The sequence below is a fragment of the Mytilus trossulus genome, chromosome 6 (genome assembly GCF_036588685.1).
Source record: "Mytilus trossulus isolate FHL-02 chromosome 6, PNRI_Mtr1.1.1.hap1, whole genome shotgun sequence".
In the NCBI taxonomy this organism is placed as follows: domain Eukaryota; kingdom Metazoa; phylum Mollusca; class Bivalvia; order Mytilida; family Mytilidae; genus Mytilus; species Mytilus trossulus.
In genome coordinates, this window is record NC_086378.1 from 15,465,615 (window position 1) to 15,537,703 (window position 72,089).

The 72,089-nt window shown below is 32.5% G+C and overlaps 4 protein-coding genes and 1 long non-coding RNA gene across 5 annotated transcripts; 2 read left to right on the forward strand and 3 right to left on the reverse strand.

The window, feature by feature from the left end:
* The first annotated feature begins 1,429 nt into the window (after positions 1-1,429).
* Positions 1,430-22,896, forward strand: LOC134723226 (uncharacterized). The gene is made up of 4 exons (XM_063586851.1): positions 1,430-1,607; positions 4,882-5,172; positions 21,994-22,026; positions 22,734-22,896. The coding sequence occupies exons 1-4, from the start codon at positions 1,547-1,549 to the stop codon at positions 22,844-22,846; spliced, it is 498 nt and encodes a 165-aa protein (XP_063442921.1). The 5' UTR covers positions 1,430-1,546; the 3' UTR covers positions 22,847-22,896.
* LOC134722229 (uncharacterized) lies at positions 8,832-12,823 on the forward strand. Its single transcript, XM_063585841.1, has 2 exons — positions 8,832-8,964; positions 11,567-12,823. Exons 1-2 carry the CDS (start codon positions 8,872-8,874, stop codon positions 12,821-12,823), a joined length of 1,350 nt encoding a protein of 449 aa, XP_063441911.1. The 5' UTR covers positions 8,832-8,871.
* Positions 22,897-23,662: 766 nt separating the features above from the next.
* Positions 23,663-26,053, reverse strand: LOC134722344 (fatty acyl-CoA hydrolase precursor, medium chain-like). The gene is made up of 2 exons (XM_063585958.1): positions 24,508-26,053; positions 23,663-23,873 (listed from the first exon to the last, which is right to left on the reverse strand). Exons 1-2 carry the CDS (start codon positions 26,040-26,042, stop codon positions 23,687-23,689), a joined length of 1,722 nt encoding a protein of 573 aa, XP_063442028.1. The 5' UTR covers positions 26,043-26,053; the 3' UTR covers positions 23,663-23,686.
* Positions 26,054-37,711: 11,658 nt separating this feature from the next.
* On the reverse strand, positions 37,712-40,726 carry LOC134723227 (uncharacterized). The gene is made up of 3 exons (XR_010108019.1): positions 40,689-40,726; positions 39,600-39,676; positions 37,712-37,890 (listed from the first exon to the last, which is right to left on the reverse strand). It is a non-coding gene; the product is annotated as an uncharacterized LOC134723227 (long non-coding RNA).
* A 5,080-nt stretch (positions 40,727-45,806) lies between these two features.
* Positions 45,807-47,608, reverse strand: LOC134722345 (uncharacterized). Its single transcript, XM_063585959.1, has 3 exons — positions 47,512-47,608; positions 46,661-47,014; positions 45,807-46,153 (listed from the first exon to the last, which is right to left on the reverse strand). The coding sequence occupies exons 1-3, from the start codon at positions 47,606-47,608 to the stop codon at positions 45,807-45,809; spliced, it is 798 nt and encodes a 265-aa protein (XP_063442029.1).
* Positions 47,609-72,089: the final 24,481 nt, after the last annotated feature.

Consider the following 72,089-nt stretch of genomic DNA (forward strand, 5'->3'; position numbering starts at 1 on the left):
CATGAAACTTACCATGTGAAATACCATGTATAGAAAAAAAATACTATGACAAATTATCCCAGGATAAAATATCACAGAGGAAGAAATAAACCGGTATATATCCACTTCAAGGACTAATTACTAGGCCATGGGTTTCTTTCGTTTGTAATTTATGAATATTTGTGTTTCAACGAATCTAATTTAACATTTAACTGGATATTGGTTAACAAATGACAATTATGATAAATATACGGGCTTTATTCGGTTCAGTGGTTTTGACTTTGATTCAAAAAGTATAAAAAGCAATTTCTTCATTTTTTAAGAAGATAATAGTTCTAATTTTCACGTAGTTTTTTACTACTATTCACACACATGGAACATTTTAACGGAGCATATTGTGTTTGATTAACTGTTCAAAAGAGTAAAACATGATGACATTATAAACTGATGTACTTTAAACACTGTCACATCACATCTAAAACAAATTATCAAAGATACCAGGCTTCTCAAACTTAGCTGTCAGTAACTGTCAGTACTCTTAAATCTGTTACGTCTTTTTTGTTGTAGCAATGTATAAATACCCTGTCGCGTATTTAAACCTTTTTGTTTGCTTTGTGTCGATCTCATGGGTTCATCCCTTCTCAACTGATCTTCATTATTTGTTAATATATATTGTACTGTTACATCACTGTCCTAGGTTGGGCGTCTCCTTACATGCTAGGCCCTGCCAGATTTTGTTTGTCTATGCCTGTCAGGATCCTGTCATTCAGTTGCTGTCGGTACTCTTAAATCTGTTACGTCTTTTTGTTGTAGGAATGTATAAATACCCTGTCGCGTATTTAAACCTTTTTGTTTGCTTTGTGTCGATCTCATGGGTTCATCCCTTCTCAACTGATCTTCATTATTTGTTAATATATATTGTACTGTTACACCACTGTCCTAGGTTGGGCGTCCCCTTACATGCTAGGCCCTGCCAGATTTTGTTTGTGTATGCCTGTCAGGATCCTGTCATTCAGTTGCTGTCGTTTGTAAATGTAATGGAATTTGATGCGACTGTTACACAAGTGGGATGTTTAGAGCTATAAAACCACGAAAAATCCACCATTTTTAACATTTGAAAATGTCTGTACCAAGTAAAGAATACTATGTAAGACAATTGATGTCCATTTGGTTCATTTGTTTTATCATTTGATTTTGCCGTTATTATGCCATATTTTTATTGGCTAATACAATGTACGAGAGTGGTAATTTACTCTATCACATGGCTGAGCGGGTGACATTTTTTTTGGAATGATAATGAATTGAATTTACATCAAGTTATTAAAGACAATGTTAAAGTTCTACGTTTCGGTTCAGATTTTATTATTAGTGTGTTAAAATAAAAAATAAATAAAACATCCTCTCAGCTATGTGTTATTTATATATATATAAAGTCTTTTTTCAGATTTGAGACATAAAAGACACAGAGCAATACAAGCTATGCTAGTTACTGTTATCAATCTACATTAGAACATACAATTGAGTCAAATGGACATTCCGAAACGTAAAAGTGATAAAAGAACATAAAATGGATTATTTCCATGTTAAACTTTGTTTATTTACTTTTTTCACTTGGAAGTCAATATATGGTGAGTTTTTCAATAATTTAAGTAGTCTTATGAAGAGGGGCGAAAGATACCAGAGGGACAGTCAAACTCGTAGATCGAAAATAGACTGACAACGCCATGGCTAACAAATAAAAAGACAAACAGACAAATAGTAGTACACAACACACACTATAGAAAACTGAAGACTAAACAACAGGAACCTTACAAAAATATTGAAGGTGATCTCAGGTGCTCCGAAAGGGTAAACATATCCTGCTCCACATGTGGTACCCGTCGTGTTGCTCATGTTATTACAAAGCCGGTAAATAGTCTAATTTGGTTGGTCATATTCGTGAAACATTCGTTAGGTCATATTCGTAAAACCAGCCCCCATTATCGACTTGCGCATGTAGATAATTGGGGCTGGTTTAAATTAACCTGTGATTTTAGGAAACACCTTATTTGCTTAACTAATAGATTGATTTCTAATTGATTGCCTTTAGAGGGGCATATTTTTAGCATTTCCGGAGCAAGAACAACTCAAAAGTACCTCCGATACGTAGGCGCTGCAGACTAGGTCATTCGAAAGTAAGGCTTAAAAATTTGAATGCCACCTTGCAACAAGTTACCAAAGAACCCAAAATATTAGTTGAATAGATTCGTTAAGGGACGACATCAAAAGATCAATGTAAGATAAAAAAAAATTAATTCAAATAGTTTGGGGGTTGTGGGGGTTGAACTGCTGCAATATTTGGTCATCCGACATTGGTTTTTACATATATCCATATGGGTCAATCAAATTTTCCATACAAGGTTAAGAGGGGGTCGGATGGGGGAAAGAGGGGTGGTCAGTGAAAAAAATGAGTGAATTAAGTTCTTTATCCTTCATTGAACTTTTGATGTCATCCCTAACCAAGAGACGGTTCCATCCCAGACCAAGTCAAAGCAAGGACTCGAAAGCTACCAGTTTATAAAGTAGCTACATGTATGCATAATAAAATCATGTACTGCATCTCCACTAAGGCAATCGAATTTAGAAGTAAGAGCAAATACTCGTTGTTTTTGAATCCTAATGACATTACATTAAAGACTTGCACGTAATAAATTTGACTCAGTGTGCTGGTCGATTACAAATAAGGGTTCCTATTATACATCAATTGCATGTTTGTATCCTGACGTGGATGTTTAAACTTGTCACTTTATAATTAGCATCAGTTCATAATTCATAATCATAACAACAACATACTTTTTTTCGTCACTGCACATCAATGTTTTCGCAAGATTGAAATATGCATCAAATATCTATTAAAATTAAGAATGGTCACGTGGAATGTGTCATAAACACAACAATCCGGCCAAATAGCAGCAAGCAGCATGCATGTATGGACAACAATGTTAGGTTGCTATCCAATATATTTATTTTTATGCTTTACCTTCAATGCATTTACGAACTAGAATTCTAAATTCCCTTCCCTGTTGTTACTACTAGAACTTTCTGTGGATACTGGAAATATAAAAAAGAAGATGTGGTTTGATTGCCAATCAGACAACTGTCCACAAGAGACCAAAATGACACAGACATTAAAACAACTATAGGCCACCGTACGGCCTTCAACAATGAGCAAAGCCCATACCGCATTGTTAGCTATAAAAGTCCCCGATAAGACAATGTAAACAATTCAAACGAGAAAACTAACGGCCGTAAAGTCTATAAACATATAGGCTCTCCAGTATTCCTCCCACCGACAATAATAATAAAGGAGAAAGGAAATGGTGAATGTGTCAAAGCGACAACAACCTGACATAAAGAACCCATGTCATAGAAGGGCGTCGATTATAGCGCCGCGCTTGGTTATTAATATGCAGACATGTTCTGTTCGAATGAAACGTCACGGTTAAATCCGAACTCTAATTTAGGAAGAATGCTGCGCTCACTGCAAGTAAAAGCAAGCTAAGAATAACTCTTTGCAGACTCCGGGGGTGACCTGTTGCAATGTCAATTGTTTAACTATCCTCAACTATGACTTAGGACAGACACCTACATAAATAATGTGCCGGGGTTAATCATGTTAGCGGGATCCCAACCCTCCCCTTACCTGGGACAGTGGTATAACAGTACAACATAAGAACGAACTACATGTATGATTATAAAGTAATGATGATGACATCAATTCTGTCTTACATTTACTATTGTCAGAGAGTTTACCTGAGGTTCTTAATGACTGTAACATATCTATACAATCTCCGGGTTTTCTCGATGTATTCAAGGCCGTTTCGTTGGTTTCATGAACAATATTACACAATGCCGTCACAAAAAAAGCAGACAGTTATTAAAAACAAGCTGAAAATATTTAAGCTATTGACTATGAATGTATCAAATGTATTTAAGCTAACAAACGACAACCACTGAAATACAGTCTCCTAACCTGAGACAGGCACATGTGCAACAAATTTTGTGGTATCAAACACCTTCAATAACATCAATTTTACTCGTTTAATGTTATAGAATTTTAACAAAATATAAACTTTGACCCTTTGACAAAAATATAAACATTTCGAAAACCTTTTTACTTCACTAGAAAAATTTCATATTGCAGTTTACAAAGACTAGTTTCGTTCTTCTCCGAATATGTCAAATGTTTTATGAAGTTAACGCGTCGAATGACTTAATTTTACAATTCTTGAAATACCTGCCCACCCAGCCCGATTTGAAAAAAAAAATAATAGTATTCAAACTTTTGTCTTCCAAGTGTTTAAGCGTTTTTTTTAAAGATAGGTTTTGTACCTTCTATTTGAGTAAATAACATATATATACTTGTATTGTGACTGTCATCTGTTTTGGTGTATGCTGTGTAGACCTGTAAGTTTTGCGGATGCGGATCCAAACCTAAGTTTTTACATACTTTTCTTTTGTTTGAGTCAAAAGATTGCAGAGTAATTAAAAGATTCAGTTGATTTTTAAAGAGTAATATTATCCCTGTAGTGTTATGTATAATGTACCTCTTTAATTAGTATTACACGCCGTTATCCACTCTAATATCGGCTGCTGCAATACTTCTGAAACATTTCATACTACAATGTTCTAAATGGTATCAACAAAACACAACTAAAACCTTTAATACGAAAACATGACATTTTCAAGTAAATTACAGTGATCTGTTTCTTGTTTAACTGTTATACTAGTCAACGTTAGGATAAGCAAAAGTATGGTTGACCTAGTTTAGACCGATTTAATTGGATTATACATAATTATAATGCATTTTGTTTGGGATCCAACGTCAGAATTGTCGTAACATGTTTAAATATTTGTTTTTAGGTTCTATCTCAATTGTGGGATATGGATCGCTACAATTAAATTCGCCTTTCGTATTGGCATGTTACATACCCTCCTTTAATAACAGTGGAGCAACATGGAGTAATACTAACTTGTCGTCAAATACATGTGACAGTAATGGTTTTTGTCAAAAACCTACTGTAGGCAACTCCAATTTTTCAGCAAATGAGTCTGGCATTTTTGTGGAAATAGACCCACTATTAGAGAAAGATGATAACATAAAATGGACGTGCTTTTATGATTCTAAAAACATTTCGTATACAGTTGAAATCGGTGAGTTTTAATTAAACGTATATATTATTAATTACATGTTTTGTTGAGTCCGTCCGACCGTTATTCAGTTCTTCAATCAATATATCCTATTTATTTTGTAAGCACTTTACATACAGCCTACAGATATTAGCCAATTGTTATAAACTTTGTTGTCAAAGATTGTTACATGTAAGTGAAACCAAAATCTTGGACACGTCCACAAAATTCTTCGAATAGTTTCATTTGACATTTATAAGATGTGCCTTAAAGTTGAAGGTTATCCAATGCTTTAGCGACATATCAGACGAAAATCTCAGAGGAGGTTTGTAGTTCGAAAAAAAACTCTTTCGATTTTATTTTCAATTGGAGCCATATGTTTTCTGGAAATGTCAACAATTTTGACATTTCTAATATTGACGGGAAAAGGGGATGGACTATTCTACGGAAGCCCTGGAGTGCCATGCAAAAAAAAAAATTCAACTTGTGCGCACAAGTTACAAACTTGCGCGCATAAGTTACTATCTTGTGCGCACAAGTTACACAACTTGTGCGCACGAGTTACACAACTTGCGCGCACGAGTTACTATCTTGTGCGCACGAGTTACAAACTTGTGCGCACGAGTTACAAACTTGTGCGCACGAGTTACTATCTTGTGCGCACAAGTTACACAACTTGCGCGCACAAGTTACTATCTTGTGCGCACAAGTTACACAACTTGTGCGCACGAGTTATCAACTTGTGCGCACGAGTTACTATCTTGTGCACACGAGTTATATAATATGTGCGCACGATTATTTGAGCCCTTATTGACATGCGCGTGATTTGTACATTGCGGATTTCTTGCTTTGATGAAGTTTATGAAGAAAGGTTAGTTTAATGATATTTAATCAATGTGACATAATGCATGGATGTTAAATGTCTGCATTTGTGAACACAATCTATGTAGCCACCGTTAGAAGCCGCGGTCTGAGACTTATACTTTTCAACAACCATACTAATTCATGCTTTTTTCGTTATTGGAGATAAAAATGTTTTAAGAACGGTCAAATCATAAACCACAGACTTATTAACCCGAATAATCCAGTCGTTATATTACGATCACTACGACCACTCCATTACCTCTGAGCACAATGATCATAAGGGTGCGTTGTTATTATTCGAGTTACAACCTTATTACAAATTCAACAATTATGGGCTTAAGCTGACAAAATAACATTTTCCAAGTATTTGGTCCAATCGTATTCTTGTCGATTTCACATTGACAAAAAAAAACTAATGCATTAGGGAAATAATGACCCGTGAAAAGTGAGCATAAACTGAATGTCCGAAACGTATTTGGTATGTATAATACTTCTAAAATCATTTGAGGTTATGAGAGTTTACCTCTTGCTCTAACCTCAAAAATCATATTTAATCTATGCTTAAACTGTTAAAACGGGTACATATAAAATAAGACTGGAAATCGAAACCGAAACAAACAAAACGCAACGAAACAAAAAGAAAGGGAAAATGAAGAAACGAAATACAACCGAAATCAAAACTATAGATTAAAATGTTAACCCAATAGCACTTTAAGAATCCAACCCTTTAGTTTTATGCAATCATTCAATTGTGTGGTGTCCTTGATAGTTTTCACTGTTACAACTACGTTAAAACAGTAGGCTGTATATTTAAGGAAATATCCCTATTATCTCTTATTTGATGGTCTCTAAATTGATGATTGCAAATGCATTTACACTTTTCTACAAAACTGTGTGGATGTGCAGTACGTGTAACGTACAATATAACATTTGATATTCAAGAATACTTTTTACGGACTTTGTCTTTGATCCTATCGACTATCCTTATATGGGTAAATTTGAAGCGTGAGAAAAAAGTTCATGTCTTTGAAGTTTTCTAAAATGTATTCAGCACCAGGTGTTGCACGAGCCTCAGCCGGGTATACATGTATATAAAAGAGATATTATTGTTCAAATGTAATAACTCAAAATAGAGCCCACTGAGAAGGAAAAGGTAATGTACGTACATTTTAGAATTATTTGACGGTGTTTTACACATTTTGATGTTGCGTTATTTCCAGTTTCAGTAGCAAACAAGCTGATATTTGAATGGCTAAATAAATAGAAGATTTTAGTAGTCCGGGTCAATATATATAAATTAACCTAACATACTTTATAAGTATATTGTTCAAGAAAAGTATGATAAAATCATAATTCATAAAATATCGACAAATAATAACAGTGCAAAACTTTACCTTTATATACCTTATATACTTATTTTATAAATGCATTTAATTTAAACCGATTATCCTAATTTTAACCAACTTGACTCTAACTCTTAACTTAAAACAATTTTAGATCCCAAATATAGATTTTTTTATGTCCCATTTATGGACATTATGTTTTCTTGTCTCTGCGCCCGACTGTTCGTTCATCTGTCTGTCCGTTCGTCCGTCTGTCCCGCTTCAGGTTAAAGTTTTTGGTCGAGGTAGTTTTTGATGAAGTTGAAGTCCAATCAACTTGAAACTTAGTAAACATGTTCCCTATGATACGATCTTAATAATTTTAATTTTAATGCCAAATTAGAGATTTACCCCCATTTTCAGGGTCCACAGAACAAAGAAAATGATAGTGCGGATGGGACATCCGTGTACTGGGGACACATTCTTCTTTTCTATATAAAGAAAAATAATGGAATTGCGAACATAAGGTCCACATTGGTCAATTATCTATTGTCTATATAATTATATCTTAGGGAATACCCCGTTATTCTGATACCCCAGTAGTCTGACACCCAAATAGTTAGACACCTTATTGGCCCGACACCCCACAAGTCCGAAACCCCTTTATCACGAATGTGACCTACCGATTTCGACTATTTACCCCTATTTGTGGCATTTTTACTTTTGTGTCTGTTTGTTTTGTTTACGCCTCATTATCAATATTATAATATTTGACTATTGATTATGTACCTAGCCTAGCTGCTTAATAGATCTAGGTAGCAGCTAGGCTAGATACACGTTCATCAGTCAAAAATCTACGTAGCCCTATGTAGCTGTTACGATATTGCACGGCACGCAACCCCGTTAAAAACATGCGGCAGTTTAAAAGGAGTTTCGTTCGAACAAGTTAGTGTCTAGAAGCGATAATGAAACAATAAGCGACGACGAGCTTGAACACGGTTGTCGTCCCTTGATTTTCGTTATCCTCGAAAATATTTTCCTTGGTGTGGACAGTGTTACTTACCAATTTATTTCATACCCTTTCACAATTCATTTCTTCAGCCCTTCAACATACAATTGTCCATATTGTGAGTTAGATCTGATGAGGTTTTGGATAATTTTGATATAATTTGTCTAAATTTTCTAATTGTCTAAAAGAAATGCACCACGGAATAACTTCTGTTCTCGGGCCATATATAAGGTAGACCCTCTTGCAAAATGGATTACTGTTTTAAAATGTTTGGTTCTTTAATATTCTCTGCAAATGTGCAGGTTGATTTCGATTTAATATGCATTTCTTATGTTTCAAAACTGGTATCCGAAATATTTATTTTAAAATATTTATGAACAAAGAAATAGTAAATTACTAATTGATTATCGTTAGCTTTCACTTCTATAAAATTGGGTAAAACAGACTTCTTTGAGTTTCCTTTCCGAAGTAGGGAGCTTCATTGCTGACAGGTGAACAACAATACTTCAATTATAAATTTATTTTTTTATGTTATTTCAGATGTCTGAACCTGACCTTTATGACTTCATGAGAAGTCGCAATATTAAAGATGATATTATAAGAACATTGATAGAGGAAAAGGTAAACTTATTCATCAAAATTATTTTTTATTTAGTCCCTACATTTTATGCCTGATGGACAGTTGTCTCATTGGAAATCATACAACATTTGCATCAATAGAGGGCATAACATCCTGATTTTATGTTTGTTTAATCTTAATTTTAGAGACATTTCGCTTTTGTTATACATCGACATATTCTTTTTTAGTTCAGTTTTAAAAGTCCAACAACGACAAACATATTTGGGATACCTTGATTGTCTATGTCAATTTCTAACACAAGACGATTTTTGTCTCGCTTGTGTTGAAAGTCTATTATTCGAGACATCAGGACTACTAAACAGTGATGGTGTAAACTATTTTTATAAATCTTTTTTTTTCCCATGGTGCCTCACATTGTATGCAGGATGGTGAGATCGAATTACCGTCTGCTATATGTCCATTCACGGTCCTTGATTTAATTTCATTGTTCATAGTTAAATGCTAAGTTTTTTTGGTGTTTTGGTCTGTTTATCATTTACTTAATCTTTAAGCTAGCAATAGGTGAGCTATACTTTTGATATATGGGATTATTGTATGATGTACCTGTTTGTCTGGAAGGTATCATCTTTCTCATTTTTATGGTTCATTGTTCAATGTTAAGTTTATGTGTTATGGTTTGTTTTTCAGTACTTTAAGGAGAAGTTCAACTATGAACATATCTGTCTGGCAGATATCAACATTGGCCTCATTTTCATGGTTCATTGGTCAATGTTAAATTATTGGTTTCGGTTTGTTTTTCAGTTACCAATTAAAGTAATAGGTGGGCTATATTTGGTGTATGGAATAGTTGTAGGGTGTACACTTGGCCTCATTGTCATGGATCTTTACAAATTACAAACGTAACGGTTAATGTAATACTTATTTAAGAAATTTGCACGAGAACTGTATGTTTTAAGGCAGTGTCTTTGCGTACCAGCATGCAGGTACTAATAGTCAGATTACCGTTCGTAGGCTAAACTGGATCCCTGTTGTGTTCACTTATCGCTACACTGACAACAGGTATGGCCTAAATCCCGTGGTCACAATTCTGACCACGGGATTTGATAATTCGACGAGACTAGTGCATCATGTGCTATGTTTATTATGTGTTATATAGTCTTGGGTCCTGGCTAATCTTGTCAGTATACGACGCGCAGCTAGATTGGGCCGGATCCCAGGCAAGAAACAAGAAATTATCACATTTATAACCCTACTGAGATCTTAAGGGAATAAAAGATACCGGTTCAGTTTTTCAAGAACATGTTAACATGCTTGTTGGTCATTTATCTGCACCACCACCATGGGGATACCAGATACTTATTTATTTTGCGGCATCACAGTAATAACATTTCACGGAGGTCAATTTCCTATCATTATAATTGGTCAATTTTATTAGCGAATCGATGAATTTTTAAAACTCGTCCAATTAATGCCAATGTGACAATGGCACACCAACCCGTTCCTTCGGTGCAAAGCTATAGATGGAACGGCGGACCAGTTTATTCGTAGGCTACGCGTACCCACATCCGGTTATATAATATATATGCTATCGGATCGGAAATAAAACGTGAAATATGATTAAATTTATACGGAATTTGTCGTAATTAGAGAATAAATAGATTACAACTTTTCATATATATATATAGGTACGTGAACAGTTTTTTCTCAGTTAATAAAAATTCTTTAAATGGAAGAGTGTGATATACATGTGGGGAAGACATTTCGTAGTTTGTTTTGAACAAAAACTATCAGTCGATTAATTTTATACAATTATATATAAAAAAAAAACTGAGTCAATTGCAGTTGCAGAGAAGAGAAGAACTGGAAAATAAATAAATAAAAAGGATTTAAAGTTTAACAGATTTAAATTGTAATGTGTATCAAATGTCAGAAAACCTCAGTTCACGCTCAGGACTCTTTGTCCTGTGATTGTTGTTAGGACTGGCAACACTTGAAATGTGCATGCAGGGTTCGGAAAAATGTGCCAAAACAATCCTATTGGATATGATGGTAAAATTTGTTCCAAATCTTAATTAGTTACATGAATCTTTTAAAATTGGTTTATTTTGACATTATAACTTGCTTCTTTAATTCTTATATAGACATCCAAGCTTTAATTTTAGTGGTATAAGATATTTCAAAATTTCAGTTTCTGTTTTACTAAAAGATTATTTTTAAATCTCATATGGGTATTTTTAAAATTCATATATATATATAATTCTTTAAATTCTTTTCATTTACAGGGACTGTACAGTTTCATTTACCATCAGTGTGCATTTAATTTGCAATGTATTATTACCTGATAAATACAATTTGAATTAATAATATTTTTCATACTCTTCACTCGTTCTACACGAAATCGATAATCGAAATCCACATGTCATCGATAATTTCCGTTTATATTTCACGTTTCATTCCCGATCCGATAGCATTTTATTATAAAAACGGATGTTGGTACGCGTAGCCTACGATCGACTTTTTGACTATTCGAAAAAGCCGACCGTACCCGCATGCGGATACGCGCAGACACTGCCATGTTTTAAACTTTGATTATAAACCATCAATTTTGCATACCAATATTTTTATGCTCTTTGTCCATTTCAGATAGATTCCCAAACTATCATTCACATGTCAGAAGAGGAATTGACAAAGTTTGTGCCGCTGTATGGGGATCGCAAAGCAATAATAGCGTTTAGCAGGGACAGAAAAGACACGTCTTGTGAAAAGAAAAAGAAGACAAAGACGTCGTTAATGAAAAAACTTCGGGCAAAAGTGAATGCAATAAAGGGAGGGGCCTCTTATAGTAGTGGAGATGAGGATGAGGATGAAAAAGATGTACGTAGTTCTTTAAGTAAGAAACTGAAAGGCAACAAGAACGCAGAAAAAAAGAAACGTCTTGTGGATCTAAGCTGTTTCCATCATGACGGTGATGCATATCATCAGATACGAGGAAACAAGGGCGGTGGCCCTAAGTCGTTTGACATGGAAAAATTTGATACGATGGGACAAGTATTAGACCTTGCCAAACAGCTGTATTTTCCAAATGGACACAACGCAATGAGAGGTAAAATCACAGAATTTGAGATAAAACTAACTGACACATATTTTCAAAACATCGACTTACAGTCCACCGTGGAGTCCTGTTATAATCGTTTAAAGATGAGAACATTGAGGTTCAACTTCTGCACAGAAGGCACTACTAGTACAATTGAGAGTGACGAGTTGCCACCTTTATCACTTCCAAAGAATAGGAATGCAACAGCATCTGCTCAGAGTGGAGTTATTGAAGTAATGGAAATTATTGACTTGCCTCCAACCTGTTTAAGCAAACCTGAAAAATCAAATGACATTTTTGTCACTAATGATTTTTATAATGCAGAACTTCCGGATATCCAAACAAACTTTGATATTGCTGATTTTACGTTCGACGGTGATATTGCATTTGGTCCTAATGTACGGGCAAGCAATGTAAGCTTAGACTCGACATTACCATTAGAGAGTGGAAGTGGTGATACTTTGGACAGACCATTAGAATTTGCGAATGCTGGTAGAGTGGAGAGAAAAATTATTCGTATACATAGGGCTTCAGCTTTAATGGATATGATAATTCATTTTAAAGATCCAAACATCATGACTGTAGACATTGATGCCATCATGGTATTAGACAATGGTAAGGAAGAAGCCGGAGAAGGAGATGGTGTTTTCAGAGATTGTATAACCCAGTTTTGGGATGAATTCTATGAACAATGCACAGAGGGTCGTATTTTCAAGGTACCTGTACTTGGGCATGATTTCCAAAAGGAGGAATGGAAAGCTGTTAGTAGAATAATAAGAAAGGGTTTTGAAGTCAGTGGTTACTGACCCATTTCAATTATGCCTGCTATATTCGAAGAGTGCATTCATGGAAGCATTGAATCAAGTCTGATTGAATTGTTTTCAGATTACTTACCTGAAATGGAAAGTCAGATTGTTAAAAAAGCTATTTCCAATTTCAATGATGTGGATCAAGATGACTTCCTTGAATTCCTTGATAGTCATTCTTGTAGAAAATTGGTGAATTCTGAAAATGTCCTGCCAATTATTGGAGAGTTGGCACATAAAGAGTTGATTCAACAACCACGCTACGTGATCGAATGTTTCCGTTCAGAATTACGACAGTTGCAAGTCACTCCAGGCAAACTACAACAAATTTATCAAGAAATGAAACAAACATCTAAGGAAATTTTGAAATCCTTGAGTGTACCGGAAAACATGAAAGAAGCGGAAAGGCTATGTGCAGGCTTTTTAAAAAGATATATCAAAGATCTAGATGGAGAAAAACAAAAGGCTTTCTTGAGGTTCTGCACAGGTTCAGATGTCCTGCTGGGAATGAAAATAACGATTGAGTTTTTTTAATCTAAAGGGTTCACACGGTCACCAATAGCTCATACATGTGGGCGAGTATTACAAATTCCATCAACTTATGACACATATCCTTCTTTTAGGTTTGAGTTCAATTATCTGTTGAACAGTAAGGTTTGGGTAATGGACATAGTTTAGAGTTCATATAGTGTAATAGTGCTGGCATTCCAGGATGTTCCGATGAAAATGGACATAAACTCAATGTATGAGTACAGTTCTAAATGATTCAAGTATTCTTTATTTAATAATTCATGTTTAAAGGAGGTTCGTGTAATGATTTTGTGTAATGATTTTATGTCGTGAGTTCGGCAGAGGGAGTTTTTTTCAAGTTTTTTTTTTAAGTGTTCACAGTGTTGAACAGAAAAGCATTTCAGATTTATGTGAACAATTTGTTCTGTGTTTGTTTATGTCCATTACCCAAACCTTACTGTTCAACAGTTTTGAGAGAAACACAAGCTGCATTAAAGTTTTGCCATAAAGGCAAGCCACTTGATTTTATTGTATTATTGTCAATATTGTTATGTTATAATGATTTCAGTCAAATAGCAGTAGGTATTACTTTTTATTTACCTTGTCATTAACTATTTTGTTGTTTTATTTCAATTACAAGTTTCAGTGAATCTATTTCATTTAATTGTTAATTCCTCTTGCCATTAACGATTTTTTCCTCACTTTCTTCGGTCTTTGTTTCCAATTATTTTGATTCATGCGTAATCCTAAACATTTTTGAAGATCTTTTCTTACGCTTTAAGATTGATTTGGATCAAACTTGTAAATAATTATCCTCAGTTTATAATAGAAGAAAAGTATAATATACATAGTTATATCACAATATTGTATTGTTATCAGGCCAAAAATAGATAAATTTTCATCGATAAAATGATTTCCTTCTTATGCCTTTTCAGACCTGATTGGCGACCATTACTGAAATAAAATGTTCATCAGAATACACCATGTATCGTAAAAATTGATAGGAGCTATTTAATTCAGGTCTTCGATTGAAATTTTGCTTAGATCAAATGTTTTAAAAGATGTTATTCGATAGTGGACATGACTTTGATACTTTATTGAAAAACATAGAATATAAAAAAAGAAGATTGGGTATGATTGCCAATGAGACAACTATCCACAAAAGACCAAAATGACACAAACATTAACAACTTCAGGTCACCATACGGCCTTCAACAATGAGCAAAGCCCATACCGCATAGTCAGCTATAAAAGGCCCCGATAAGACAATGTAAAACAATTCAAACGAGAAAGACTACAGTTAGTGTTCATTTAGTGTATTTAAGAGCTTCCAAATGAGATAAAAATAAATCTCTCCTTAATTAAGAAGAATTCCTAGCGTAAAGCTTCCTAGCTTAAAACGTATAGTGATATACCTGTATCAACTTGATGAAGTTGCAAAGTTGTGATGCACAATTAACTGGTTACTATCAGAAGATTGGAAGTTATACAAACCCTATCGCTTTTTTATGTTGGTTTAGACAAAGCTTCTTTATGTTGGTTTAGACAGAGATTGTCATTGTCTACATGTATGGTAGAATAAATATATGTCTCTCGTTTAGGGGTACGAAGGGGGACCTTCTTCTGTCATATATTTCCTCCTCCTTCTTTCCAATACTTGACCTTTTACAATTAACACTGGTTAGAGGCAACATAAATTCGACCCATTTCTTCTTTTTATTTTAAGCTTATTTGCGTAGTGATGTCCTTTGTTTGGTGTCTTGCTTTATTGTTACCAGTTGTGTTTTTGTCCCCGGTTTACTTTTGACACTTTGGTTTTCGCGTACTTCTTTACAATATCTGTTACAAGAAAATCTTTGGTATCGAGCCTTCCAATTTATCAGACAACAAAGACGCATTGCTTCATTTTTAGAAACGACATCAACTGGTACAAGGAAACCTGGTTAAACCGAAAACCTGTATTAACCAAACATGCTCTTAAGCTCTATCGTATCAAATTGTATGCGTTAAGAACCTGGCATCAACCAAAACCGAACCACATATTAAGTCCCGAAGAGGTTCTTTTTAAACAGGTTTCACTGTTCTAAGAATTATGTATTTACAGCACAACACAGAAAGGGTTAAAAAGATTACCCCTTTGGAAAGGGCACCTGGCTTAAAAGGTCCAGAGAGCTTTGCTATCACTTCAGTATGTGTCGTCGTCTGTTGTTACCGTTTCTGAGATATCTGCAAGTTTAATAGGTACTTCTAGTAATGTGGCATTGCTGTGTAATAAAAGTTGCATTACTTCTAGTTTGAAGACTATGTTGAGGCCCTGCTCCTAGGGCATGATCCAGCGACTTTGAATGAACTACATTTTGCAAGTTACTTTTTCTGCTAACAGTAAAGGTAAAGGTAATATGTTTGGCTAGCTGAACCGTGAAGTCATTATGTTAGATATATCATCCTTCTTTCTGAGTAGTCTGGTCCTACAGACGGATAAATTGGTTTTTTGTCGGACTAGTCATTTTAGTCCTACAGACGGATAAATTGTTTTTTTGTCGGACTAGTCGTTTAAGTATACTTTAACTTAATGATGACTTAACGGTTCAGCTAGCAATCAAGCTAACCAAATACAAGTATATTACTTACACACTCGAATGTTTTGCTGTTAGTTAGTTTGATAGAAACTACTAATATTTGCTATCAAGTTACAACATCACGGTTTGTACATCTCAATTTTTCAACCAGTTTGAGGCTCGAGATTATAGTCTAGTGACTTTGAATTTATAAGCAATAATCCTGTTCATCAGATTGGTGTTTTTTTTCGAAACATATATCAGTGTCAACAATTTATCTTTAACGTCGAGCTAGAGCTGATGACCAAATATACAATAATTCCAGGCAGAAGTTTAACGGAAGGAGAAGGTGAATGTAATATAGCCACATATTGAGGAAAAAAACTACAAAATTACGTTTAATGGTCTGGCAATTAATGATTAATTCTCAAAATCAATCACAACCTTCGGTTTCTTTTTAATATGGAACCTTGTATAATATCATAAAAATTCATAGACTAATACAAAAGTTATTGCCCGGATACCAGAAATTCCTTTTTGTTGACCCCTATTACCTAAACTGTTTGGACAATAACCCCCGAATACAGTCCCATCTGGTTAGTATTGCCGAACTGATGGTACAAATTAATACAAATCCATACACTTATATATACTCAAGTTTGACTACATTACATTCGCCTTCTCCGTCCGCTGCCCCGCAAATATTACCGTTACACTTTTCCATGAAACTTCTGTATGAAATTACTATAGGTCATGGGGATTTTCACATTCAACCTTTTATAGTAATATTCTTTACAAAGCACAAAAATGTCGGCATTAACCTTAAAAGCTATCAAAACCTGTAAACAAGACTTTTACTATTTTTCTATAGTACAGTTACGATACTGTTGTCGGGTAATTATGGATGGTATATTTTGGCTTTGCTATTCTTTCACTTATAGGGTCTTTGCATTGGAAATAAACAGTTATGTTCTTAAGCCAGCTTTTGACCTGCTACGGGTTATGTTCTTCTTATATATTTTATGATGGTATGATACTAAACAAAAAAAGGGAAGAATTGAGCTTGATATTCATATGGTGAAAACATAATCTTTCAATCATTTTAATTGAGGTCTAGAGCTGGCATGTCAGTAACTGCTAGTAGTCATTTATGTATAATTGTCATTTTGTTTTCTGCTCTTTGGTCAGGTTGTTGTCTCTTTGTCAGATTCCCCATTTCTATTCTCAGTTTTATCAAGATATAGCCTGGGAAACCAAATGAATTCGGACGACTATGACGACACGGTCGTTACATTAAGTCAATTAATGACTTAAATTGTAAATTCATCCCTTATTGGAGTAATTGTCATTAACAGATGCTGTTTACCGAATGTTGCGTTTTTTTTGGGGCAAAAACTGTGATGATTGTAATCATAAAACGGCATGTCGCATAGTAAGAGTATTACTAGTAATTCTATTCTTTATTACTTTGAGCAAATGATGCTCATCAGTACAATGTGCTTTAGGTATCATATATCACAGCATCACTGATGAAAGATATACACACCTAAAATTACGGGTCTTATCTTAATAAAAAAATACTATTCCGGCTTCTTGTAATTTCAATTGACAAATATCACGAAGATGTCTAAACAATACTTAATTCATGAAATGAGAAAAAAAATCGAAAGCTTGTAGTCAATTTCATATTATAATACTTTGATTTTGGAATTTGGTAAAACTTTAATACATTCTTTTCGGTGTCGGGTACTTCATGTGATGTGGAATATAATCTTACTCCGTGTCACCAGATGACCCCATTTTTTTCATGTTCTATGCTATTGCATGGAACGTTGCCTCATTGACGCATGCCAAATAATCCGATTGTCTGTGCATGCTAAAACATTTTTGAAGTTGTATATTATTATGTTAAATGTAATTGTAGAGAGATTTATTTTAGTAAATTTATAAATAAATATAATATTAATAAAACCAATATTGAATTATAAATTTTGTTTTATTATATCTCTCATTTGTAAATAAAGTGTGGCTCTGTCATAGGGGTCTCTTGTTTTTGTCCAGCTGTTTTCCTCCATTAATATGTTAGCCAGGTCCAAAATGTCATTGTCACAGTCTGAATCTTCGAAGTCACACTCCTCGGCACAAGCATTTAGTTCGACATTGTCCAAAGGTAGTGAATAATCCTCGGTGCCTTTCAAAAAAGGTGCCTGGTATAAGACCATTGGACGCCCGTTTATGTCGCAATGCTTCGATTTGCGAATTCGGTGTGCATTCCATGTTTCAACGACATTTTCAAGCTCTCTCTGAAATAGAAATAACTTGATAAAAGTGGTGTTAAAATGCATTCTCTTCGATTAAAATCTAATTTGTTTAATGAAGACACGTGCAGTTAATAGCGACACATCTGGATGTAACTTGATGAAAAAGAAATAAATTACAGAAATAGCAATTGCGGATTTTATGATCGCCAAAAAATGTGTGGTCGTTTTTGTAGTACTTTGAGGCGTTTTTTTCTACATGGCACCGTGAAGTAACTGTATTTCTTCTTCACGGACCTACCTGAAATTATATCAGAATGCATTTATTTTGTTTGTATGACGATTTTGGGATTAATGAAATTAGTAGGATTATTTTCTAATAAGTAGATGTGTATGTTGTTACGACGCGTCATGCGCTTCTTGAAAAATTTCAATGTCATCTAAAATTACAATCATTGAGTTCCTTAACTTGTTTGCACACAAATTACCCACAGTCAGACGCCAAAGACTGTCTTATAGATAGGTGTTTTTTTCTGGCATGGAACCTTTTTTTCATGCAATTTACGTTCGCCTTTTTTTTCTATTCATTTCACAATAACTTTTAAGCAAGTAGATTTAAGCTCGCGCTATATCTTTTTTGTGAGATAAAAAGGGGATTGGGGTAAATTAGAACAATGCTGTTTATAATTTGAGAACTTATAGTTAAAGTCAGATTTAGATGGGATTTTTTTTTTTGCGATAAGAATCCTTATGAAATTCCTGTTTAAATTTCATTTAACCGTTCTAACATAGCTTTTTTTTGTTTGTTTCAGAGATAAAAGGGTCAAAAGATAATTACAAGGTTGCAAATTTTTTGGACGAAAACATTGCCAGTTTAAGTCTTTATGTCTTTACGACTTTTTTTATATAAAATGTCTCTTTCAAGTACGTTTTTATACTGAAACATATAACATGTTAAAAGTATATCAAATTAAGCGTTTGGAATAGTTCTTCGTTGTTTCGTTTTGATTTAAGATGATATTTATATATCATATTCTATCTTACTCTGATAATATCCATGAAAAAATATTGTATCAGACTTTTATCGATGAAGTCGCCTGTGAAGTAGCCGTCTTGTTTCATCTGTTCAAAGAATTCCATCCAAAATTGTACACATTCTTTTCTAAGTATTCCCCACCAGCTCTCTATACGTTGATTGTGTTGACTTGTTCCATAGAGAAAAGCTGTTCTGCTTCCAGGACCATTCCTCCTTAAGAATGACTGCATTTCAGCAATATAACTGTTTTCGGTTCCCATGTCTGATCGTATTGAATGTGGTACCCTTTCTAAAGAAGTCAAAGCCTCTACATAAAATATCGCTACAATTCGTGGGTTATTATTGCTTCTACCAACACGTAACCAAATTATAAACCTTGAAAACCCATCTATACATCCGTTGACACAAATTCCATACGGTTTTAACTTATCATATGAGTCAATGTGCCATATGTAGTTGGGACCCTTGGATCTATAGTGCCTTCTTTTTAGTTTGCGCTTAACTCTCGCAGCAACGCCAGAAGGATCCAATATGCCTAATAGGATTCTTACCATCTCCTTTTGGACAATAAAACCATTCTGTAAGCATCTCGAATGCATCCAACGGTATCCATGGAGACAACCAGATGACTTTAGTTGTTCGAAGATAAACATAGCAACTTGGAAAACATCCGAAAAATTCTTTCGTCTGTACAATCCATACGAAGCTAAGCGTCTTTTCAAAGTTCTCATAGATAAAATAACATTATGTCTTTGGGCCAACAAACCAATAATTTCTTCATATTGCAAACCTAGGCTAAAGTAGGTTGAAATAATGATAGCTAAATCATTTGTGGTCATGATTATTTGATCTGACACCTGTAATAAAGTAAGCTGTTTAAAATGTGACTACTTCAATTCAAAGATTTGTAAACTAGTATTACTATCGAGCATCGTGGGTCAAATGTTAATCCTAAATGAGTATAATTGATCACAGTGACTAATGACTGGCGATAAGTATCGCTAAAGAAACGAAAATAAGGTTTTCATCTTTGATGTGTCGTCATAGTAATAATCTATTTGTTACGGGTGTGGACCCCCCTTTTTAAAATGTCTGAATCCGCCCCTAGGATAAAATTTGGTATCAATGCCAGACGGCCGTTTCGTCTAAATTGTGGCTAGTTTATACAGCCATAACTAAGGCCATAAACTTAGTATTGACTAGTTTTGGTACTCGATGAACATCGTTTCAATATCCTCTCAGTGACGTCGATGGTAATAAGATATACCGCCTATCTAATACACCAAAATGTTAAATGTTTATATGTATCAAGTTAAGCAGCAAATAAGGAACGGTGTAATATGATACCCGTAGCCCATTCACGACACAATAATTTACACGACAGAAATAACATAACTTGAGTGTCAGTGCATTAAAACAAACTAAGTGTACCCCGGGGACCCTCTTACGAACAAATAACCCGTTTACATTGGAATTCATAAAAAAGGAATAGGAATTATAAGTTTCTTATTAAATAGTAACTTCGTTTTACACACTGTTCCTAATTACTTTTCTCTGAATTAATACAGTCAGTAAAATTCTACCTATGTTAAAAATTACCTTAATTTATAGAATGTTTGTCCGGCAGGATCGCCTTCCATAAAGCATAGTGTGCCCATGCTATGAACACGTGTAACTATTGATTACAATATACTAACTCGTGCGCACAAGTTGTGTAACTTGTGCGCACAAGTTTGTAACTCGTGCGCGCAAGTTATTTAACTTGTGCGCACAAGATAGTAACTCGTGCGCACAAGTTGTGTAACTTGTGCGCACAAGATAGTAACTTGTGCGCACAAGATAGTAACTTGTGCGCGCAAGTTGGTAACTTGTGCGCACAAGTTGAATTTTTTTTTTTTGCATGGCACTCCAGGGCTTCCGTACTATTCTGATGAAACTTTGCTTATAAAAAAAACACCATTATTATAACAGTGAAACGCCAACTTTAAATACACACCGCTTTTAATGTCGGTTTTGAACTGTCAGACTGAGGTTTATCTTTTAAATTATTTTAACCATTTCAAGATACGTTACTTAGTGTTGCGAAAGAGAATATGAATTTTGATCTGTTTCCTGGGGCCGTAAGCATTTGAAATCCGAAGATGTATAAGTACCAAAACCGTTGAAGAGCTATATGTAAAAAACATCCTAATTTAAATAGCCAATTCATCTAAGCCAACATTGCTTGAGAGAGTTGAAAACATAGTTTCTTAATAATTTCAAAATTTACAAACGGACAATTTTAGTAAAGTTTGTTAAATCATGCCAGTACCGAAATACTGACTACTGAGCTGATAATACCCTCGGGCACTGATCGTCCACCAACAGAGGCATCGACCTGGTGATGTAAAAATTGAAAATAATACGTTTGATAATTTTTTGCGTCCGAAGCGCTTTTCTGGATTTACCTTCATCAGGAATACTCAAAGCCAAACATTCGAAATCCGAAGATGTATAAGTACCGAAACCGTTGAAGAGCTATATATGTCAGTAAGAACATTACTATATGTACTCCCCCCCTTAGAATCGGAGATGTGTCTCTTCTAGGAACTGCTCCTCTGTCTGCAATATATAGTTGAAAATTTACAAATAAAAATGGTGAAGATGATTAAAGCCATTACATCGCATTCAATATCCATGTTATATTCATATAAAGTACTAGGATAGAAAATATCAGTACATTTTGATCTTCTGTTTAAAAATTGAGCATAAGAACACTTCAATGTCCCATTGTGGTTAATGTTAAAATTTCTGTATCATCTGCTTCAGGTTCATCAAATCCAACTGGTCAGAAGGAGTCAGGTAAGAATAACCAAAAATTAAACGTAAGTTCCATACTCAATACTAATGTGTGTATTCAATCTCATTAAACTAAGTCAAATTGACAACGACACAAAAAAGACTAAAACTAGACATATCATACAACGCTCAAGATTAAGCAAAACGAACAAACAAAAATATTATGCTGATCCCAGGTGCCCGGGTTTTAAATAGATCACGCTCCACATTTAGCACTCGTTCTTTGGGCAGTTTTTTGAAACGTTTTCGACCGAAGCAGTGTTACCCAGAACAGATTCGGACAGCTCTACCCTGGAACGGGTTTAGACATTTCTACATTATAAAAGGTATGGACAATTCTATATTAGGACTGATTCTGACAGACTGATCTTAAATCATATCCTCACAGTTCATTTTTGTAGCAAAAGTGGAAAGTAATAACATTCTGACAATTCTACCCTAGAAAAGATTTTGACAGTTCCACCCTAGAACAAACCTGGATAGTTCTTACGCAAAATTGGTTCCTTAATGTCAGTTTTACCATCGTATGGAAGAACTGTCATACGATAATTCTAAAGGGAAGCTGAACAGATTACAACTTTCAAAACCAGAACCCCACTAATAATACATCAATATTCACATGTAGCTAGTGATTTAATAATACGTACAGTTTGTGCTCAAAGAGCATATTTTTTTAAGATACAGTGACTCTTTATTTATTTTAATTACAGAAACCTCCAATGGTGGACTGATAGCTGGCATAGTAGTTGGCTGCGTTTTATTAGTAGTAATAATTGCAATACTATGTTATGCACGAATAACAGAGACACTTTGTTTTTCATAAGTGTTCTGCTTCATTACCTTATAAATACTGTAATTTCATATTAAAAATAATATTTGTGACAAGAATTTAAAATGTGTATAACATCTAGGAATAAACAATACATGAACATGGTGGTCGTCTTTTCTTTGTACATTTATATTAAGGCCGTCAATTTATCTCGTTTGAATTATTTTACATTTGTCATTTCGCCCTTTTATACATGTAGCTGACTATGTGGTATGGGCTTCGCTCATTGTTAAAGACTGCATTGTAACAAATAGTTTTAAATTCCATTATATTGACAACGATGTGTGAATAAGACAAACAGAAATTGAAGAGTTGTCATAAAAGGTTGTTGAATTTCATTAATATTTTTGTCTTTATTGAGACACGAAAAAATTATTATTTATCTAGGTTTAACATTTTCCAATGGATTATCATTAAACTGTTTGTTGATTTTACAGCCATGAAGACCCTGACGACACTGTATCTATAATTAGTTTATCTTCTGGGAAATGTACTTTGGATGCTTGACGACAAAGCAGATGACTGGACGTTGCCTTGAATGATTTTTACTGCGCATGCGTTACAGAATAATTGTGGATGAAAAGTAAAATTAATCAGTATAATGATTTGATCAATCAAATCTTCAAAAATTCCACCAATAAAGAGAATTGTCTCGGAAAATGTTGTCCAATCGTAATTTATGGTACACATTGTCTGGTTTATGCTAATATTATGTTCGAATACGGAACAGATCAAAATAAATGACGACGGTGTTAGTTTTTTATTGTTTCAAAAGTTAACGGACGACAAGTGATGAGAAAAGCTTAACTGGCCTTAAAGACCAGAGCTTTTGTCTTACAATTCGTCATGTTCTTTTCTGTTATCATCTATCTCAATTAGTGTGTATATATCTGACCATAGTTCAGACGTCTCCATTTTGTAGAAACTTTGAAGAACTGTTGGGATATCGAAGTTTAAATACATTCGTCCGCTCAAATCAAATGGTATCCAGAACATCGATCCAGGTCCACCTATTGGTCTACTGTAATACAAAAGAAACACATAAAAACAAAATAGAAAAGATTTATAAATTGATTGATTTTGGTATGGTTAACGTGCAGATGAAAATATTTCGTAAATTTTTAGGAGGATTTGAAATTATCTAATAAATCAAACAAACAAGTACTAGGCTTTACAAGATGGCCGACATGTATTATGGGTAGGTATACTTCTACCATAAAAAAAGGGTAAACAATTAACTTTGCAACAGGTCACCCCGGAGTCCGAAAAGACGTATTGGTAGCGTTCTTTTACATGCAGAGAGCGCAGCATTATTCTTAAATTAGAGTTCGGATTTAACCGTAACGTTCTCATTCCAACAGTTCATGGCTGCATTCTAATAATCAAGCGCGGCGCTACAACGACGCCCTTCTATGCCATGGGTTTTATTGTCAGTGGGAGAAGACCTGGAGAGCCTCTATGTCTATAGACTATAATAATTATAGTCTGCATTGAGGGTGTAGATAGAAAACACTTGGCTTAGCACAAAAATTAACATATTATTCAAGGGTATCTTCCTGTTATACATGATACACAAACTGACTGTATTCGTCATTGAAATGTCCTACAGAAGACAAAAACAATAAAACAAAAAAATATCTTCATGTATCACTTACCCTGATTTTGCGAAAGAAGTCCAATATTGTATTAAGTTTTTAGAAAATTGTTTCTCATCATCAGATATTTCATGGTCTCCAACTTTAAACAACCATATTAGATCGTCTCCATGCCCACTGCCTTCAAACCATTCAGGGGGAGTTCCTCCAAAGGGATCTGGACTAGTCTTAGAAAATAAATACTGGTAAGTTTTTCCATTTTTCAAAGCTGCGTGGAATTCCAACATTTTTATGGAGGGATATGTGAACATAACATCTGCCAGAAGTTCTGTTGTTCTGAGACTCTGTTCTTTGGTAGATGCATCCGCTTTGTAAAAATTGCACATTTGTTCTATAATACTGTCGTCGCTTCTAAGATACTTCTCAACATAAGATGCAATTATTGCCTCACACGCTACTTTGTGTGGAACTCCTTCCGTTACGTTAAAACTATAAAATTCTTGGAGTTCAGGAAATGTGATCAAATATAATAATGATCCTTCATTAGAAGTTGTTCCAGAAATAAAGTCAAGAGATCCGAAGAACTGAGAAACAGCAGACGTTTTGTCTTCCAAACTAACGATAGGATTTTCGGTAAACAACTCGCCATCAACAACAGGATAACTATGCGATTTAAAAAATATATGCCTTTTTAATTTGTCTTCCGATACCGTCGAATAAAAGTCAGTAATATCTAAAAGTTCCTGAACTGTTTTTTCTCTTAAGCAATCTACGAATTTGAACTCATCTTCAATTGGACACAACGATTTTTTCGACAGTTGATTTGCATATTCTTGAACTTCATCCTGTTTACGCATAAGGATTTTACTATGGACACCACTTTGACCAATAGCACGATGAAATAAACCTTTATTTGTAGATATAAGGGATTGAAGTGATACACTGTAGCCGCCTGCAGATTCTCCAAAAATAGTCACAGAATTCGGATTCCCGCCAAACATTTTAATATTATCATGAACCCACTGTAAAGCTAATTTCTGATCCCATAATGCATAGTTACCCCGTGCAGCTGGGTGATCTATGGCTAAAAATCCCAAAATACCGAGTCTGTAGTTAAAACTGACCATTATAATGTCCCCCTCTATTGCCATTCGCGAAAGATCTTCCTCATTTCCAAACCCAACTTCAAACCCCCCGCCATGAATCCAGACCATTACTGAAAAGTTATTCAATTTGTCTAATGAATTTGGTACGTACACATTCAAAAATAAACAGTCTTCAGATGTTGTAGGTCTTGATAATTCAGGCATAAAATCCGGAATATTTTGTGGACATGCTGAGCGAAAGGCAGTGGCATCTACTGTTTCTTTCCATAATCCGAAAGGCACTGGTTTCTTAAATCTTAGAGATCCAACAGGAGGTTTTCCAAATGGTATTCCACGGAATTCGTATAAAGTGTCGCCAGTCTCAGCAAATATTCCCTTTACGCCTTTAATTGAACCCAATGAAGTTTTTAGTAAAGCGGTTTCTATCGTGTGTTCTGTTCTTACTATGGACAGGAACGATAGGTACAACGAACAGACTAAGACTCTCATTTCCAAAATATATAACTGCAAAAGAAACAAAAAATCAACTTAGTTGTTCTGAAACTAAAAGTAGATATTATATATATTTGAATATAATATCATTAATTGAAATCACTAATTAAAAATGTTCTTTACAATTCAGACATTTTTAACAATTTCAAATATCTTATAATCTACATAAGAACCTAAGGAAATTCACGTGTATTGTTTGAAATTTTTGTCCGATTTTCGGAATATTCTGGGCCCAGTTTCACGAAGCTGTCTTACGACTATGACATGTCTTAGGATGGTCTAACGACATATCTTAGTCCTAAATGGGTTTCACAACGTGGTCCAAAATTAGGACATCTCTTAAAGTTGGTCATAAAGTTAGGACAAAGCGAGAGGTGTCTTATGATGGTCTTAGGATAGTTATACGTTTATTTAAATAAATTACACTCATTTTTTATATTAATTTTGAAAAAAATAACTTATTATCATCTAATTATCTATTCTCCTATTCCTGCTTATAACGTTATCTTTCTAGATTGACGGATTATCATGATTTGTCAACAATGAAAATTCGATGTATTGATATCAAGATTGCACGATTTTATCCCTTAACCTTATATAATCAATAAAGTCGAAATTGAATTAAACTCACTTGTACCAACAAATGTCATCATTTTATATTCCTTTTTTCCTAATTTTGCATTCAAAATTTCATATTCATATTGATGTATTGTTTCAAGATAATTTATATATAAATTACTTTTATTTTTTACATTTATATTTATTTTGAAAATTATGTCATTATATTAATCAATACGTTTAGAATAATTTATGGTAAGACATACTATTATTACATGATTTTTTTCCGTAAATCATATTTATATTTGAAAATTTAAGAACTTGCGACAGGTTTAGGATGTCTTAGCTAAGATCATCCTAATACAGCTTCGAGACGAGGTCTGTGATATGTCCTAGGATAGTCATAAGAGGATCATAAGACATCATGTCCTAAGATATATCTTATGACATGTCTTAGGATAGCTTCGTGAAACCGGCCCCTGGTTTTAGCCATTTGAAAGCCTTAAAATATTTGCCATTTTTCTTTTTATAAATCTTTTACATGTATAATTATAAGCCATCATTCTGTATTTTTTTTAATAGTTTCTGAGAACTCCAACTTCTCAATGATAAAGCAATGAAAAAGAGAGAACATTTTCCCGCCACACTTTCAATGTTTTATATCTCGAAAACAAGCAGATTGACCTATACTTAATTTCAATTTTGCTCTTTATGTTCCTTTATCAAATCCCTATCAATATATAAAAGTGGTATGAGAAGCTTGTTATTTTAAAACTGAGAAGCGAACTGCCTTAAAGAGACATATACATGTATAAACATTCACAATTACATTTGCGGGTTTATGCTCACTGTCATAATATTAATCTGAGTGTCAAGCTTGTGATATATACGTTCTTTTAGTAATGTTTAACGGGAAGTAATTTTAAGCTAAGAATTTCTTAAAAACATCTATTTTTTATTACAACTTACATGTATTTCTATCATACAGCTACAGCAATGATATTATTCTCATGAGGTTTTTTTCATAGTAAACAAATGTGATCATATTAACTTATATATTAAAACGATTATTACTCTTCTTAATGTATTAAAATCCCTTTCTTACTGTACAAATTGTGCATGTAGCTTTATTTGTTATGGACTTAAAATCTTATTGAATTATGAATTTAAAAGTACGTGTAATCGTGTATTGTAAAATTAATGGCTACATTTCCTATCTACATTTAGTTTTTAAAAAGATTTAATAAATCCAAATTTATAAAATCATATACTCTTTAATCAGTTGTATGCTAAGTCAGCGTTGACTTAAACTGTTCTTTAATAAAAGCAAATATGTATAGGCCGTGTTCACATTGACCTAAACTCGGTGTTGTGTTAGTTTAACTTACACTTAAACTAAACATAATCACGTTCCCATTGATAAAACTCAATGTTTACATGTAGTTTAAATCGTGTTTTGTCTACATGCAGTCGATAGTCGATGTAGGCCTTGTGTAGGTTAAGTGTACACAAAACTAGGCATTTAGAACTGTAATTTTCCCATTTATTTAAAAAAGAAACGAATTTTACATAAAATTGATACTTATATATACGGGGCGCCGAATGGGACTCTTGTGGTTTTGTACTCAAAATTCAATTTTGTACGGACAAAAGTGACTTTTGTTCAACAAAAATGAGTTCAGTTTAACAAAATTTGTATCATACTACAAATTTGTAATTTTGTCATACAAAATTATCTATCAGCGGACAAAAGTCACTTTTGTCATGACAAAATTCATTTTTGTTACACAGACTTGACTTTTGTTACCTAATTTGAAAATTGAGCGACAAAAGTCAATTTTGTATTCAAATTAGTAAAGTTTGGTTTCTGTGAACTAATTTGCATACAAAATCGACTTTTGTTACACAAAATTGACTTTTGTTAAACAAAATTGACTTTTGTTACACAAAATTGACTTTTGTTACACAAAATTGACTTTTGTTACACAAAATTGACTTTTGTTACACAAAATTGACTTTTGTTACACAAAATTGACTTTTGTGAGACAAAATTGACCAATGTGAGACAAAATTGACTTTTGTCTCAACAAAATTGACAAAATTGAATTTTGTCTCAACAAAATTGACAAAATTGAATTTTGTCTCAACAAAATTAACAAAATTGAATTTTGTCTCAACAAAATTAACAAAATTGAATTTTGTCTCAACAAAATTGAATTGTGTCTCAACAAAATTAACAAAATTGAATTTTGTCTCAACAAAATTGATTTTTGTCTCACGAAAGTCAATTTTGTCTCACGAAAGTCAATTTTGTCGTCACAAAAATGAATTTTGTCGTCACAAAATTGACTTTTGTCTCAACAAAATTTACAAAATTGACTTTTGTCTCAACAAAAATGACAAAATTGAATTTTGTCTCACAAAATTGACTTTTGTCTCAACAAAATTTACAAAATTGACTTTTGTCTCAACAAAATTTACAAAATTGACTTTTGTCTCAACAAAATTGACTTTTGTCTCAACAAAATTGACTTTTGTCTCAACAAAAATGACAAAATTGAATTTTGTCTCAACAAAAATGACAAAATTGAATTTTGTCTCACAAAAGTCAATTTTGTCTCACAAAAGTTAATTTTGTCTCACAAAAGTTAATTTTGTTTCACAAAAGTCAATTTTGTCTCACAAAATTGAATCTTACCTTACACAAATGACTTTTGTGATTTAATTTCCATATCAGGTAACAAAAGTCAATTTTGTATGCAAATATGTTTATATTTGCATACCTTTTAGACAAAATTGACTTTTGTCATGACAAATATGAATTTTGTCTACAAAAATGAATTTTGTCATAACAAAAATGAATTTTGTCCAAACAAATGAATTTTGTCATCACAAAATTGAAGTTCTCACAAAACAAGTCTGTAGCACATAGTTTTGTAAGACAAAAATGATTTTGTTATGACAGAATTGAATTTTGTACAAAACCACAAGAGTCCCATTCGGCGCCCCGTAATATAACACTTATTAATAAAGTTATTTACAGAAATATTTCTCTAAACTTGATATATTTTTTTGTTATACAAATACTTTATGTAGCATTATTAACCCCTTATCAAGACTCATCCATCGATCCATCATTGCCGAACACATAATTCATATGACAAGGTCTTCCCGAATCGACTGGACATTCATGTACACACTGACAAAAATATTTGCCACTGGTCTATACTCAAACAACGAATCATTCATAAATGCAATACTGAAAAAGGTGAGGTTAACTTTTTTTGTGTAGTATCTCAGATCCGTTAAAATACAATTAGAAAAAAAAACAATTTCCCCCTCCTTTTGCCAAATACTCCTTGGAGAAAAAAATACTATTTAAAACAAACGGAAAGATAGAAATGTAGTGATCCTCTTTAAAACATCGCATTTTTTTTTCTTTGTCTGTAAGCACGGTGATGCAGCCTACGTTTTTAAAGCGTAATCGAGACCTCTTTAAACTACTGCAAATCAACCAAAATGACTTTCTCAAAGGAGTAACCACTTTACTTAAAAAAGAAAAGGGAGGAGGGGGGTCTGAGTCCGAATTTGTTTCTCGCGCGAAATTTTATATTTTTTTTTTCGATGGTACCAATTTAATATTTAACACTATATTGTATGGGGAAACTTTGGATTCAAAATATTTGTTCATTCTAATCATCTGTATGACCCGATTTTTTTAAATCAATTTGCAGAAAAATCCATCCCCCCTTTTTTTTAAAAAGTCAAATGGTCGTTCCTTAACTGCTTATACAGTTGTTTGTAAATTTGAATTCGGTTCTACGTAATCAACATTTAAATGACATATTGTTTAAAAATGTGAACAAATCTTATGTACAGGTAACTAAACAAGGTGTATAGATCTGAACAAATGTCATGTGAAACTAGTGTACATTACACTAAACCAAACGTAAACATGTTTACTGTACACGGCGTTTGGTGTGAACACGGCCTAAGTTAAACAAATGTATAACCCGCGGAGCGCATATCAGCTGCTCACTTGCAAGTGTTGTATTTCATTTTTTACCAACCCACATGTGTTATGGAAGAACTTTTGTATTAAACATTATTATTCACTCTGAAGAATATCTGTATTTTGGGCATGAGTTCTAAGCAAGTTGTACATGTATGCGTTACACAGTTATGATAAACTAAGATTTAGGTAAATGATTCTATATGCGGTATATTATTTATACTGGGTGAATGGAACATCTGGTTGACAGAAGTACAAAACCAGCAGTTAATTGTACAGCCTTATCCAATATGTACATGCAGATTATTTGGAGTAAAATTCACAAAGAACATGTAAGTTATAAAAAAAACACTAAGATGGCAACTCCTAAATGCAACCTATAGCTGTGTTGGTTAGTCACATAAAATGTATCATGATTCTGTTGTTTTTTGCATTTCGTAGCTTCCAGTACTAGTGCTATTGTCTATTCTAGTTGTCTGTATTTCCAAACCAACCAATGAACATGCATGTTGTAGGTCGTACAATGTACCATAACATATAGTTGGTAATTATTGTGTCATTTTTGTATTTTGTGAAGAGTTGTTTCATTGAGTAGACCACAACATCTATTTTTTATAAGTAAAAAATATTGCTAATTGAAAAAAGACGAACAGACATTTCGATAAAAAAAAACCTGTTTTAGATGCAAAAAAAACCCTAAAGACTGATCAACACGACCCAAAAGAAAGTTCCCCGCTGGAACTATTTTATCATTGATTTAGATTTTTGTTCCTGTACTTACGACTTTGCGATTTGTATTAAAAAAGGGGGATATCGACACGAAACATACATGTATGTCGAGTCGGTTGTTTTTAACACAAGGTTAAAGACCACTAGCAATATTCATGTTCTCAAAGAGGAATATGATCAATAATGTCGTTCGGTGAGTCTTTCGTTCACTTTCTTTTGATGTACAATATTTCTTAAGAGATATTTTACAGTCAAAAGTGGTAAAAAAACAAGTGCATTATTTAGATTTATCCAGGCTGTATATTTCCCCCCTTTTTACCATTAAAATACCTGTAAAACTTTACTTACCTTTGTGCTCGGCCAGCTATTTACCTAGATGTAGTTATTATTTATAAATCAGCAATATTTAAATATTTCTATATATATATATAGTCAACTTTTAAGGGTACTAAGGGTATAAGATATGGAGTTTTAAATTAAACTTATATGTGAGGTAAATGATCATTAATTATAAGTAAACGTAGTTCAATATGTAAGACTGTTCAAGTGGTTCATTTGTAGGTTAAGTCTGTTTTAATTTCCAAATAGAATCGACGAAAAATAATTCTTTAAATAGCAAGTGACAATAATGAATATAAGAAATACCAATGATTTTGTGACCATTCCGATACAGCTCATAAACGTGATTCAAATTTATGGAAAAAAATGAAAACATGTACTACGGTACAGTAAACAGTAAAATATATATATATATATATATCGACGATTTGAAAATAAGTCGTCAAGTCCTTTAACATAATGATGTATTCAGTGTCGGATCCAGAGGGGAAAACCCCTCCCTCTATTGTAAATCAATGCATTTGCATGGTTGGTAGGTACTCACCTTGTCCCTAGGTTGGGACCCCCTGTAAAAAATGGCCAGATCCGCCCCTCACACTTAACCTGTTCGTACACGTACACAACAATGTAACTTGTGTTTTAGTTTGATATTGTTGGTAAAATTCCTCAATCAGAATTAGGAATACGAGTGCGTTCTTTCTAGCGGATACAAAGGTTTAAATATATGGACCTAATTAAGGTTTATGACCCCTTCTGTAGCCATTTTTGTACGAACTTTTCAAACTTCAATTGTATCAAAACTACAGATATATTGATTAATAGAGATAGGCTATTTTGTACATTTTCCAAGGGGAAACTTGATGCAAAGCATTATTTTCTACTGTTTCATTGCATTAAATTTAACAGAAAAAGAGGACTTTGTGGCAAATAAATCAAAATTTTTATAGAAAATTCACAGCCTTTATCCTTGTACTCTCATATTTGGCAATTTGATGACTAATATATTTAGGATTATTGCATGCAGTGCTAGCATTGATTTCCTTAAAACAAGTTTATAAATGTAGTCATTGGTTAAAACAAATATATATATGGGCAAAACCAAGTACACCTTATAGGGTGCGCTCGACTTTAGTGACGCAGCACAAGGTGTTTTGGAATTTACATGTTGCTTAGAACTTTTTGTAAAAAATAAACCCTAGCACATCATAAAAAAATCAAGTGAGTAATTTGTGTTTCAAATTTTATAACAAAAATCTCTGTATTATAGGCTGTGGATTTTCTATAAAAATCTTGATTTATTTGCCACAAAGTCCTTTTTTTCTATTAAATGCAATGAAATAGTAAAACACAATTCTTTGCATTAAGTTTCCACTGGGAATATGTACAAAATACTGTACGACATTCGAACGCAGGTGGAAGAAAGCTCCGCTGATGTAGACCCTCAGGTAATTGGTGCACTCCGGGAATCTTGCAAATACATCCGTACTTACAACTGACGAGATGTATGATTCACATTGGGTTAATACATTTAATTGGGTATAACCGTGACATTCAGTGGAAAACATTTGACTTAATTTTTATTCTAATAGAATTTTAATATATATGCTTTGGGGTGTTTATCTTGGAGATCGGGGCAAAATTAACACGTTTTCGGGTCATTGCAACAACTTATACGTACAATATCAGTGCTATTCAAAATCAAATATTTAGCAGATCTATCCGTTTCCCCTTTCCAAGAAAGATCCTTGCACTTTTATTTTTAAACTAAATTGCAATTGGAACACGCAGGAAGTAGATTTTACATTCCATCCAAAATGATATCCATATGAGTATTTGGACCATACGCGTATGGCCATGACCATATCTGTATACTCATATGGTCCGACTATACGCGCATGGTCGGACCATATGAATATAATACTCGTTTGGTTATTAACGGGCCGGACCATATGAGTATTTGGACCATATAGTTTTGTTTTTCAAATGACATAATAAACGTTTCAATAATATAAAAAACTTTATCTTAATTTGTGCATGATCCTTTTCATTTACACCTTTTGTTTGCGAGTGAAATATAGCCTTTTTTTTGCAGCTGCGTACATTGATACCGAGGTCTATGGCCATTCTGAGGTCTGCGGTGTTTTTAAGAAGCTCTTAGACTAGATCTCAAATATCGTAAAATAACTGCAATACACAGTATTCACAAGACAAATTAAATAAACTATGATTCTTTCCAGTGACTTCTTGTGTAACAGTTCATCATAACAAAACATTGGATTTTTTTTTTTTAGTCGACATATTGACATTCACTCGTAATAACAGATCGGTAATGACCATCGGTATAAAATGTGTTTACTATGAATTTGACAATTAGGTAAAATATCTATGCGAAACTTCTTATTTTTATTTAGCTTATCTTTTTATTATGATGTAATAATAAAATAACCTATATGAATTTAATGCGTCTTTTTATAAATGAAAGGGCATACCATATGAAGAGTAAAGAAGTATTAAAAGTAAACTGTAAAAAAGTGTGTTAATTAACCCGACCATACGTGTACGGTCGGACCATACGCGTATGGTCGGACCATACGCGTATGGTCGGACCATATATGAGTATATACCCATATGGTCATGACCATACGCGTATGGTCCAAATACTCATATGGTCTGGAACATGTATATATATGTAATTCATTTGTAATAATGATTGAACCTGGACTTTGTTTGTGAAATTGACAACGCCCGCACTTGTTTGTTTGCCGCTACGTGAGACCTGTCCAGAAAGAGTGACACACATTCAGTCTCTTTTCAGGAGGAGGAGACAAACCTATTTCTTAGAGTGAATAAATTATGCTCTTTAAATATTTGTCGCTGGTTTTTACAAAATTAATAAATCAATGACTGATTCATTTAGCATGTCATATGCTTTACTTTATGCAAACTGAAACCAATCAATCAATCAATTGATCAATCAAGCCATTAATGAACCAATGAACCAATCAATAGATACATTTTGTACATTAACCGAACAACCAAACTACTTGATAATTGATATTATGCACTGTTTGAACATGACGAAATGTTAAAGAACTGAAAACAACACGTTAATAATGTCTTGCGTCCGAAGCGCTTTTCTGGATTTACCTTCATCAGGAACGATCAAAGCCAAACATTTGAAATCCGAAGATGTATAAGTACCGAAACCGTTGAAGAGCTACGTATATGCAAAAAATACCTAATTCTTCTAAAGCCAACTTTGCCTGAGGGAGTTGAAACCTTAGTTTCTTAATAATTTCAAAATTTATAAACGGACAATTTTAGTAAAGTTTGTTAAATCATGTCAGTACTGAAATACTAACTACTGAGCTGATGATACCCTCGGGGACTGATACTCCACCAGCAGAGGTATCGACCCAGTGATGTAAAAAATTGAAAACAACACGTTAATAATGTCTTGCATTCGAAGCGCTTTTCTGGATTTATCTTCATCAGGAACGCTTGCAAGCCAGAATATCCATACGACGTTTCTGTAATTCAGGTTCATTAGACTACATCTCAACAACACAGACGTACCACTATAAACACTAACTAACACATTATGTTAGAGCCATCGACAAAAATAAACAGATTTTTTCCAACTAGAGGCTCTAAAGAGCCTGTTTCGCTCATCATGGTCTATGTGCTTACCAACAAAAAAAAAGGACTCTTCATCATTGTAGATGAGAATATAAGACAAACAACTCTATTTTGTTTATCTTGTATAACTTATCTTTAAGTCTGTTCGGTATCTCTCTGTCTTCTTTACTTTCTGTCTATCTTTTTCAGTTTTTGCTCAAAATATAAAAGGGTAAACAAATCCTCAATTAAGGGCGACCATTCCTATTTAGAGTGACAGTTTACTAACTATATCGGCAACACTTGCCGTGAATTTCAAATACATCTCGCTTTGCTTATCATTTTTGTGATTTAAAGCGTTTATTTACCTATTTTAATTTGAATCTTAGAAGTCATAATGGGGGAAAAAGTTACTCTCAATATCATAGTTTTCATGATAATAGTCGAAAATGGAAATAGAATAAAATTCAAAACAGTGTTGCTGTGGCCATTGAATGACGCATTAAATTCATCCACGCCAAAATAAAATATTTCAAAACAGATTCTTTTAAAGCTTTTTGAATATAAAGTTTAATTCTATGTATTGAAATGTGTAACAAGTGATTTTTTAAATCCCCACGTGAAGTCCTCTAATAGACTAAGTGAGCTTAAAATCATCGCCAATGACAAACAAGTTATAAGTAATTTTTTCACTTCAATTAATAACAAACTTTTTACCGTCGACCACACTGTTATGATTTTGATTCTAAATGGAATAATTTGTCATTTATCGGCAATAACTCATATGATATATAAAAGAAAGAACATAGTTTGTCTTTAAGTTTTTACGTATATTGACAACTTGTAGAGCTAATTAATCTGAACATTTGTGCTCCTTTCAGATTTTCTCTATTTATAACGGTTAACAAAATAATAGACAAAACTTGCATTTTACCCTATGTTCTATTTTTAGCCATGTCGTCCATGTTGATTGATAGGTCGGGTCATACAACACATTTGTAAAACTAAATACTCAAATCATGATTGTGGCCAAGTTTTTTTTAAATGTGTCTCAGTGGTTTCAAAGGAGAAGATTTTTGTACAAGATTACAAAAACTAACAAACAATGTAAAACATTGACTATAAAAAGGGGTCGAAATATACCAGAGGGACAGTAAACTCAGAGATTGAAAATAACCTGACAACGCCATGGCTTAAAATGAAAAAGACAAACAGACATGTAATAGTACACTTGACACGACATAATAAACTAAAGACTAAGCAACAGGAATTCGAACCCAACCAAAAAACTGGGGTTGATCTAAGGTGCTCCGGAAAGGTTCAAAGGGCAATCAATGACTCTTTAAGGAGTCAATTGCCAATTTGGTCATGGTGACTTATATGTAGATCTTACTTTGCTGAACACTATTGCTGTTCACAGTTTATCTGCATCTTTAATTATGATTAGATAATTACCAGAAAATGCCAAATTTCATTAAAATCAACGATTAAGGAGTAGCAACCCAACAGGTGGTTGTCTTTTCATCTACCAATCTTTGGGCAGATAGATTTTCACCAAATAATCATTTTAACCCATGTCAGATTTGCTCTGAATATTTTAGTTTCAGAAAATTGAAAAAAAAAATACTTTAAAGGGCAATTACTCTTTATGGGTTTAAATGACAATTTTGGTAATATTGACTTATTTGTAGATATTACTTTGTTGAACCAGTTTGCCTTTACAGTTTCTCTGTATCTATTTTAATATTCAAGATAATAACCAAAAACTGCAAAATGTCCTTAAATTACCAGTTCAGTAGACACATTTTACTCCCACGTTCTATTTCAAGCCATGGCGACCTATTAGGTAAATGAACGTGGTCATCGAATACATTGTTTTAAACTAGATACCTAATTATGGTTTTATTTGGACAAGTAGTTGTTAAGGAGAAGACTTTTGTAAAAGATAACTGACGACGGACGCTAAGGGATGAGGAGAGCTCACTTTGCCCTTGAGGAGCCAGGTGAGCTAAAACTTTTAGGAATTCAAAAAGATCCAGGGAAAATAACTGCTCTATTGTTGAGTCTGATAAACAATACCACAGTCGTTCACAAATGAATAGAACACCGAGCAGTTAGTAAGAAGTATGCAAAGTAAAAAAAAAAATATTTGCAATATAATTCATGTTGTTCATGTTGTTACACAATTTTGTTATTTATATACTGACAATATGTTAGTACTTTTTTCATGTTGTTCTATCAGATTATAGCATTAATGGAAACTAATGTTCAGTAATGAAAATGTTAATGTTACCACGGTAAAAATTTGTTGAAATCGTACGCCACTACTTTTAATTGCTGATAAAAATATGTCCATATAATGATGCGAAACTGGTCTCCATTGTAATCGTTACATTATCGTGATAACCATGTCTGCATAGTTACATACTCATGATAACTAGGTTGTGCTGGGGTATATCCTTCTGATTTAATCGTCCGCTATGTTAGACAATGAACTTTATTTCGTTATGATCGTTGAAATAACAGTTAAAATATATTAAATGTTCAAATCTATATACACAGGGGGATCTCCGTCCTGAAAATGAGCAGCTGAAATATAAAATATTATAGTTTATATGAGGTAAATTGTCAGACAAGAATTATGATGTTCATATCTCTTAAGTATGTACAAGTGTATTTCATCTAAAGTTAGCTTTACTTAAGTATGTACAAGTGTATTTTATCTAAAGTTAGCTTTACTTAAGTATGTACAAGTGTATTTTATCTAAAGTTAGCTTTACTTAAGTATGTACAAGTGTATTTTATCTAAAGTTAGCTTTACTTAAGTATGTACAAGTGTATTTCATCTAAAGTTAGCTTTACTTAAGTATGTACAAGTGTATTTTATCTAAAGTTAGCTTTACTTAAGTATGTACAAGTGTATTTTATCTAAAGTTAGCTTTACTTAAGTATGTACAAGTGTATTTTATCTAAAGTTAGCTTTACTTAAGTATGTACAAGTGTATTTTATCTAAAGTTAGCTTTATTAAGTATGTACAAGTGTATTTTATCTAAAGTTAGCTTACTTAAGTATGTACAAGTGTATTTTATCTAAAGTTAGCTTTACTTAAGTATGTACAAGTGTATTTTATCTAAAGTTAGCTTTACTTAAGTATGTACAAGTGTATTTTATCTAAAGTTAGCTTTACTTAAGTATGTACAAGTGTATTTTATCTAAAGTTAGCTTTAGTTATTTTATCTAAAGTTAGCTTTACTTAAGTATGTACAAGTGTATTTTATCTAAAGTTAGCTTTACTTAAGTATGTACAAGTGTATTTCACCTAAAGCTAGCTTACAATGAATCAGGATTTACTGAAGAATCAAAAGGGTTGAATGCTAGGAATAAAGGGACAGGGAAGTTTTGTAACGAAACAACAGATATTTTGCAATAAGATTTGCTCTATATTCTACAACATCATTTTTCTGATTTCTTCGTAAGAATCAGAAAGATAGGTGATATGCTTTGATATAATTAGCATTGGTTAACACATTTTAAGTAGAAATTTTAAGATTGATAGACCGAACCTTTAATAGGAGACTATACAGTGTGCATTGTTCATTAAGTGCCAGTCTTTGTAAGAATCAGGCAATTTAGGTAAAAATCAAAACATTGTCAGAAAAAACCCACCGAACTTATCATTCTTTTTAATACTAACCATCATCCTGAGTCAAAAATGATTGGTCTTTCGTTTGTTTGTGTCTGGTAATATCAAATAATTTGGTTTGAAAATTGGTTAGAGTGATAGCAAATTACAGAGGTATCTCCCCTTTTTCATTAATGTCTAGTGCATTTCAACCAAATTATATCTTCTATTACCAGAATAAAAAACGAAAATGAATGTTAATGTTGTGCATAACTACATATTATGCACTGAAATCAATGTCAAACTGTTTTTTTTTCATTGGTCATGTTTTCACCACTGCCTGATTCTTAGGCAGACTGGCACTTAATTAAAGACGCACGGAGATCTGTAATTGATTAGATCTACACCATGTGAACCCTTTCTAGCTCGTCGTCTCATTTAGAATCATACCACAACTCCTTATTTGTTTAACTATAAGCTACGAAATACAATTAGGTCAAGCACTGACAACAGTTGTTAATTTTGAAAAGCACAACGACAGAGGATGTTATAATCTAAGTTTTTGTTTTTTTAGTCGCAACCATTTATCTAATATTTCGTTCGATTGGTTATCGGAAGGCCTCTGAATTCACAGACACATACATACTGTATTCTTATGTCGTTTCATATACCTACCTTCGTTATGTCTGTTGATGTTTTGATAATGTTCTGTATCCATGTTTGTCATTGTGCCACCTTCATTATAATAGGTGCTGAAAATGTATGATGCAGAAAATGTAATAGTGAGGTAACGTCTTCAAATTAAATACAATACGTATATGCAAATATAAATTTCAACATCATGTTTAATATTCGACAACAGATCGATTATATTTTTGTCTACAAATGTAATGGAATACCCTCAATCAGGGATACATGTACGTAACGTCACGTTTAATTCATTGTAAACAACAACGACAAATCAAAAACATTCTTATTGAAAAAGTTTTTAAACATAAACTTCAAGGTCAAAGCAAGGCAGGGCAAACTGGCCATCATTCAATGCTCTTCTCCAACATATAGAGCAGAGGACGAAGAAAAAAAACTATGATGTTTGTAAATTACAATACCTTAAAATTCAGCAAGAGTTAAAACTGGAAACACAGAACAGGTTTCAGCTATTAAACAACCCGACAATTGACGGTACAAATACAATATCAGTCATTGACAAAAGTCATAAATAGATTCAGAGAAAACAAATCCGGGTTACAAACTTAAAGCGAAGGAAACACACCAAATATACGAGGATAGCTTTACATTGACAAGGACCATTTAATGACAACTACCATAATTATTCCTGATTTAACATTTTCCAATCAGTATTAATTTTAAGGAGTTTCTCCAATAATCATCCGCCAAAAACAATTTAATTAAAATAATTTCCTTCTCTAATTCGATAAAATAATACGATTCAGATGTATTCACTACTCAAGTTTCTTTTTGTTGTCACTATCATACGTGCAACATGTAAAACAATTAAGAGGAAACTTTCAGAGTTAATTTCGCCCAAAGTACTACTGAACTGAAATTAGTGTTTAAGGACATTTGATCTTACTGCAAGCATTACTTTACTCTGATGCAGAAATATGCATATTTGGACAAGTTAAGCATGCAAGAGAAATTTAAACAGTGTTGAATTGTAAGTATGATATTAGAATTTTACTCATCAATTTGAAACTAAACATTTACTTAATATCGCAAATATTTAACTAAAATCGATCGTACCTTGTATCACTTGATAAATGGTCCGGAGTAGATGAATCTGTTTTAAAAAAATGATGGTCGTATAATTTATACATTTTTTATGCTGTCTGTTTTAATTTTACTTGAGAAAACGATTTTCAGATTTCAATCTTCAACAGTACTAGTATACATCGGGCGTATATTTAGTCAGGATTCTAAGTATTCGTACTGCCATGGAATAAAGTCATGCTGATTAAAAGGTGCCCATTGTTCTCTGCTTTCAAAATATTGCACTCTAACCCTAAAAGAATCTTCTGTTTGAACCAGTCCTGGTTTTCATTCTTCAACTTACAACTTCATGTAACATATAAAATCTATTTTGTCAATGATTGAATTTATCTAGACTGAGTGTCAATCCCTGTATACTAACTTTGTTCATGCATGTGTGATTATGACCCGTGTATAACGAAAATCCAAAATACACCGTTTGATTGTATAGCTGACAGATGCGGAACGTACAGATAAGATAACAGGTTACTGTTGGTAACGGAATCGGATTTGACCCGGAACTTTTGGAAAACAAAAGGTTGTACTGGTGTAATTTTTAAGCAACAACATTGCCCTTTATTATAGTTATGTTTAAAGTTGCATTCTTTGATTCGTCGTTTTAACGTTATGCCGGCTATTAAATTGGACCCAAATAGTATAGATTACCAAGTTATTATGAAGCTTTTAAAAAGCACTTAAAGTGAAATATATCTGACGTTGTTCGTTTCATACTATAACAGATCTAACTAATAAATGTAAATTTGCACATTCTAAAAAAGGGACGAAAGATACCAGAGGGACAGTCAAACTCATAAATCGATAATAAACTGACTAAATCTAGGGTTGATCTCAGGTGCTTCGGAAGGGTAAGCAGATCCTGCTCCACACGTGGTACCCGTCGTGTTGCTTAGGTAGCAATACACAGTTAGAAGAAGTTAAGTTTCGCATTATGCCCCCTGTGAATTTTTTAAATATTAAAGTTTTTGTACAATAAAATAGATTTTTAGATAATTGAAGAATAATATAGCCTTCTAAGTGGGTTTATATGAACATTTAGATTGTTTTTAACATGTTTTATAGGCCATTTACAAGATTGACAGTCCGTATTTTCCTATCCGTACCGTCCATAGGTCCATAAATTATTGTAGTGTTTATCAACAAAGATTTTGCGCTCGATCTTTTCAATTCAATTTTATGAAAAAACGAGCAGAAAGGCATATGATTTTTTTAAAACCACTTGATAGATATAAACCTATGGATTCAGGAAAGGTATCACTGTAATTGGTTGAAATTTTCCTTTAGACAAAATTTTGGAGCCTTTTGTGACATGTTCAACCCTCTTTTTTGCTATAGTGGTTACACCAAAAGGGATTATATTTCACCTTTATGACCATTAGAAATCAAGTCTATGGAAGATTCTCTTTCTATAAGTATATACATGCATAACACACATATAAAGCCTTCTTTGTCAGACAGGAGGGGAAAGAGGGTGTTTAAAAATTATGAGTGTCAATTTTCAGTTTTTTTCCTAACTGTGTTTTGCTACCTTATGTAATAACAAATCCGGTAAACAGTATAATTCGGTAGGTTTCATTCATGAAAGGGAAGGGGATTGAAGTTACGACGTAAGGAACATATCCGATATAATTTGTGAAACGGTTATTCTATAACGGTCAACCAACTCTAAATCTTTGCACATTGTTTTGATGTACATCATTTCACAAGTGTAGGTAATATGAATTCAAGAGTCGACATATTAAAGACAAATCTATTCGTGTAAGAACGTTTTCAGTTTTTGCCTTTGTGGTGTAGTATTTTTTTGGGGGAGTTGAAAGAACAGCCAACGGTACATATTTGTACTATTTTCACAAACATTGTCCCTTTCAGAATCGAACAAAAATCTAAACCTGTTTTGATAAAATGTTTTTCTAGCATGTATGTTTGCGTTTGCAATTTTTCACCGAAAGTAAAAATCAATTAAACTTATTGGAAAATGTGCGAATATATTGTCGCACCAAAGAGGTTGTATGATACGTAATATATATAGCTCAAAGCAGATAGTTGATCAATATCTGCTATGCCATTCTAAATGAGACCATAATAGAATGATATCGTACTTACCGTTTTTTACATGTTGCAACTCATTGTATATGTGTTTTTCAGCGTTAAACACATCTTCACTAAGAAATAAAAATATACAAAATAATCACACAGGTCAACGATCAATAGGAGAAACTTCACAATCAAGGCACATGACATGTTAGGAATAATACAGAATGGTTAACGTCCTGAAATAGAATTTTCAGTCATTTGAAATCATTTGAACAGAATCATATTGATGGTGTTACTACCATGTCCTTGGGATTAAGCAACATCGTTCACTCTCTTATTATACAGCGATATAATTAATATTCTAAACGTTAAGCATTCTTGCTTCAATTGTCACCAATGTACCCCCAAACACAAGCTTTCAGAAGAATATACTGAAGAATATGATTATCTTTTATCAATGTTTATGATTTGACTAAATAGTTTCATCATTAGTTCTAACGAACAATGAAGCATATTTCGCTACGTACATTGATTTTTTAGTTCATATAGTTTAAAACTAAACTAACAACATTATACTGTAAAGTTACAAAACTTGAGGCTTTTCATCCTGGTGATGTTGATATTTTGTTATTGCACAAGTTAAAGCTATCTCAAATGACATCAAAGGTACCAGAACTATAATTGTATACGCCAGACGCGCGTTTCTCAAGCGTTCTTACATCATTCCGTTGAATGTGCACATATTAATATTTATTTTGTGATGGGGCTTTCTATAGTTTTGAATGACTAAACGTGCTGCTTAATAGGCACTATATCATTTTTAAGATGTTGCTGTGTGAACTTGATAACATAATTTGATGCGTCAAGTCCGTTTCTTTGGCTTTCTGTAGTACTTTAATGTTTCTTTCCAGATCGCTCACAACATGTGTATCTCTTACACATTCTTTTTTTTTTTAAGCCAGGTAACTTTTTATTCCATTTCAACTGTTTCAAATTTAGTTATACTGGGACCTTTTATTTCTTATGATACTTATTATGATAAGTTGTAAGATGACCTGTATGGTGCTTCAACCCAATTTTTTTTTGTCACGTTTAATTTGGAGTTAATATCTCCTGAAAGATACGATATTCCAGCGATTGCGTTTTCTATCATTGTTCACTATTTTCACAGGGATATATAGTTGCTGTGTACAAGAAAGCTGTTAAAGTAAGGATTTAAAGTGGGGAAGTTGACTGCTGTTTAATATCTGTGTCTTTGGAGTAACCATAATTCTGTCTTCTTTTCATTGAAGCGAATAATAAGTTACAATCATATATTTTTTCCTCGTAGGGCGTTTACATACAGTATCTCAATTAATACGTTAAAATTTGCATGTTTACACTTTACGGACTTCATTTAGCAAAGATATGCTTCTTCCATAATCACTACTCAAACAAATTTTCGATGAAGACGACTGAAATCGACACTACATAAGTTCGACAGTCAACATGACACATTTGAGCACCGGTACGATAATTATTAACTATCAAGCTACATGTCTTTTAATCTTGAATCATTAGATACCAGAGTATATACGTCTGATCTATAATATTTCATATCTTTGAAATGTATTATGAACTGTTGTATGTTTTCTTTGCATATATTAGTGAAATGTGTATTCAAATTCACTATATTGTTAGGATAATATCAATACTGTTAGCCGTTGAAAGGATCTAATGTCATGCTTACCTTGCACTTTCAGTTGTTTGGTACATTGAATTTCGTTCTGAAAAGAGAAACTGTCAAAAATAGCTTAAAAAAAATCTACAAAAATTCAATATGGAAGAAAATGTTAACAGCAAATTTCAGGCTGCTCATTTCCATAGCTTTTAACGAGAAAAAAATACTTGTCATTATACCTTTCACTAACATATTCAAAACATTTTAAATATGTGACACAAGTCGTTTTCATTTTGACCAAAGCATTTGGATATCATTGATAATACAAGTTGAGGCTAATAAAAAAAGAACACTACACAAAATACAACGTTGAGAATTAAAGACTGCGCAACACGAACACCACAAACAACTGGGGTGATTTCATGTGCTCCAGAAGGGTAGGCAGAAGCATATAAGCAATCAATGTCATATTTTTCTCAGCTTGATTAGTTCAATGAAGTATCACGTTTAATGATAAATGCTTCTTTGAATTTGCTATTTTGATCGAAAGATGGATTTACGTAATTAAATAGTTTATATATTGTATTTGTAATAATGACAATTTTGATGTAAATTTAGTGTGAGAGTTGAATAAAAATATCCTAGTTGGTTTTAAATATTTTTATAATGTCAGAACATTTAACATATTTAAGTTTAGAGACATCGATCATTTATTCCACTAACCTTTATTTTCATTTATTCTTTTCTTGTAAAATAATACCACAATACTTGTTAGTACCAATATTATTACAGCTGATCCGATGCCGGCTCCGATTCTAACAGAGATCATATCTGATTGTCCAGTTTTTGGAGCTTAAATCGAGAAGAAGTTGAGAAGATATATTTTTTGAAATATTATATGAAATATATGAAATAAATGTAAAAAAGCATTTATGTACTTAAAGATGGTAAGTAAGGTGCTGGTTAAACTGATGTGCGATACATGTTAACTTAATGTTTTAAAATACCATAGTTTTTGGTTAAATACAAATATTTGAAAAGTACGGAGAATATGATATTTCAAATTTTGACGATCCCTTGACCAAATCAATTACAAAATAATTGATAATTGTGTCAATATCACTTGTAATGGATGTTATTCTCATATTATTACCGTTCCAATAGTTCACATTGTCGTTTCTAAAACAAAATGTTGTAGATTTTGACTATTATGTGCATATTTACAGTTTCATAAAGATGGAATTCACTTCTTATAATAAAAATTTGTATAGATAGTTTGAGCCAGATTAGCCAATTTTTTAATGAATGTTGGATTTATAAGAAGAGACTTATGTAGACAAAATGCCCGTCTGACTAACAGATTATAGCCTTGTTTCTTTGACTTTTTTGGCAAAAAGCTGTCACGTCTCACCTGATAGTGTCGTACAGAATACGTGTGCATCTAATTCCGCTATTCCAAATATATTGGTGGCGTGCACAGAGACAATATATAATGTTGTTGAACTAAGGGTTTCAAAAGTAACCTCCATTATTTCTGTTTCTCCTTGATCAGGTATATCGGAATAATAAGTGGTTTGGTTTGTCTGGCTATTTACTATCACTACTGCAAATGATTGAGTATAACCTCCATTATACCCTGATCTCCAAAACACTGTCATGGATGTTTCCTGGCAAACAGCGGATACATTTGTTGGAGGGTCTGGTTTCTGTGTTGGTACACTTGGCGTATTGGAAGGAGTCACATACACTTAAAAGATATAGTTTAATTTTTAAATTGTTATTTGGATGGAGAGTTGTCTCATTGGCACTCACACCACATCTTCCTATATCTATATACAAATGTATTTGTATTAAAAAATCAATTATTTTTCTCTTGTTGCTTGACAACATACCAATTCTGTAGTTACAGTTCTTTTTAAAAATAGCTAAATGTATGGATCTTAACGACGGCATGGAGTTACTTTAAAAAAAGATAACGTTATATAAAGAATTTTGAAAACACTTCAAGAATTGGTGTATTCCCCACATCTTCTTTCATTTCTATTGAATAAATATCATGTAATGTATAACACAGAAATATTTTCTTTATTTTGATATTGCTATTCAATCAAGTTTGTTTATCTTTTTTTTGTGTAAACTCGTTATACTGCCAGCATTATTTTAGTATAAGTAATGATAAGAACTCCGCATAGTCTATCAATGAAATTCTCTGTTTATCTAACAGCATAATTTTCAAAACCTAAAAATAACTCACATGATCTCTCAACAGTCAATTCTCTATAAGTGATATTACGTAGATTAGTACCAAAATCCATTCCACATTTAAAAGTTACTCGCTGGTTATTAACAGTTCCGTTGTAGGTCCACGTGAATATTCTAGCATCTTCTGAGCAACTACAAGTGTCATTGCATTGGAATACTGGTTTGCTATCTTGTGGTATCCCATAACATGTAGATGTCGATGGCACGTACCGTATGTTCATGGTGCTGATATTGTCCTTGTATAAATATGCTGCTTCTCCTCTTGGAGTAATATGAGAAGAACAGTTCAATATAAATGGCTGATTGCTGATGATGAAATGGTGGGAACCAGTTAATGTAAAGTCACCTTGATTTAAAAAAAAAAAATGTAAGTATTGAGATATATTACCAAATGGACGACTTCTATTTCATAAGAACAGAAAGCGTTAATGCATGTGTTTTGGTAGAAAAGTAAACAGGTGTGTTGCACGTTTTCCAATTTTTATCATAGAAGAGTATGTACACACAATTATTTAAATTTGCATATCATTATGCTGTTGATGTTGATGTTAATGTTTATCTATATACCTTCCGTTGAAAGTACATATATTTATTGTTAGTGTTAATAGAAACGAAATATTTATTAGGCTAACAAAGTTATAAGTCGTTTTTAAAAAAAAAACGTCTAATTGAAACAACAAATCTAATATACTTCATAAAAGTAACAGAGAACAATTGGAAGGTAATTCATGAATAATGTAACAATATAGAATAATTTCATTAAATTGAGCAAAACTGTTTTGGTAGTTGGGGATGTTTTATGATAAGATACACTTCAAAACAATTAATCGCATTATTACTTACTATGTATGTAAATTAGTATCTTTGGTGATGTTACTGTCTGTGCTTCCTCAAAGTTAATAGCTTCGCAGTACATTGATTTGTTGTGATCAGCAGACATCCAAGTATACATCAATGTACTTGAAGACATAAATGTATTGCCATCTTGTTCAGAAATATGAATCACTGATTGAGTTGTTAAATTTTGGGTGCCAATGTACCATTGTATCCATGCAGCGGGACGACAAGGGCTTGTTGTGCATGTAAATGTTTGTGTCTGTCCTTCTACAACGTCTAATTGGTCGTTGGTACCAGATGGGGTAATAGTAACAGTTTTCACGGGTACTGCAATATAACGATACGGCTTCGTATAAATAAAATATTGCACAAAATGCACAGCTTACTAATGGAATGACATTTGTTGTGAGAGGAACTACTTTGCTCATTGTTAAAGGTCGTACGGTGACCTACAGGTGTTAATGTCTGTGTCATTTTTATCTCTTATGGACAGTTGTCCCATTGGCAATCATACCACATCTTTTTTTTTCATACAAAGCAAATCAAATTCGATTAATGAAATACTGAAGAGTAAAAAACTAGTATCACAATGAAGTATGCAACTACAAGCACAAGAACACATGTTTGCACATCGGAAATATTTATTAGCTTTAAAAGAATGTTAAAAAAAACCTATGTGATGTTATTATGAAGACTGCAGAGAAGGTGTGTTTTTCCCCTATAATACCGGTATTATTTAGATAAGTCCAAATGTGAATTGCTACTCATAATATATCTTGTCTGTATGACAGATATTTGTTTTTACACACTGGCAGAGATTAAGAGGGACAAAAAAAAAACCCACAAGAAAATGATCGCAAAACCGTTTCATTGCTACCTCTCCCTCTCTCAGCACACATTTTTAAGAAAACAATTAGCTCGTCTATAAATTCTGCTCATTTCAGTTGATCCATTACTTTTTTTATTATTGAATGAGTCCCATAAAAACTAAACTTGAAATGGTATATCTTTGATGAAACCCTCCGAGCATCAGGGATCATCCCCAGTTTCCGGATGAGGTTTGTGTTGCTTAGGTTTTTATTTTCTGTATGTTTTGTGTGCTATGGTTTGACTGTTTGTCTGTTTCGTTATTTATCTATGTCGTTGTCGTTGTTGTTTTTTTCGATTGATGATGTTGACTATCCTTCTTGTATCTTTAACCTCTTTTTTATTTCAATTTTTAGTTAAGTTATAAATTGTCTCTAATTCATGCGATTCAGGGCTTGACGTACGCTTTAAATCGTTGACAATTTTAAAAGATCGTATCTGGATTTTATATGAATTGTTTATATGTTATTGCTGTATCAGTGACAACATGTAAAAACAAAATTTTCCTGTTTTGTTAAATAATAGAACCATTCGTCATGTTATTTTAATTTGAAAATCAGTTCGTTTTATGAACCTGAATGCCAATTATTCGATATGAATGAATACAGATGTAACTTATATGTTAGGAGATGCAATCCAATGATCCACGAAAACACACATTAAAGTATTGAAAGTAAAATAACATTAACGGTACCAATTTTTCTGCACCAGATACGCATTTCGACAATGCATGTCTCTTACATATGCATTAATATCTAAGTCTCATCTAAGGTGACCTTCTGCTGTCGTTTTTTTATTTGGTCGGGTTGTTGTTTCTTTGGCACATTCCCCATTTCCATTCTCAATTTCACTCATTACCTATTGTCTTTACATGCCACTTACTTCTAATATACATTTCGAATTCAATTGAAGGATTTCCTATCCCAAATGGACTATGACAGTTCCATTTAGAGTTATGTAAACTGTTTGTAACAAATGTCCCAGGAATGGTAAATGAGTAGGTACCAGTAGTCAGGTTACAATTGTACATGTTGTTTGAAGAACAACTCGAATCCAGCTTACAGCTACCATCCTGAACTCCGCTTATCACACAATAAGGTCCACCGTCTTTATTATAAACAACAAAGGTTTGAAAAGTTGTACACGTAAAGGAAAAATTAACACCAGTTGTAGCTCTTCGTGATGACGTTGTAAGCTGAAAGTCTGCAAGTATATAACATGAATGTAGTATAAGACACAACGTCAAGATAATGATCAGTACATGACTTTTTAGAGGCCTTAAAGTCTACTTCAGAATAAATGTTTAATCTTAATATATACATGTACATGTATGTAATATATAAGTTTCGTTATATGTTAGACTTGTAAGAATGGTATTGTTGATCCATAAATTTCACAAACCATTGAATAAAAACCAACATAAAAACACAGCATAGATGAATTATGAAATTTTATGCACATTATACTTTTAACATCCGTACATTTGTGTAATGGATGCTGGCCTTGCGGTCATAAAACGTTGATTCAGTTTTTTGTTGTACTCGTACTCGAAAATCAACCCATTAAAAAGTTCAATTTCATGTTTCGAGCAGGATTTTTGTGCTCAAAGGATTGAGAAAAGTTTTATGACTTCAATTCTCTGATGTGTCGGAATAATCATTCGTCTGCATTTAATCCAGATACAGATATATATACATGTATTAACAAACTTATGAAAAAGGGAAGATATTACATGATTTTGAGGTAAACAACTCTCCCTCAATAACTAAAATTTTGTTTAAGGAAGCAATTATAGGTCATTGTACGGTTTCAATAATGATCAAACCTAATGCCGTTCATTACTCTGTAAAATGGCCCATAATGATGAAGTTAATGAAAAACAATTCTAACGAATTAGGGTTTAATTTGAAATGTTTAACTCTACCTGAGATATGGGGATAACCTGTAAATTATCAAAAATGCATGTACGATTGCAATAATTATTCTTGATAATTTTATATTGGTCTTTGATTTTCGAAAAGTTAATACAAAAAGAGAGTATGGTAGCGAAACCTTAAAATATAAATACCAATACAGAGTGCTTTTGTATTGTCAAATGCTTCATAAAGAATAATATCGAGAAGTGTATTCATTATGAAACAATGTGAGATGAATTTTTTAATATTTTATTTTTAAACTCGGTGACTTCAATTTAAACACAGCACTTTTACGGACGGTTAATATTGTGATCATAGCGAGTGGAATATATGAGGTATGACTATTTGATAGAGAGATGTCTTACCTTTTACTAATATTGTAGTTACTGCAGATGCAATATCAATACTTGTGCTGCTTCCATACTGTACAGTACAAGTAATTTTACTATTATGAAATTTAGATGTAACAGATTTAATAGTAAAATTGTATGGACCGATCACTGTATCACAATTTACAACATAATCTGAGTCCAAGGACAGTGTTGAACATACACCCTTTAAATTTCCAAGCGTCACCGCAGTAGTTCCGGCTGGTTTCGTACTGTCTTTTATGAATAGAAATCTCATGGAATAAGTTGTTGTACAGGAGAATGTTGCTGAACTGTTTACAAGAACGGTCACTGTTGGACCAGGCCATAAACTAACGGTTTGTGCGATTGTAAGTTTTACTGAAAATTCAATCAAATTTATAGTTAGTGCATAAATTCACTTCCTTTCTGTTCAGAAAAAAAGCACATTATGAAAAAGGTTTAGAAATAATTTGAGCAAGTTGTTATTATAACGTTCCCATAACTGATAATTGGTCATAAATATGATTATTCACAGTAGGATTATGTATATTTTACTAAGAAAACTTAGCACATATATATGTTTTTTATTTACAATTCATAAAAACCATCTATGATGACGGTCTTAAAAGTTAAGATTTTTTATACCAAGTCTTCCCATGGGAACACACTGTGCTCCTATTCTTGATTACCTTTGCTTGATGTTTTTATGAAGCTAACTTCTTAGGAAGAAAGTAAATAAGTTAACAGTATCTGTAAACTTCTCATTCGGCTAAATAGATGATGTTCTCTTACTAAATAGTTCACAATTTGGTGACTGTTGAGCGCATCTATACTACTGATCTGGAGATAAAGAATACACTGGATAAGTAAAGTCTGTCTCGTTTCTGTGTGTTTTTCATTTTAGTGTTGTGTCGTTGTTCACCTCTTATATTTGATACTGTTGCCTTTATTCATATCTTGACTCAAATCTAGAAAAGCGATGCGGTTCAATTGAAAACAAAACTTTCCGACAAAAGAGATGAATTCAACTTTCAAATTGTAAAGTTTCAATTTTAATAGATGTAGCAAAATTCAAGCAGCATCCGCATACGTATATTACACACCTATTATGAGTTCCATGATATAATTTCCTTCTCACACAGAATTATTTAAACAAAGAGATCTAAGTGCTTAAGTTGAAATCATCCCCTCGTTAGATTTACGGACTCCAACACGAGTTGGTTGACACATGACGACGTATGTGATAGAATTTTCGTATCTACAACATGTACAATCCCGTCCCCGTTTTCTTAAAAGTGACCATTCCTTGGTGTGTATGTATATGAGCAACACAACGGGTGCTACAAGTGGGACATGTTCTGTTTACCATACCAGATCATCTGATATGACCCCAAATTGTAGTGGGGTTCGTTTTGCGCTTTCTTTGATTTCTTAGTTATTTTTTATGTATCGATGTTTGTCTGTTTTCCGTTTTTAGTTTTACCCCTTGCGTTGTCAGTTTGTTTTCGACTGATAAAGTTGAAAGTCACTTTAATATATTTCGCCTCCCTTTATGAATCAGTGAAATCTGTTGCCCGAAATGACTAACGCAGTTTAACCTGTTTGTCAATCAAAAATATCCATTTTTAATTGCAATCCTCTTTAGAATGAAAAACAGATGTGATTGTTTACAGGTAATACTATGAATTCTTTTTTTTAAATTCCGAATTGTTATGTTATGACGTTTTAGAGTCAGTTAGTGAAACCGATGCTGTTATATATGGTTAAACAAATTAAATAGTTATGTAGGTTATGTAACAAATATATCAATAAAAATCCATTTATATGAATAAAAAGACAACAATAATGACAGCGGGATTCGAACCCGCTATCATGGGATCTAGAGACAGTACTCTTTCTGTCCAAGCAACAAAAAAAATGAAAAATCAAATATACCTTCATTTTCAGCCCAATTTTCCTCGACATTCAAATTTGACAACCTCTATTATAAATCCCACCAATTGTATTTATCTATGTCGTGTGTGAATTATTTGGCACTGCACGTTAAGTAACCAAAAGCATTCAATCAATCAACTTTTATACATTGACGTGTGTATCAAAGTGATTTCAGATAGGACATAACAGTTGACTTTGATTGACTACATTGGTTTGTAACAGAGCATGAAATTATTTTAATGCAGTTCTAGAGTAAATCAATTATTTATTCATTAATAAAACTTTGCATTTGAAATACTTTTGAATTTTAGACTATAATCTTTCATACCCAAAACTAATTTTGCACATCCCCTTTTATAATTCAAAAGTTTAGAATAGAATCTTCATATATAAAATGAGGTGCAAATTAAACAGCCAAGCATAAATTGAGGTCAATTGTGCCTAATGAAGTTGCAACCTTTTAATCTTTTTATTGCAATATTGATATTTTTATCCAACCTCATGAATGTTGAGTACAGAACGTATGATACCGGCAGCGCTTTCGATGAACCGAAAACACTACGATTAACAAAAAAATAAAAACTCACCAATGCTTGTTATCAAAATATGTAATAGCAAAAAGGAATCCATTGACAAATAAACAAGGAAGTTAGTCAATTGTTTATTTTGGTTTACAATCTTTCATTTAAATTTAGACGATTTTTCAAGTATAAGCTTTTAAAAATGCAATCCTGACTTGTGATGTAATGTTTGAATTATACATTTAACATTTCAATGTATACTGACACATACATTTTTTACTTTTGAAAATGAGCGATCAAGTGGAAATGTCTACCGTAAAGTTTTTGCAATGACGACATAAGTTTAACATGACTATAAAAATTAACTGAAATGTTTCTTCCATTCCGAAGAGGTTTACAATATATTTAAAATACTTATACAATTATATATTAACTACATGTAGTTATAAGTAACAAACTATATCTTATTTTTTTAAAGCACCAAAACATTACAATGTCTTTTTGTTTGCCCCGCTTTTGCATCCAACAAATATTTTTTTAATACACATGTGATTCATATTCATATATAATAAGTATACCATTTTCGCCACAGTATTTCAGATTTGGCTTCCTATCAGACTCGATCTCTGTGCCCTATCAGTGAAACACAGAACTAATTATAATTACTCGAAGGAGTCTTTTCTGATTACAATCACACCACATCCCCCTATTTTCATATTTATCTTACTTCCCCAATGTTAATCCTTGAGCTAGACGATAATTTGAAGATAGCACCAAGAGCCTATTTGTTATGCCAAAATATAAAGCCGTCTTTTTAGAAAACACAGTACACACCTAAACAATCTGGATCAGTATCTCATAGTATAAAATCATGGTTGATAGTCATATTAAATTGAAATATTGTTATCCCGAATTCGTATATCATTATTATTATGTCATATGAAGTTGACATTCGCCGTTATCAATTAATTAATCAACCAAACAATTAAAATCAATAAAGCAATCAATTAATTAAACAATCAAAAATTCAATCAATCATCAGAAGCCACAAGGATTGATTGTCTGTTTAAAAATATCTGTCTTAAAAAAACATTGGATATGATACAATTGTCCATTTTGTCTCGAAAGTGGCTTCAGCTAAACAGGCTCCTCACTAATCACTTTGAGGTTTTGGTGTTGTTTGTGTTCAATAAAAGTAGTCTGTAGCTTCTATTTCATGGTTTGTCTAGTTGATTGTCTTCTTATCGCCTTTTGTTTTATGTCATGGCAATATCAGCTTATCTTTGAGCTATGTATTTTGAAATTCTTGAGGTATCTTTCGCCTCGTACTTTGTAAATTAACTTGTCAACGACTACTTTTTAGTAAAACATGTTTATACAGAACGTCGTTTTCTTTAACTGTCACTTTACATAGTTAAAAATGAAACAGACCTTTAGATGATAATGTTCCTATTTGAAAACTTTTAATATACATTTTACCTTTTAAGGCTAATGATTAATTGAGTCGTTTGTTTGTTGCCTTTTCACAATATGTTTTTAAGATATATATACTGATTTATGATTTTATTTACAGTCGTTACCAATTATATTACCACGGGTTTTCATTATTTCCACTGTTTTGTGGAAGTTCCAGACTTGTACATTGATAAATCTAAATCTCCTTAGTTGCAATGTTTCAGTGATTTCAATTTCGAAATTTAAATCTGCCTTAACTGCACATTAAACCAGACGAACATACCACTATGTAGCATTAGATTGAGAGACATGGATGAACATCGATATGAATATCAAACAGCTGACTTCTAAAAGTATGAAGCAATTGGAGCTAAAAACTGAGAATAGGGTAGAATCCGTAATATAACTGCCACTGGATTGTTGTAGTGAACAAAACGAATGGCCGAAAAGGTCATCGGCTAAAAAGCAATCCACAGCATACTTTATATTTAAAATTCAAACAAAACTTGAGATAAAATCTAAAAGATAGCAACTTTGAAAGACTATCATGAATCTATACACGACATCTATAACTGGTCATCATGAAGTCTTAAACGAAATGAATTATATATGTATCAGAAAATGATGTCAATAAGACCGTTCTGTTCATTATAAAGTATTAACTAAAACACACTGGAAAGATGATAGAAAACGCACAACTTATTATTTCGAGGGTTTAAACAAGTAGTTTTGTGTACTTTTATTTGTCTATCTGTCGTTTTCTTGCTACGTTGGCCATGACATTATTAGTTTGTTTTCATTGATGAGTTTGAATATCCGTATGGTATCTCTCGTCTCTCTTCTTTCTCCCATGTTGTATATATCGTCATAGTTTTAAGCTCTAAACTGCTTGTTATTTTAATACATGTCATAGTAAAATTTACTTCATATTTTTCAATATTAGGGAGTTTTTTTTCAATCAGCTTAAAATTTGCTTTACATTCTGTGATAATTGTAAATAATGATAATTGAGATGTGAACTCATGATAAATGTCAACAATATATTAAAAGTTAAATTTATTTGCAAAGCAACTTTTTTTTTAAGAACAAGTGTAAAGACACAAAACATAATAGTTATAAAACATGTTAGAGTAGCCTAACAGTTTACATTAATATTGTAAATAACATGTAAGTATACCGACAAATAAAATACACAATATATGTTGTAAGCATGTTCGATACTAACAATATAATGTATGCATGCATGCAACAATTTATGAAATAAAACGTATAAACCAAACCTGTAAAACATGTAAAATGACTGAAATATCTAGAGGAATGTCAGAAAATTGCCTGATAAATTGATTATTTAAAGAAACCTGAAATCATTGAAATACATACATGTCTTGAAAAACAATGAAACAAAATTGTCCAGTAAAATAAAGTCCTTGAGGATAATATGTTTGAGTTGCTTTTTGTTAATATATCCAGAACTTCATTTTCTTTTCAATTCTTATATGTAACCGCTTTAAGTTTAAACTAACTGTATATCAAAGTTTCGTTTTATAGCTATTAATATAATGACAGAAAGGATGCACTTCTTTTTTTGCGAAAATCAGTTTCCGAAACGTGAAGGTTTATCCTTACCTTTTGTTATGACATTGAAAAATAAATATATATGAGTACTGATACTCATTTGCAAGTGGAAAAGTTGTAAGGTATAGCTGCACTTGATTAACTTGATGAGGTATACATTACAAACTTAATGCATTTTGTATTTTAGAAGATTAAAAAGTTTCTTGGATTTTGATGTGAATTTAATTTTTGCAGAATCTTTCAAAACAAACTTATTAATTTACAATAGTTATCTACACAACAATTTGTATGATCATGGTTACAATAAAATTTGTAACTGTGCAGATCATATTGAATAAGGTTCCAGACCGATGTATGTCTATTTTACCCTCTTCATTAGGGTTTTCGTGTCCGTAAGTGTCACGCTGCATGCAAATCAATATTTATGTCTTATCAACTGAAACATAGTCCAGGTTAAACTTTCTAGTGGCATTTTAGTTTATCGACAGCATCCTGGTGAAACACTTGGAAGAACAAATCTATTTGGAACTATTGTTAACTAGTTATTTGTTGACTATGCATTACATATCTAACACTGAGTGTCGATCAAACGAAAATTAATAATTTATAAAAGTAATGTATGAGTGTGATGGTTATTGCGTCAGTGTAAACCTTAAATGTCTTTATGTAAAATTATAATAATGTGAAGCAGTCCATTTCATACAAATATAACATTTAATAAAAAAAAAACAAAAACAAGAATAGTACAAGTTACAAATAATTGACAAGAATAGCACAAGTAACAAATAATTGACAAGAATAGCACAAGTAACAAATAATTGACAAGAATAGTACAAATAACAAATAATTGACAAGAATAGTACAGGTAACAAATAATTGACAAGTTCAGTACAAGTAACAAATAATTGACAAGAATAGTACAAGAAACACATTATTGACAATTAAATATCAGTACAAGTAACAAACAATAGACAAGATCGGTGCTTGCGTACATCTGCATTGAAAATAAGTCATTAAACATGTTTTTAGAAACTCTTAGAAACTGTTGGTACCTCATTTTCATTAGAGTCTATAATGACAATGAGGTACCGACAGTTTCTAAGAGCTTCTAAAAAAAATGTTTAATGACTTTTTTTTATATTCAGACATTATGTCAACAGCAATACAAAACTAATCAATATACACCCTGTCTAAACCTTTCGAAAAGTTTTTAAATCTAGAAAATATCTAAAACAAAAATGAATAATAAAAACAATTCAAATATAAACAGGTTATAACAAAAAATAGGTATAAATTTTGAACACAATTCTATCATATGGCAATAAAAAAGTATATCTATTAACAAGAAATCCAATAGACCAAAACACTAAATATAATGACCCATACATTCAAAGGAGTGACTTTTCCATTAAAAAATGATCATTGTACAAATAAGCATTGTATGTAAAAATCCTAAATTATACATGCTTAAGATACGCCAAAATTAGTCCTTTAAAAACATTACCAAGAAACAACATACATTTATTCATTTATTTACAAAAGGATTTGTTTTATTCAATCTTATGAAAAAAAATAAAAAGCAAGTTAAAAAAACTTGGATGGCTCCCGAACTAATTCTTGCTTGAAATTTGTAAATAATGCAGGACATTTTTGTTAAGACTGGTGAAATGGAATTTTCAGAATATTGCACATAGCACTTAAAGGTACACAATAAAAACAATAAAAACCCATTTGTTTATTATTCTCTATAATTAAAGTCACTTGTAATTATATCTCGAAATAAAGATAAACTGATAAGGCATAATTTCTCTTACTTGATAAATTATTTGAATGATACTACTCTGTAGAGAAGGTCTTTAACTGTTGCATTGCAGGAGACTATTTTATTATCCATTTATGCCGATTAATTCCTTCTCCCAATTGATTTAAATATAAGCATACAACTGGCACGACGTGCATTCTTGTTACAATAACTATTAATAGAAATGATAAGTTGAGAACTAGTGTAAAATTTTGCGTACCAAACTGTAACTCACGTGAAAGGGAAGTGGAATAAGAAGTGGATTGACAATTTCAGCACAATTAATGAATATCATCCATAAAAAGCAGTTCCTACTTTAATAAATCCATGGACGATTCAGTTCATTAATCCTTTTTTAAGATCTTGTCTGATGAATATTTTACAAAGTTATATCATAGTTTTCGAGATATCGCAATGTAGAGCGAATAAGAGGTACGTAAATTTTGAAGATTTTTTCCCTGTTACACACTCTCTAATTGTAACCGTTTTCAAAGGCATAGACGATAAATTTGATTTAAAATATAAATAAAGAATGTGTATGAGAGACAACTTTCCGACCAAAATGCATATAGATAAAATTGAAATTAGTTGAACTTTTACATTCGATGTTCACCTGCACCCACTAAATCGATGATAATTGGTAACCCACGATTTATAATAATGCATCCACATTGCTTTAAAAGAGTGATTTTTGCTATTACATAGGCCAAATCATGTGTGCGAATTTTTACGGGTCTGTTTGTTTGTTTTTTTATTCTGGAATTTCTTTTATAATCAAATTAATGAAATTGAAAATTTTCGCGAAATTATTTTAAACGTGAATTTAGCGAAATGAAATTTTCGTTGAAATATTATTCAAACAGTATCAATAGTATCAAAGCAATGTGCCTGTTTCTATCGTCTTCTTTTTATATAACACCTTTAACCTTTGCATTCATTATCATTTGTCTCCACATTTGCATAGTTTTTGTCCTCATCTTCATCTTCATTTTCAGATGACAAGGGTTCAGCTTTTTGTGTAAGATCAATAATAGCATAGTTTGTTCTATTCTCCAGGCCTCTTATAACAAATCGTTTACCACTTGGTCCAGGTACAAAATCAACATCCGCATATATTAATCCATCTTTATTCTAAAATATATAAAAATGTTTCACGTGGAGTCTGATATGTATAAAAATTGCAAATAATATAAATAAAAACACATTACCTTTTGCCGAAAAATAAATTATATCACAATATGTTTTTTTTTTCAATATCGCAACAGTAACGACCCTAATAAACACTATAGGTTGCACTTTGTAAATACAACTGTTTCACAAGCCAAACCTCTTTTGAGAGATTACTTGGGAATGTTACCAGTATAAAAACACAAGGTACAAGTGAAAAATAAGTTCTAAGGCAGACTTCAAATAAAGAATGGGGTAGTACATTATTTGAGTATAATTTAAAACTCTTTGCAGTTTGGGTCATATACATATTGAAAATATGCCTCACATCCCTATGGTTTATCCTTTGAAGACAAAAAGTAGTGGATATCATCTATTCGTTCTAGGATATAATTTTTACGAAACTTCATAACAAAAGTTGCACAGCTTTAGCTGCAAACGGAGTTTCTTTGGGAAATTGCATTGTCTATATTTACAGAAGTGCAATGCACATGCATAAACCAAAGATCCCAGCTCGAGGAATTGCATTGGATGAGGATTTATACTGTGTATGATATTGCAAAAATTCAAATTAGTTACACTTTACTATTTATACTATGTTTTTTTTCTTTATTTCACGTGAAATAATGTAATATATAATAAGGGCTGATAAAGCCTTTATAACCATGACCATTCCATGTATTGGTATTTACATCGTATTATCAATGTCTGTGAAATATACTCCGGAATACAACTTTAAATATCATTTGCCTTCCCTAATTCATATACATATATTGTCAAATGATTTGCGTGAGCTAAGGCTCAACTGGTAGGTCCGTAATATTCTGTAATACCCATTCTATTTTTGGTTTTGGCACGAGGCAATTGAGAACTTTACATATCATACTCCCTTCAACTTTGTTCTTGTTTAGGTTTATAACTATTTTGATATGAGCGTGGCTGATGACTCTTATGTAGACGAAACGCGCGTCTGGCGTACTAAATTATAATCCTTGTACTTTTGATAACTATATACAGACCCTTAATTGTACTTGGATACACTATTATTAACATTTTGAAGATTCTAAGGATATATCGTTTTCATACAATGTCATTCACGGATTTTGCATGTTGAAAATGAAAACAAACAGAGAGAAAATTACTGTTTTGTAGCTTGCGCAAATCTGTTTCTTCGTATCTTTTAACTTTTACTGAGATAATGTTATCGCAAGGAGGCATCAATATCGTAACTCATTCATTCTTTAATTACTTTTTGTTCTAGAAACCCACATAATATTGATAAACGAGATAATGTCGGCACACTTAATTTAGAACACAACTTTGCCTGGAATTACTTATATAATGAATTATCCGTGTTGACCCAATAACTTCAATGCGTTGTATTACAAGGATACTCATATACAAATAACACCAAAACAACAAACAATCACCGCAAAGAGCTTAAAAAAGTTTAAAAAATAAAACTACAATGAAGAATTCAAAAAAAAATAATAAGTAAACTTAGTCGAATTTCTAAGATGCATCGGTTGCAAGCTATGGGTAATGTTGAGTGTTGAAGAAATTCATTGTTTGAACTATCTTTGTTATCATTTTTTTAGGGTGAACACTCTAGTATACAAGACACACCAACATTTATAAAAGTATAAAAGATATTAAAAATTGAAATTATGAAATTAAATCACTCGCCTTCCTTGGAGAGTACGCTTTTGATATATTTGCACCATCATCATGTTTTGCACCATTTGCATATATTTCATCGGAGTCTGTTTGTTTAAACTCCTTTTCATAGTTCTCATACACAGTACCTGTAACACAATACAAAGTTATTAATTTAAGAAAGTTTTATTCGGATTTGGCACAACTTTTTGGAATTTTGGATCCTCAATGCTCTTCAACTTTGTAATTGTTTGGCTATATAAATATTTTGATATGAGCGTCACTGATGAGTCTTATATAGACGAAACGCGCGTCTGGCGTACTAAATTATAAACCTGATATCTTTGATAACTATTATGAAAGAAAACAATACGAAACGATTTAACGTTATGTCGGTTTGTACCATTTCAGATTTTCCTGATCCTCTACAGTTTTCAAGATAATAATTTTTACTTGCATTTCATTCTAAGTTCTTATTCATAATTACACCCAACCTTGTTAATATACCATCATATTATTGACGACAACTTTATCTTAAAATTAAGGATCACTAAATTAATGTAAAATTGTTTAAAATTGACAACACTTAAAGAGAGCTCATATAAGAACTCTTGTAGACATCCAATGCACCTTGTCGGCCATTCCTTCTTTTTTTTAACTGTTCATGATTTATTTCTATCGACAATAGTTTTCGAAAAAATAAGCCGACAGGTTAAATGGGTCAAAACTTTTCTTGACCGTCATAACGAAGTCAATTTAAAGAATTAAAAGCGATAATTTGTACTTTTTACAGCTTTTTTTGGTTAACTTACTTGTTCTCAGAAAGTTTTAACTCGGAAGGTAAAAGGCATATACAATTTTAAAATATGCCGTACAACTCTATCATTTGACCTTTGCAAAAATTAGTATTACATTATGTACTTTCCATTTCAGGATATAATTTTTTTTACGAAACTTCATAATAAAGCGGCACAGTTTACGCCACGAGAAGAGTTCCTACGAGTAATTGCAGTGCTTATATAACCAGAAGTGCAACCTATAATAGAGTTAATCTAATCAGTCAATAATATGTTGCTTTGATGATCGTGATGGTTGTTTATATTTTCTGTCTATCTATAATGGTAACTAATTTTATAAGTATACCGATGGTTGGTTGGACCTAAAGTTAAATAAAATACTCAATACCCCACATATACATCAATTTAAATTTGATTGAACATGTTGCATTGGTTGTATAAGAAAATACAACAAAAGTTTACGACGATGGATAACAACGACTCGAAGCAATAAAAAAACATGTCATATCATCTATTTTTATGACAATTATATTGTTCATTCTAAATTAAAAAATAACAGATATTGATTTTAAATAGCACATGGAATCAAAAGTGTATATTGTTCAACTTTATATTTAGGTTTGCAACGTTTTTATTTCGTTATTCAAGGTTTTGTAAACAGTTAATATATCGTGTTGATCATACCAATGTTTAAAAAGGATAAGCTATTTTATCTTACCTCCTATACATTTCGAGGAATATGGTTGGTTAAGAGCGTCCGCGTGGAGACCGTGTATGTTCCATATTAGGTTAGAAGGGAGGCGGGGCTTATCAGTACACGGTTAGTACTGGTGTTACGTCCCTTTATAAAAGCAAAACGGTACGGAGAAAATCTTAAAGGTTTCAACTGACGAGGAAATTGATGATAAAAAATGAACTCAATTCATATTACACATTTAAAGCTAACAAGTTGTTTTTTTTTATCATCCGTTTTTGTATAATAAATGGAAGTAGTTTCCTAATGCTAACGGTATTGAAGACTTTCTCATTTTGATAGGTCACTAGTCTTATATCACACATTAAGATAGACGGTAAGATAATGTCGTTACATAATGTGCTAGTGACCTAATACGGTATATATGGGGTCAGTCAATTCCATATGGGGTGAGGGCGATGCTCGAATCCCTATGTGGAATTTAGTGACCCTTATATATACCGTATTAGGTATTAGAAAACTATGTAACTAATAATACTACGTCAAAATATGATTTTACAGTACACATCTGATGCTGTTAATAGCGATTTAGTACTATTGTGATGCGAATAAATTGTTTTCTTTAATATATATAGAAAAAAATGGAAAATGGAAAAACCATGTATATGATATTTTTAATTCTCAAATATTTATTCATCTAAAATAACAAAAAGTGCTAACATTTATGTATTTGATTGACATTATCATCTTACCTAATTCAATGTCTGTGTCGTTCTCTAAAAAAAGATTTAACACAGATTTATTTACAAAACTCATAGAAATATACGGGAACGGCATGAACTAAGCAGCTAGGTAGGAAAACTTACATTAAAGAATTAATGTATCATATATAGTACACTGAATGCATCACACGGTGGAAAATACACTTGTGAGTGTTTTTCAAACACTTAGTCCCGACTAGTTGTCATTAAACTAAACAGGTTAATTTGTGTTCAAATACCAAATAGAATGTATTACAACAGTTATCGTATAAGATAGACAGACAAATAAAAACCGGATTCAATCGCAAAAACTAAACCCCATTGTATAGTTTATTATTCGTTTATCAAGTTTATTCAAGATTATCCAATAGAGTATATATTATTGCTTTTGATATATATATATATCTGTATATGCAGTTAAATGTTGCATAGAGGATAAGATGTATTGAGCAATATTTACACAATCTACTTGTATAACGTGCTTATGTAAACCAATTACACGTTACGGCTAGTCATTTTAGTGTTTTCTATACTTTTGTATACGTTGGTGATACCCTTAGGAACTGATCCTTAGGAACTATCAGTTCACCAACAGAGGCATCTACCCAGTGGTAGTAATAACATGAACGATACCGATTTTTCTGACCAGATGCGCATTTCGACAATGAATGTCTCTTCAGTGATGATCGAGGCCAAAATATTTGAAAATCAAAAGAATATTTAAAAAATATGAGTAGCTAAAGACTAAAAAGGACATAAAAGTAAAGTATAACATTGATCATCCAAAAAAAGCCTTTTAAAATGCAACGTTACCGTTTAACTGGTTTCCCTGATAATTTGCCTTATTGTTTAATTATATTTAACACTCGAGTCAATAGCTGTCGGTCATTGCTATATTTGAGTATGTGTTGACAAGCAGCATTGTTTGTTTAGCTGTCCTTAATTGTAAATTACTAGTGTATTTCAAACAATTTATATATCAAAGTACCAGAACAGAAAACGAATGTTTTATTCGTGCACCACTATACAATGTATATTTTGAATATAAATCGATGCAAGATTGAATAGTTAATTTTGCATAATTGCACCACTGCCTGATTCGTTGGCAGATTGGCACTTAATTGCGGCTTTGTCCCTTTCAACAATGTGTGTCATTTAGTTACATTTAGTGATTATGCATACCATTCATTGAAGCTTTATCTATTTTTTTCTTCTTTTGTTTCTTCTTTCCTGCAAATGAAATAAATAAGAAATGAAATATGCTCAATTAAGTTATTAATATTACTCATAAGAATCATCAAAGATAGATCAGAAACAATAAACCTAAATTGTTTTCATTAGTTTTATTTGTTCAACTAGGAACGTCATTGTTCTTATAATTATTATTATATGGTTTCACATTCAGAGTATGTTTCATAATGAAAAGTATTTAGCGTGCGCAGATTCGTTCATAATGTTATTGGTCTGTGAACCTGGTTTTAGGGAAGAAACTGTTAATGCTATTTATCATAAAAATCAGAGACGGGACGACATTCTGCAAATGCTACGCATATTTTCGATCAGTGTGAAACCACCTGGTTATTCAAAATTCGCTGGGAGAGATTATAAACATAAGCCGCTAAAGACAGTTGTAAAGATCATCCATGTATATATAATAAACAGGAACAATACATAGTTGTCTCCATATTGAACGGGTAATTGACTTTTTTTTAATGTTTTATGTTGATTCTTTTTACTAATTTTCAGTTTTTATTCGAGACAATCAAATTTAAAATCAAACTAGAGGCTCTAAAGAGCGTGTGTCGATCACCTTGGTTTATGTGAATATTAAACAAAGGATGCAGATGGATTCATGACAAAATTGTGTTTCGTGATGGTGATGTGTTTGTACATCTTACTTTACTGAACCTTCTTGCTGCTAACAATCATTTCTATCTATAATGAACTTGGCCCAGTAGTTTCAGTGGAAAATGTTAGTAAAAATTTACAAATTTTATGAAAATTGTTAAAAATTTACTATAAAGGACAATAACTCCTTAGGGGGTCAATTGACCATTTTGGTCGTGTTGACTTATTTTAAGGTCTTGCTTTGCTGTACATTATTGTTGTTTACATTTTATCTCTATCTTTAATAATATTCAAGATAATAAAAAACAGCAAAATGTCCCTAAAATTACCAATTCAGGGGCAGCAACCCAACAACGAGTTGTCTGATTCATATAAAAATTTCAGGGCAGATAGATGTTGACCTGATAAACAATTTTCCTCAGATTTGCTCTAAATGCTTTGGTTTTAGAGTTATAAGCCAAAAACTGCATTTTACCCCTATGTTCTATTTTTAGCCATGGCGGCCATCTTGTTTGGTTGGCCGCGTCAAGCCACACATTTTTTAAACAAGATACACCAAAGATGATTGTGGCCAAGTTTGGATTAATTTGATACAGCAGTTTCAGAGGAGAAGATTTTTGTAAAAGATTACTAAGATTTACGAAAAATGGTTCAAAATTGACTATAAAGGGTAATAACTCCTAAAGGGATCAACTGACCACTTTGGTCATGTTCACTTATTTGTAAATCTTACTTTGTTGAACATCGTTGCTTTTTCCAGTTTATCTCTTATCTATAATAATATTCAAGATAATAACCAAAAACAGCAAAATTTCCCTTAAATTACCAATTCAGGGGCAGCAACCCAACAACGATTTGTGCGATTCATCCGAAAATCTCAGGGCAGATAGATCTCGACCTGATAAACAATTTTATTCATGTCAGATTTGCTCTAAATGCTTTGGTTTTTGAGCTATAAGCCAAAAACTGCATTTAAGCCCGATGTTCTATTTTTAGCCGTGGCAGCCATCTTGGTTGGTTGGCCGGGTCAAGTCACACATTTTTCAAACTAGATACCCTCAAAGATGATTGAGGCCAAGTTTGGATTAATTTGGCCCAGTAGTTTCAGAGGAGGAGATTTTTGTAAAAGATTACTGAGATTTACGAAAAATGGTTAAAAATTGACTATAAAGGGCAATAACTCCTAAAGGGGTCAACTGACCATTTTGGTCATGTTGACTTATTTGTAAATCTTACTTTGCTGAACATTATTGCTGTTAACAGTTTATCTCTATCTATAATAATATTCAAGATAATAACCAAAAACAGCAAAATTTCCCTAAAGTTAATAATTTAGGGGCAGCAACCCAACAACGAGTTGTCCGATTCATCTGAAGATCGATACATCTTCACCTGATAAACACTTTCACCCTTGTCAGATTTGCTCTAAATGCTTTGGTTTTTGAGTTATAAGCCAAAAACTGCATTTTAGCCATGACGGCCATCTTGGTTGGTTGGCCAGGTCACCGGACACATTTTTCAAACTATAAACCCCAATGATGATTGTGGCCAAGTTTAGTTTAATTTGGCCTAGTAGTTTCAGCGGAGAAGATTTTTGTAAAAGTTAACGACGACGGACGACAGACAACGACGGACGACAGACGACGGACGCCAAGTGATTAGAAAAGCTTACTTGGCCCTTTAGGCCAGGTGAGCTAAAAATGAAAATGATAAACATTGGACTCTTAGCTCATTTTAATTGCCAAAAAAACCCACCAAGACAAAAAAAAAAGAACGCACGCCGAGTTAAACTGACAATCATAGATTAACTTGTTAGCTCGGATTGAAAATTTTCATTTTATCAGGAATTTAATTCTTATAGATAAATTGACATTATAACATTAAAATTTAAGTATAAAATCTATACATTGAAAATAAGTATATTTAAAAGTAGCATCTGCAAACATACCAGATTTCGAAAAAAGAACAATCACAGGTCATTTTATACAATATAATTCATGTTCAACTGTAATACGTCGTTATAAAACGTTTCTAAACGAATATATACTATATATAATGAATATCTTCATATTAGAGTTTTTAAATATACATTGATCAACAACAGTACCTTTAATATTTGACTTTTGCACTTGAGAATAAACTTGTCCTTCATCGTTTCCTTCATCAGCTAATAGAGTATTCTTATTCTGCTTCTGTTTATTTACTACGCCATACACTGGTCCAATGTCTCCATTTACAACGTCTCCTGATGTAACATATAATGGATTGTCCTTTAACCCATCTGTAAATAAAACCAAATGAAATATGTGAAAAAAGTGAATGCCACAGTCCGTTTAATATTTGGAAACTATTTGATAATTAAACTAGAGGCTCTAAAGAGCCTGTGTCGCTCACCTTGGTCTATGTGCATATTAAACAAAGGACACAAATGGATTCATGACAAAATTGTATTTTGGTGATGGTGATGTGTTTGAAGTTCTTACTTTACTGAACGATTTTGCTTCTTACAATTATATCTATCATGAACTTTGCCCATTAGTAACAGAGAACTATATTTGGTAAAAATTTACATAAATTTACCAAATTAATGAAATTGTTAAAAATTGACTATAAAGGGCAATAACTCCTTAAGGGGTCAATTGACCATTTAGGTCATGTTGACTTATTTGTAGATCTTACTTTGCTGAACATTATTGCTGTTTACAGTTTATCGCTATCTATAATAGTATTCAAGATAACCAAAAACGGCAAAATTTCTTTAAAAATTACCAATCGGAGGGCAGCAACCCAACAACCAGTTGTCCAATTCATCTGAAAAATTCAGGGCAGATAGATATTGACTTGATTAACAATTTAACTTCTTGTCAGATTTGCTCTAGATGCTTTGGTTTCATAGTTATAAGCAAAAAAACTGCATTTTACCCCTATGTTCTATTTTTAGCCGTGGCGGCCATCTTGGTTGAATGGCCAGGTCATCGGACACATTTTTCAAATAAGATACCCCAAAGATGATTGTGGCCTAGTAGTTTCAGTGGAGATTTTGTAAAAGATTACTTAGATTTATGAAAAATGGTTAAAGATTGACTATAAAGGGCAATAACTCCTAAAGGGGTCAACTGACCATTTTGATCATGTTGACTTATTTGTAGATCTTACTTTGCTGAACATTATTGCTGTTTACAATTTATCTCTATCTATAATAATATTCAAGATAATAACCAAAAACAGCAAAATTTCCTCAAAATTACCAATTTAGGGGCAGCATTCAACAACCGATTGATTGATTCATCTGAAAATTTCAGGGCAGATAGTTCTTGACCTGATAAACATTTTTATCCCATGTCAGATTTCCTCAAAATGCTTTGGTTTTTGAGTTATAAGCCAAAAACTGCATTTTACCCCTATGTTCTATTTTTAGCGGTGGCAGCCATCTTGGTTGGTTGACCAGGTCACGCCACACATTTTTTAAACTAGATACCCCAAAGATGATTGTGGCCAAGTTTGGATTAATTTGGCCAAGTAGTTTCAGAGGAGAAGATTTTTGTAAAAGATTACTTTAATTTACGAAAAATGGTTAAAAATTGACTATAAAGGGCAATAACTCCTAAACGGGTCAACTGACCATTTTGGTCATGTTGACTTATTTGTAGATCTTACTTTGCTAAACATTATTGCTGAATACAGTTTATCTCTATCTATAATAATATTCAAGATAATAACAAAAAACAGCAAAATGTCCTCAAAATTACCAATTCAGGGGCAGCAACCCAACAACTGATTGACCGATTCATCTGAAAATTTCAGGGCAGATAGATCTTGACCTGATAAACATTTTTACCCCATGTCAGATTTGCTCTAAATGCTTTGGTTTTTGAGTTATAAGCCAAAAACTGCATTTCACCCCTATGTTCTATTTTTAGCCGTGGCGGCCATCTTGGTTGGTTGACCGGGTCACGCCACACATTTTTTAAACTAGATACCCCAATGATGATTGTGGCCAAGTTTGGTTTGATTTGGCCCAGCAATTTCAGAGGAGAAGATTTTTGTAAAAGTTAACGACGACGGACGACGACGACGACGACGGACGACGACGGACGACGACGGACGACGGACGCCAAGTGATGAGAAAAGCTCACTTGGCCCTTCGGGCCAGGTGAGCTAAAAATGAAACAAAATAATGCAAATTATACAATAGAGAAACCTTTCGGTTGAAAAACTAGTTGTCTGAGTCATTATTTGAAAACGATTGCACTATAAACGTATGCTACATATCGAAATGCCCTTGATGAGTTTTGATATGACTGCATGTTGAATGCTATCATCCGTAACAATTAAAGAAAACAGCTGACCTGAAATGGTATGAGTTTATATTTCATCTTACAGTCGACGACAAGAATACACTGGGGTAAAGCTGATGACCGTAACTGCATTCACGGTCATCCCAAGATGTCGGATGAAAAAATAGGTCAGTATTTTTATTGTCTGTTAAGGTGTTTCTACATCATTTTCTTTACAAAGCATACTTTGATACGATGTAAATTTATAAAAGATTCACACGGAAGTCACAAATCTCTACCGAGGAACGTGTATAAAACGGGAATTTGGATTTGAAAAATTCGCTAGGATGACCGTAAATCGTAATCGAGATGACCGTAACAGGATTAGCGATTCATAACAAGGCTGACCGTAATTGGTTAAAAGATGACCGTAAATTGTTAAGGATGACCGTAATTTATAAAGAATGACTAAATTTAAAAGGATGACCGTCAATTGAAAGAAATATCCATATGTGTATGCATTATTTTTTGATGAGTTTGTCGCAATAGGGGCTCGGTTAGTTCTTTTTAACTATTTGGCGTATTTTGAGTTTATATGAAAATTATAGTAAATAGTATAATCGATGTTGTGAGTAGTTTTGATTTATATGGACAATAGATGGACAATAGACACCTGCAAACAATAGGTGATTTTAACTGTGTAACTGAGTGGACCGTATCAAATGAAACTCGTATGTCTGTTTATTTTGCTATCTTCTGCATATTTAAAAAAAATGCAACTCAAAAACCAGGTAAGTTAGTTTTTTTTCTCCAACATAGACTTTATATAACTTTTACATATCTAAAGATCCTGCCATGCTTTAATACTTTCCTAGATGCATCAGTTTGTCTGTTCTCTTAATAGATATGAGTGTGTAAAAACGGCCATATTTTTCTATTCCCTCAGATGTACCTTAAACATTATGAATATCCGGTAATTGAGCCCATGTGTATGGTTCCAGGGGAGCAGAATAAAAGCTGATTTGTCTTGATATGTAAAAAAAACAATTCTTTTTTCTGTAATACAATTTACATGGCTCCCCTTTGAAATTCGCTATGCATACAAGACTATTTTAGGATCTATTTTGCTGGAGCTCACCTTCACTAGTTTGGTCGGAGTATTTTAAGGATGATGTACCCTTGTGTTGATTGAATGCTTAACATATGGAAATTTTATAGAAAATCCACAGCCTTTATCCTTGTACTCTCATACTTGGCAATTTGATGACTGATAGATATAGAATTAGTGCATGCAGTGCTAGCATTGATTTTCTAAAAACTAATTTATTAATGTAGTTATTGGTTAAAACAAATAAAAATATGGACGGCAAATCAAGTACACCTTTAAGGGTGGGCTCGACTTTAGTGACTGAGGTATTTTGGAATTTACAGGTTGGTTAGAACATTTTGTAGAAAATGAACACTAGCACATCATAGAAAAGCAAGTGAGTAATCTATGTTTTAAATTTTATAACTAAAATCTTTGTAATAAAGGCTTTGTAAAACCTTTTTTTGTTTGTTAATATTTTATCAAAGTATATTTACATGTTTGATGTTCTTTTAAAATTAATAATTCTCTATATATTAAGTTGTAAATAACATGCTTTGGATCACAACTAATCAATTATTGACAAACTTTTTTCTTTTTAAAAATTTGTTCTATTTAAATGAATTAATTTTACTTTTTAAGGATATATCGTTGGACAGTATTGATAGTATATAGATAGTCTGGGCACTTACACTTATGAACACATGATCCATTCATAATTTTAGTAATTTTATTTTAGCTATTAGTTGTTATTACTCTAATGATGTAAACTTCATGATTTGAGTTATTGCAACATTTTGAATCACTCCGTAGGTTTTCTATTAGAGGTCGGTCATTTAAAAATGTATCAATCGTATCATAAACGTTGACGTATGTATACGCATCTGCAGATATACTAAAAACTGTTATGTGATCCCGAGCTTACGACTATTATACCGTTTTTACTTGTTCCTATATATATGCAGTATGACCAGTGTTTTCAACCAAAACTTTCTTCCTAAAACTAAATGTTTGTGGACCAACATGATTGTTTATATAGTGTGTATTAAAATGCTGTCTACATTAGATGAGGTGAACTTGCAAGACTAGTGGAAAATGGATAACACATGTACGTATCTGAAATTAAAAAAAAAACCCACAACATCTTCAATGGTAGTTGAAACGATATAATATAAATGGGTGTACATCCATTGCCTTTTTGGCAGTTTTAAAAAGCTGTATTTATTATATAAAATAGATAGGAATCTCAGAAATAAAAAAAAAAGCCTTTGGCTTGTAGTTGGATGCTACATATGAAGAACCATGTATTTGAAGCGTCTTATTTTTGTCTACCTTTAGGATTATGCTTTCTTATAAATACGTCTTACACCAACGCGATTAATTATTTGATACAAAAAAGGTTATTTCTTAGAAATGACGGTTATACTATGAAAGGTACGATCATCCTTTATAAATTACGGTCATCCTTTCGAAATTACGGTCATCATTTTACCAATCACGGTCATCATTATTATATGTTACGGTCATCTTGAAAATATTTTAAAGATGATTTACGGTCATCTTAGCGATTTTTCAAAGCCAATTTCCCGTTCTATACACGTTCCTCGGTAGAGATTTGTGACTTCCGTGTGAATCTTTTATAAATTTACATTGTACCAATGTATGCTTTGTAAAGAAAATGATGTAGAAACACCTTAACAGTCAATACAAATACTGACCTAATTTTTCGTCCGACATCTTGGGATGACCGTGAATGCAGTTACGGTCATCAGCTTTACCCCAGTGAAGAATAATGACATAACTAAGGAAAGCTAAATCAATTGTAATATATTTACTCGTGATGTGAACTGTATTTTCTACAAATGTACCGATGTCTT

Excerpts from the sequence above, each read along its gene's own strand:
- LOC134722345 (XM_063585959.1), bottom strand. The coding sequence starts at position 47,608 with ATGTCTGCTGATCACAACAAATCAATGTACTGCGAAGCTATTAACTTT. Across the intron at positions 47,015-47,511 it reads GATACTAATTTACATACATA|GTGACTTTACATTAACTGGT; the intron begins GTAAGTAATAAT and ends TTTTAAATCAAG. Across the intron at positions 46,154-46,660 it reads ATTGACTGTTGAGAGATCAT|TGTATGTGACTCCTTCCAAT; the intron begins GTGAGTTATTTT and ends ATATCTTTTAAG.
- LOC134722229 (XM_063585841.1), top strand. The coding sequence starts at position 8,872 with ATGTTATTTCAGATGTCTGAACCTGACCTTTATGACTTCATGAGAAGT. Across the intron at positions 8,965-11,566 it reads GAACATTGATAGAGGAAAAG|ATAGATTCCCAAACTATCAT; the intron begins GTAAACTTATTC and ends TGTCCATTTCAG.
- LOC134723226 (XM_063586851.1), top strand. The coding sequence starts at position 1,547 with ATGGATTATTTCCATGTTAAACTTTGTTTATTTACTTTTTTCACTTGG. Across the intron at positions 1,608-4,881 it reads CACTTGGAAGTCAATATATG|GTTCTATCTCAATTGTGGGA; the intron begins GTGAGTTTTTCA and ends ATTTGTTTTTAG. Across the intron at positions 22,027-22,733 it reads AACTGGTCAGAAGGAGTCAG|AAACCTCCAATGGTGGACTG; the intron begins GTAAGAATAACC and ends TTTTAATTACAG.
- LOC134722344 (XM_063585958.1), bottom strand. The coding sequence starts at position 26,042 with ATGAGAGTCTTAGTCTGTTCGTTGTACCTATCGTTCCTGTCCATAGTA. Across the intron at positions 23,874-24,507 it reads ACTTCTTTCGCAAAATCAGG|TAGACCAATAGGTGGACCTG; the intron begins GTAAGTGATACA and ends TTTGTATTACAG.